The 60,155-nt window shown below is 39.9% G+C and overlaps 1 protein-coding gene across 1 annotated transcript; it reads left to right on the forward strand.

The window, feature by feature from the left end:
- The first annotated feature begins 7,673 nt into the window (after positions 1-7,673).
- Positions 7,674-58,477, forward strand: LOC129729954 (myogenic-determination protein). Its single transcript, XM_055688885.1, has 5 exons — positions 7,674-8,394; positions 16,315-16,437; positions 16,500-16,583; positions 56,867-56,945; positions 57,713-58,477. Exons 1-5 carry the CDS (start codon positions 7,933-7,935, stop codon positions 57,997-57,999), a joined length of 1,035 nt encoding a protein of 344 aa, XP_055544860.1. The 5' UTR covers positions 7,674-7,932; the 3' UTR covers positions 58,000-58,477.
- Positions 58,478-60,155: the final 1,678 nt, after the last annotated feature.

Consider the following 60,155-nt stretch of genomic DNA (forward strand, 5'->3'; position numbering starts at 1 on the left):
GGTTCATCCGTAGATGGATTCTGATGCGTCAAGCATGTACGAGAGATGCGTGAAAGGTTCTATTTTGCCGCAGTATTTTCTTTAGGAATTTTGTTTTCGAGACATTTCGTTTCTAGGTCACTGTAAACATAAATCGCAATACTTTTGTGGCAGTGAACAGTGACTAGAAACAGTAGTTTTTCGTGAGAGAGGGTTCTGTCCGGCGGCCTCGCTCCGAGCGAGAATAGGAGCATCAACCCGACTCACTGGTTTACGGTTCATGTAGATGAACGATTTTCGTGGATGTTGTCTTCGCTATCGGTTCGCCCTGGTGTAGAAGACAAATCCCAGGTTAATTCAGGCACTTGCTTGAAGATTGTCGACGTCTTCAAGTTGAAGCGGCGGTAATGTAAAGTAGATTGAATGAGGAATGAATGAACGAGATGAATGAATGGGAAAGCAGCGCGGTTCTTCAGTTAGCAAGTTTATCGAATTCATAGATTTCTTTGGGTGGTTCTTTGGTTTATTTTGGTATTAATGATAAGAGAATAGACATTAGGTATTAATAACTATTTTGGGAAAATGAATGTAGATTTGCTGGAGACTGGAGACGTATGTCGATGAGAAGTTTATTTTGGCCTACGAAAATTTGATTGGATTCTGTTGTAACTTTGTCGCAACGCCAATCAAATTTTCGTACTTTTAGTGGGGAATGATGTAACAAGTACACATATGATTTAAATATACAATTTTCACTTCTTATATTACGTCTTTCTTCTATATAAATGTTTATTAATTACTTAGTTTGCTATCGAACATAATTTCCAAAATAAAGTTAGAGTTTAAATTATTATTAATTTTTTTTGCAAAAGATCTTTGACTCAAACACCGCGAGCAATATCACGGTCAAAGTAGTAATTGGCATAAAAACTCAAAGAATGAGATCCCCGGTGCTCGATTTCTCTAATTGCCTTTCTCCACCCATGCCACCGAAGCGACGAGCAGCAGAGGAAAAGGGATCCGCGTGGGCGGATCGGACTAATCGACGACAGGACGCAGCGAGCGGCGATGCCGCCCTCAGAAAACATTCTCAAGTAAACCCCGGGTATTGAGTGAGTAGCTGGTTTTTGATTTATCCATGCGCATGCGATACTAAATGTCTCCATAATTAAACGAGGGTGAGAAGCAAGCGAGTTTGCCCACCGCTTACCCCCTACCCCCAATCGTGGGTGGAATTGAAACCGCACGGGGCACGTGATAAGAGCTAGCTAGAATGATATAGAGGAAAGGGAATAGAGAAATAGTTATGTGCTAGAAGACAAGATGGAATAAATGTTACATCATGGTTTGAAAAGCAAATAGAATTATAGTTATCATTTAGCGAAATTAAGATGTTTTGATGCGCTTTATCACAGTTCTCGGTTAGGTTTTTCATGCTGTTCGGTTCGTTTACTTTCTTATTCTTTCATGAATTTACTGGAGAGGCTGACTCCGATATCAGCCAAGGCAACTCCCAATTCGCTGATAGGCAGTCGAGTGGGAAGTTGAGGCTTTGCCAGGGATGAGAAAACCCCCTTGTGTAGTATCGGTGAGATTTAAAATCGTGTGTTAGGACGCCGAAGTCGTCGCGTCAGTCAGGTTTTCCGACGCAGGTGTATGCGGAGTACAGCGAGAGTTTTGAGTCTGCCAACTTGCTTCCCCTCCCTAGGATAGGGATAAAAAAAGGAACCTTCTCCCAAAGGTCTCAGGTCGGGCAATTGTTAATCGTGGTGGGTGGTCTCTCGCATGAGAGTGGCGCTTAAGCCACCCACTTAGCACCGGGGTGCATGCAGGCGGACCAGTTGCATACGTTTGACTTGTTCGAAGTCAGTTTTATGGTATTCCGGTACATCCTCGTACTCGCAGTCGCTAGGGTACGAACTATGGAGAAAAGAGATGGTCGGGTTTGATGTTTTTCAAACCCGTACCCGACCCGAACCCGAATTTTTTCTTTCGGTCGAAACCCGAGCCCGACCCGAACCCGAAATTTTTTTTCGTTGAAACCCGAACCCGAAAATTTTATTTCTTTGAAACCCGAACCCGACCCGAACCCGAAAATGTGAAACCCGAGCCTGACCCGAACCCGAGATTTCATAGATTTTATAGTCGGGTTTCGGGTTTTCATACCCAAACCCGACCTGAACCCGACATTTTCAAACCCGAACCCGACCCGAACCCGAAAATATTTTTTTCACAAAACCCGAACCCGACCCGTACCCGACACTTCCAGAAATTTTCAAACCCGAACTCGACCCGAACCCGTCGGGTACGGGTCGGGCTCGGGTTTCGGGTTTGAAAACCCGAAACCCGACCATCTCTAATGGAGAACACAGGTTGAACGGGAGTAGTTCTTCCTTCTTATTCGCTGTGCTTGCAGAGGTATGGCAAACTGTAGCACATACTTTGCACGAACAAGACACCCTAATAGCGAAGCCAGGTTTCAGATCGACTATGTTCTGGTTGACGGTCCGAGGCCCAAACGATGAGTCGTCGTTTCGATCACCATATCGTGGTAAAAACTATTCGCATCGAGTCGAGTACTTCGTGGAAGATATGGTTGGACATCCAGAGGTTGTCAGCTGACGCAGTTGATGCAGTCGGAAAGTTGATGAGCGGATGGGTAAACCGATTGGAGACTTGATTGAACATTGAAGCCACATCCGCGATACGGTCAGCAATGCGCGAGGAGTGTTGAACACGACCGTAGGGACTACACGCAATTTGGAGTGTGACGGACAAGAAAAGCTGAGTCCGTACTCGCACCATGTTGGCAGCAAATTGTGTGACACACCAGATGAGCAAGAGTTATTGACAGGTTAGAGCGGCCGAAAAGAGACTTCATCAAACCAAGAAATAAGAGCACTACGAACGATCTCTGAGCTGAGGTGTTGTTGAAAGGCGAAAAGGATAGAGTCAACGACAGCAACAGGAGAGAATTAAAGGAGGATGGACAAGCTGTGTACTCGCCAAGCTTGGGCGAAGTTAGCTATTAAAGAGCAAAAAAACCCCAAAAAGCAGTTGGAAAGGAAGGCCTCCTAGCCTAACTTTTTAAGGCCGGCATGAGCAGCTGTGGAGTGCAATCCATCGGCTCATCTTCGAAGTTTGGGCCGAAAACAAACTACCAGCGGACTGGTTGGACCGAAGCATTTGCCCAGTTTATAAAACGACCGATTGCAGTGACATAACACTTCTTAATGCTGCTTAACCGCATCATGTTTCATAGACTGGGGATTTACCTACTGAAGCGGTTCTTAACCTTTTTTGGTCTGCGTAACCCTTGGTGATATTTTCCAAACCAATTTTAACCCCCGGCTTGGTTTGTTTTCGCAGTGTGGAAGAGAGTAGTGATAGATCATTCTGTGGTAGCCTAATTCAGGTTGCAACTTGAACTATCGTTTGTTTGATTGAAAAACGCGTATCCCCTAGAGGCTTACGCGTACCCCGGGTTGAGAAACGCTGACCTACTGGATGGCAAATTTATATTATCCAAGTGGGTATTTTTATGGAAAAAAAATTAAATAAAAAAAAACATTCAACTAAATTTACTGAAAACAATATACTACAAAGTAAAACTAGTTAGAAACCCAGAATGGGCTGCGTCACATTGACGCGATGCGTAAAAATATTATAAAACTTTGAAATCGATTTTCTCTTTTGCCTGATTTGTGGGACAAATATGCGTAGAACGGTAGAATGAAACACACTGGAGTTTACAGTTTTTCAACGCAAAATACCTAACGTAGTATAATTGGAATATGATCTTTATGAATTTGTGTCACGTTGGTTTACGAATCTTCAATATTTTTTCCAGAAATCGCCAAAGCACATTTAACCAAAACAGAGGAAAATCATAAAACAAAAAATATGAAATTTAACAAAATCCACACAACATATATTATGTCAAAGTTTTGGTTGAATACAATTACAGTAGCAATGAAAGTTCGGAACTTTTCGAATTTCGTTCAGAAGTAGGGCTCAAAAATTTCGTTTCCTCGAGAAAAATCTTCGACGAAAAAATGCACCGGTAGTTAAAGCTCATCAAATTCAAAGAATTCCTTCATCTCAATTGTCTTGGAAATGCATGAAACGTCGAGATCTGGTGCTATTTAATTTTTTAATAGCGAAGCCAGGTTTCAGATCGACTATGTTCTGGTTGATGGTCCGAGGCCCAAACGATGAGTCGTCGTTTCGATCACCATATCGTGGTAAAAACTATTCGCATCGAGTCGAGTACTTCGTGGAAGATATGGTTGGACATCCAGAGGTTGTCAGCTGACGCAGTTGATGCAGTCGGAAAGTTGATGAGCGGATGGGTAAACCGATTGGAGACTTGATTGAACATTGAAGCCACATCCGCGATACGGTCAGCAATGCGCGAGGAGTGTTGAACACGACCGTAGGGACTACACGCAATTTGGAGTGTGACGGACAAGAAAAGCTGAGTCCGTACTCGCACCATGTTGGCAGCAAATTGTGTGACACACCAGATGAGCAAGAGTTATTGACAGGTTAGAGCGGCCGAAAAGAGACTTCATCAAACCAAGAAATAAGAGCACTACGAACGATCTCTGAGCTGAGGTGTTGTTGAAAGGCGAAAAGGATAGAGTCAACGACAGCAACAGGAGAGAATTAAAGGAGGATGGACAAGCTGTGTACTCGCCAAGCTTGGGCGAAGTTAGCTATTAAAGAGCAAAAAAACCCCAAAAAGCAGTTGGAAAGGAAGGCCTCCTAGCCTAACTTTTTAAGGCCGGCATGAGCAGCTGTGGAGTGCAATCCATCGGCTCATCTTCGAAGTTTGGGCCGAAAACAAACTACCAGCGGACTGGTTGGACCGAAGCATTTGCCCAGTTTATAAAACGACCGATTGCAGTGACATAACACTTCTTAATGCTGCTTAACCGCATCATGTTTCATAGACTGGGGATTTACCTACTGAAGCGGTTCTTAACCTTTTTTGGTCTGCGTAACCCTTGGTGATATTTTCCAAACCAATTTTAACCCCCGGCTTGGTTTGTTTTCGCAGTGTGGAAGAGAGTAGTGATAGATCATTCTGTGGTAGCCTAATTCAGGTTGCAACTTGAACTATCGTTTGTTTGATTGAAAAACGCGTATCCCCTAGAGGCTTACGCGTACCCCGGGTTGAGAAACGCTGACCTACTGGATGGCAAATTTATATTATCCAAGTGGGTATTTTTATGGAAAAAAAATTAAATAAAAAAAAACATTCAACTAAATTTACTGAAAACAATATACTACAAAGTAAAACTAGTTAGAAACCCAGAATGGGCTGCGTCACATTGACGCGATGCGTAAAAATATTATAAAACTTTGAAATCGATTTTCTCTTTTGCCTGATTTGTGGGACAAATATGCGTAGAACGGTAGAATGAAACACACTGGAGTTTACAGTTTTTCAACGCAAAATACCTAACGTAGTATAATTGGAATATGATCTTTATGAATTTGTGTCACGTTGGTTTACGAATCTTCAATATTTTTTCCAGAAATCGCCAAAGCACATTTAACCAAAACAGAGGAAAATCATAAAACAAAAAATATGAAATTTAACAAAATCCACACAACATATATTATGTCAAAGTTTTGGTTGAATACAATTACAGTAGCAATGAAAGTTCGGAACTTTTCGAATTTCGTTCAGAAGTAGGGCTCAAAAATTTCGTTTCCTCGAGAAAAATCTTCGACGAAAAAATGCACCGGTAGTTAAAGCTCATCAAATTCAAAGAATTCCTTCATCTCAATTGTCTTGGAAATGCATGAAACGTCGAGATCTGGTGCTATTTAATTTTTTTTTAAATCGACTTTATGGGATTTAGGAATTTTCGAGTTGAGACCAATGGAACGTATGGAAATGATTTGGCCTCCGAATTTCGTTTAGAAGTACTAGTTCCATACTCTTGAAAGTTGCATCAAAAAAATTTCAACGACAATTTCAGGTTTTATTTAGCTAATCGAGTTACACGTTTCTATCCTTAAATTCACCGCGATTCCTCGTGCCTCGTACTTTTTAAGGTGAAACGGGACGTGGTCGCGATCAACTCGAATTTTGCAATCTAATTTTTCTTGATTTATGAAGACTACGTACATGAAACTTTGATCAATTGTTTTCACAACTGTTGCATGCCTGAAGTAGCAATTTGAGTGCTGTTTATTTAGTGGAAGCCGAATTTTTTACGATCAAAATACAGAAGTAAAAAGAACTCTAACCTCAAAATTGTATAGGAAAAGGCCACAATCCCGTTTCACCTTAAATGGATGCTGCACTGCTCAAGCAGGTATGAAGTATGTCGTGTCAATTTATTGATAGGAAATACCATTCTCACGGATGTGAACCACTGAATTTGCAACAGAACAACGGAACTATTAACCAAACCATATTTAAAAACACGATCATAACCTTCTCTCGCCAAAATTTCTACCAAAGACAAAACAATTCTCAGTTTACTTGTGGGCGCATGGAAAATGTAAACAACGGTAACTTCACCCAGGTCGTTTGATTACTCACATTCACTTTACTGAAGACATCATGGCTGACGCAACAGTGAATCATCATTTCAACATGCTCGTGCATTGGAGTTCATTCGATAATGCGAACGCGACAACTGACAACAACGCGGATATATCGTTAAGAATTTTGTGAGAGTGAGGAAGAGAGAATGAACGCCAACTGACAGCATCTTTCGGTTTATCGAGGTGCGTTTTGCCACATGAAAATGGCGCGCTTTTAGGAGAAAAACTAAGTAAGCACGTGTGCAGGCCGGAATCAATCATTCGTTGGCATGATTTTTTATACTTCGGATGATCGAGACCTGTGGATTTTCTATACCTATTTAAAGCATTGTGGTTTGACATTAGGATAGCATAAAATATAAAATTCTCAGAAGAAAAAAAATCCGTTCTGAGGAAAATTTTATATTTGCAATGCTGGTTTGTCGAGCCATCGTGTGTTCGTTAAGAACCGAAGCTATAGTAATTTCAAGTGCACACTGCAACTTAAAGAAGTTTTTGGTGTGGAAAAACTTGAATCTTGACAATTTCGAGCTTGTTTTTCTAATCGCATTTTACGGAAAAAAAAACAGACTAATGCTTATCATGTGAAGAAAGGAACTCTAGACAGCATCAAGGCAATTGATTGATGTTTGAAGGAACCTACATTCTGAAAGTAACTCACACAGACCATTTTAAGTTACCACTTGAAGCATTTTATACACGCCATCATTTAGTAAAAAGTTTTAATCCCGCTTTCTTACAACGAAACAATAACCTACAAATTTCTCAAATTATCTTCAGATCATAGAGATCATATTACCTAAAAACTGTCAATTAGTTGATAACCTTACTGTGTAAGTTTCCCGTAGCTTGAACGATGCGAGGAAAACAGTAACATTTTCACGAAAGCTTGGCGTCTTTCGCCTGCAGTTATACTGCCGCATTGTTCATCGTTAGATTCAAACTAAATTTTCCGGCGCAGCTAATCCTCTAACTGCGCAGGACAACAAAAAAGGGGAGGACAACCTATTGGTTCCGCCCACCACAGTTGAAGTCAGTCCTAAGCCCAAGTATATCAGCATGCCGCAACGAATGAGAAAAACGGCGAAGAGCGATGTTAACTCACAAGGAAAGGAAGAAACAGCGAATTTGTCACACTCGAAACCAGTGTCACAACATCTGGTCGATCACGCACCCACGATCATCTTTGCGTGCTGTTGCTGTTGTTGGTGATGGTACTGCTGCTACTGTCTAGAATTTGGACAGCAAATGAGGATCGTTTTTCTTGGTGACAACATATGTGACAAACAGAGTCGAGAATCCGTCGCGAACTAGACAGTCTGCTCGCGGATTTCGTCGTCGATGGTGAACTGGATCGCGTGTGCGTTGCCGAACGGTGTCTAAACCATGACCAAGTTCAACAAAAATCTCTGTCGGAAGTCGGTACCAATGGGGGTAACGAGTTTTCGCTATCAAGAATTAAAACAAGGATATGAAAGCGAACATCGGAGTGATAGTAAAACGAGGATTGGAATGTTAGGGCGTGTGAATTTTGGGGCAATGAATCGGCCGCCAAACGTTAGTGAAAGTGATTTTTTGTGCAGTTCCGGCCAGAGTGAATTGACGGCCGAGCAGAAGTTGAAGTTGAACATTCAACAACTGCAGATCCGACAGAAACAATTGCAGCTGAACGAGTACGACGATAACAGTGAAAGTTCCGAGGAGCACGTGCTGGCACCATCTTCCGGTTGCATGGCCAGTCCTAACCGGCCCTGCCTAACGTGGGCCTGTAAGGCGTGCAAGAAGAAAACCGTAACCGTGGACAGGCGGAAAGCTGCGACCTTGCGCGAACGGAGACGTTTGAGAAAGGTTGGTGTTAGCGGGAGCCGGCAAAGACGGCTGACAATTAAAATTAAATTTTCGACAGAGCTGATATAGATGCACTTCAGTTATAATAAAACATGAAAATATTTCAAAAATTTGTCATTAAGAGGTCAGCTGTTATGACTGTCTTTCAAGTGCAACGTTTTTCCGCATCTGGATGTTTAGGAATGTTTAGGCCCGTATTTGGAATTTTGTTTGATACAGCAAGATACCATATACGAACAATTTTCCTAAATACGATAGTAATGTTTTCCTACTACAAATCGTACAGTATGTCGATGTCAATGTATTGTTTCTAAACGAAATTCAGGTTGTATTATTATGGTATTTCCGTCTTTGGATGGTATTTGTAAGAGTTGGTAAATGAATAATATTCGTTTTTTAGTAGCACAATGTAAATTTATAAGTTTCTATTATTATTTTACACTATTCTAAGCTTTGAATAAAAAAGTTTCACTTTGAATTAACAAAAGTTTTAGTGAATTTTTGTTATTGTCTTGATGAATTTTTATAACTTTCTCTCGTTAACATGCTGAAGTTTGGTTCGAATTTTCTGCTAACTCCAATTTTTATCATTCATTTACTTTTTTCTATGCACCTACTGTTGATAACGGGGTTTACTCTTTAAATATCATTTCAAGCCTTGTTTTATTTACAGTTTTCTAATATCCATTTCAATTCGTGATCGCTGCTTAAATTTTGCATTTAATATAAAAGTGCACATTTTTTATTTAATTTGATATAACTTTGTAAAGAAAAGTCCTGGAGATATATGACCTTTGGCAAAAATGTGTGTTTTATGTGCCCCAACAATTCCTCCGAACAATACTTTCGTGTAAAATGCAACTAACAAAAGTTAAGTACAAAAAACTAACTTTTAAGTAAGGTCCATGAAATATACTTTATAACTTTGTACCGAAAGAAGATAGGATTTTCATTTGTTCAACGAAGTTTCATATTTTTGAATCTTCTACAACTTTGCTGAACAATTTATTCTTCTATCTCTTAACACAAAAAAGTTAATTTTGTTTTATTTTTAGTATAGTAAACTTTTCATACTTTTTGACAATTTGCGATTATGCGGGTCATTCATACAAATAATTGTTCCGAAGACACTTTTAAGCTAGGATGAAGGTAAAAGACGCTATGGAAATAAGTTCCACTTTTTGCCTTATTGGACCACTGTGCAATGCTTTTAGAATGCATATAGCGAAAATATCTATATTGCGTTGTATTTGGCCATTTCAATTTTCCAGAAACCGAAAGCCATCTTGAATTTCAAATAGTGGCCTTTTGTGTGGATTTCCGGCCTTTGGGCGATCAAGAATCCTCATATTGGACCATTTTTGGTTGTTTTTCAGAATTTCTTGGATTTTGAAATGGCATCTGGGAAATATTCCCAATAGGTGGTATTTAGTTTTTCTACAGTCGAATACCCCCCATAAACAACGGTGTCAATATCAATAATACCTTGTTCAGACTATGCCGGATATGACCTGATATCGCCAGATGATATCGGATATCAACTCGAGTGTTTACACTACAGTGAGCTGATATGATTTGACATTTGCTTTGATAATTGAAAAGAGAAGAAAACAAAAACAGGTCAAAGCTAAAACAAGTCAACAAGAGCAATGGGATTAGGATAGAGATGTCAGCTAGTTGGCTCGCACCAACGCGAACTCTCATATGCAATTGTCAAGATGTGCGGGATGAAAATAGCAAAAATATTTCCTTCCTTTTTTCTCGCATGCAACGCGAATTGCGAAATTTGCAGGGTTGCGTCAAATGTCTGTTGGCCGTGTTGCCAACTGCTGGAAATGCGGTTATTATTGGTTTTGATAACCGCGATAGCATGTAGCCGAGGTGATATCCGTTGACAGCTCGATTGTATGGGATATCAAGTAATATGGATGGTGATATGGCCTCGATAGCACGAATCGCCTGATATCAGGTGATATGTGGTGTAGTGTAAGCGGGGTATAAGATATCTGCGTAATGAAATATAACCTTTTTCTATGGAATGTTTGCGCTGTTGGTTGCCACAAACGAAAGGTATAGAGAATATCCGTTTGTAATGTTTATATTTTTTGAGAATTAAACTTTAAGTGCTAATCTACTTGAAAAAATAATGCATTTCGAGTGAGAAAAGGCAGATCACAGCACTAGGTGGTTTATTTCGTATTTTTGATTTGTTATAAAAGCTGCTAACTATTATGTTTTATTTCAGTTGGATTTTTGGATCCATTGGAAAATAATATTGATTTGAGTATTGCTTAGGCTTTCGGATAACAGCAGGTTTTCTACAACAGTGTTATGCGAAACCTGTCGAAGTAGAGCGATAATCAACATTTTTCTTTTACTAGCAAACTTTTTTTTTACACTAATCAATTCGTATTTTTTCTCTCACTGATTGTTTTTTTTTCTTTCACCAACACATTTTGTATGAGTCTAAATACGTTTGCGTGAATACATGCAGATGCGTATATAAAAAAATTTATTTGTATATGTGCATGCTTGTATTCACTAATCAATTAGGAAACAAAAGTACCGTAAAACGGGATGAACAGAAACAGTCTCCATTATATCTTGCAATGTACAAAAAAAAATGTAATGTCTAGAACGAATATAGAAGCTTTGAAACATGGGTCTGACCTTCCTATTACCATTTCAATAAATAAATAATTCACTCTTTCATTGAAAGAAATGTTGCATGTTTCTATTCACCCCGCAATGGGGTGAATAGAAACACTCATCAGTCGACTGCGTTTTTCTTGTTCTGATGAAATATTCGCATTTTATTTTGGAGAAAAAGAATTATTGCATCAACTTCATTGTTATGGAATGCAAAAAAACGTTAAAAAGTATTTAAATAGCGGAAATGTAGAACTAGAATCTTGGTCCGCTTCATTTCGGTTGCTGATGTCGTTGTCAATTCATGTCAAGCATCACGCAGCAAATAAACCAGACTTTCGTCAAGTTTTAGGCTAATAGCTTGGTTATCTGCTGGATTGGGTTCTGATGGTAGACAAAGAAGTTGATTCCATATTTCGCGGTCGCTTGGCGAAGAGGCAGTTATTTCTACGTAACATTCTTGTAGCTTGCATCAGGCAGAGCGGATCCAGTTTTTTATACGATTTCGAACCTTTTGGTTCGTAAGTCCTGACCAACATGGATTGAGAATGTACAAAACAAGCTCCAGGCATCCTTTTACATGAAAAATATGATTGCATTTCTCAAAAATATTTTTTCGAGTAAAAATATTCGCTATGGCGTTGTTTCTATTCGCCCCGTAAATTGACAAACCAGGATTTTCCCGTGAAATATAAGTAAGGGAACATCCATAAATGACGTAGCTTTTTTTTAGGTTTTTTTGACCCCCTCCTCCCCCATCGTAGCATTTCGTCACAAAGTCAGGACCCCCCTCTAGATAATTACGTGGCTTTATAACAACACGCCCCCCCCCCACCCACATGATATTTTTTTTGCAAATTTTATTATCCAAAACATTTCTTGAGTCATGAATGAACAAGAAAAGACAAGGAAGTAATATAAATGACCCTAAACAGACAAAACAGTGATAAAAAAGAACTAGAAAAAATCTAAATTTTTTCTCAGTTTCATCACAGACAGACGTCCAAGCAAGAACAAAATTGATCGAAAATTCTGTGTAAATTTTCAAAGAGAATTGCGTTATAAATCACTTGTATACTAGTGCTGCCTGGTGACCTTAGCGCTACAATACATTTTTTTTTCGCTGGTGTATGAGCCTGGCGCCACTGGTAGCGCTATCTGGTTACGGATTGCTACTTTTAAAATCTTTACACAAGTTTGGAACTCAGCTTGGACGTCTGTCTGCGGTTTCATGTTTGCTACGTAGCTTGGCTCCCCCTCGCCACATTTCGTCACGAAACTGCAAACCCCTCCCTCCCCCCTCAAATGCTACGCCATTTATGAATGTTCCCTAACAGGTTGATAAATGCCTTACGGCAATCCTCAAATTCACTGTAAAAACTTGAAATGCTTTACTACCTACCCAGTCCAGCACGAGAACAAGCTCGGATTGGAACATAATGGCTTCCATAGGCAAAATTTTTTAGCACTCGAAAACGCTCTGAACTTGAGCCTCCATTTTGTAACTTTCTTAGCAAACTGATAGTAGTGCTTCTAACCCATAAACAAGGTTGCATATTCAATCTTAGGGTACTATTTCGCCGCGTGCCGACTACTCGCTCCAAAAGTACAATTTACAAATACGATGTATGACAAACTTGTAGTCCCTAAGTAGTACTACATGTTTGTCGAATATTGTAATGCTCTAGCTCTTATGCGTAAGAGCCCATATTCAGTCAATATTTGCGGTGAATATTATAATATTCACCGCGAATATTGGCTGAACATCCAGCTGAATATAAGCTCTCACACTTTAGGCACAAGAGATAGAGCATTGCTTTCTTCAACAGACTTGTAGCATTACTTTAGGACTGCAAGTCTGTCGCACATCAAGTTTGAAAATTGTACTTGTGGAGCGAGCTATCAGCACGCGGCAAATTGAAGGGAATTGACACCCCGAAACTGAATATGCAATATGGGTTTGGAGGGCTTGTTTACTTTTGAACTACCAGGAAAAATTTTCTTAAATGATTTTTGAGTGTTATCAAAGACTGGTAATAAAGTTTTTCAAGCTCAGAATTACTCAGAATTACTAATTTTATGAATGTTGGTTTACTGAATCTGCTGGTGAAAATAATATTGATTTATGTAATTTTCGCAAGCTTCCAAAATACGGACATCCAAGCATTATTTTATCATTGTTAACAGTATATTACCATATATATACCTAAATTCAACAGAATCATAACAATTTTAACATTTGCATACGCTAGCTAGGGATGGGAAATATCGACTAAAATGGCTATCGATAATTATCGATAAATTCCTTAATACCATCGATAACTATCGATAATTATCGATAGTTTGACAACCAGAACCAGATGAAGAAAAACAACAAAATGTTGCTCCCGTTGTGGACAGGAACAATATTTAAAAGTTTATTCGCACCCATAATTCACACTTAGGCGAAATCTTGTCGTTGTCCGTATAAGGTAGAGTGAGCGGAAATGAGTATCCCTCAATTTTCTAACAATTTCATGTGAAAGCAAACAATCATCGAATTCTCTTTAAACAAAGTCTAGGCCAATATATTTTTTCAGTTCTGGCATCTTTGTGGAGTATAAATGCCAATGCGAGGAAAATATCAATAACTATCGATAACGCGGAAAGCTTAACGATTCTATCGATAGCCGGCAACTATCGATACTATCGATAATTATCGATAGGTTTCCCATCCCTAACGCTAGCGCAGCCTGCTGCTGGCAGTGCTGACAACACCGCACAGTGGGGAATCGCTGGCCATCAGCCAAAAATATTTTTTTTCGTTAGCTATTTCATAATATTTTTCCTTTATTGTTATAGCATTCAAGTGTCTAAATCCAAAATTTGGGCGCAATATCATGAAATCTGAATTTTTTATGACTTGTCAAAGCTTGGCGAACTGACGTTTTTTGTCTTTTTTTTTTGAAAAAAAAGTATATTACTGTGAAACGCTCTGTAGCTTCAATGATAGCTTGGATTTTTTTTTTGACGTCAGAGGAAAAGTTGTTGGAAATATAGTGCAAAACAAACCCTTTTCATTAGATATTGTAAAATTTGGTCATAGTAGGCCTGACACTAGGAAAAATTAAAAAAACGTGATTTTTTGTAGAAAAGTAGCTTAAAAGTTTAGTTGCCGCAGTTTGCCACGGTTGTGACTACATTCAAAATTTAGGTAAAAACGTAAGCTTCAAAATGCATACTGTCCGCTGTAGCGCAAAACTGCGCAAATTGTCACTTTAGTGAAGAAAGCGATAGTAGAATTTTTAATATTTATTTTTGAAGTTGAAATTTCATCCAGGATTAATTTTAATCATAACCATGATACCCCATTAATGAAAATTTATGATATCGTACTCAATCCGTAAGGATAAAATATAAATTTGGGCAAAAATCACAAAATTTATCAATGAAAAGTTATAAAATAAGTGTTAAACAAGAAAACAGTAAACAAATCTTTATGAAATTTTAATTATGTCAAACTTTATCACTTTCTGCAAATTTAAAACAATATTAGAAACATTCAGCCTTTTCAATTTATGATCATGAAATTCGCTAAACTGATTGAAGAGTTAAATACTAGCAGCGAATTCATACCATCAAACTCCGGCTAATAATAGCCCGTTTGAAAATTGCTTTTGCTTCGCACTCGTTTGCATACAAAAGTAAAGCCCACATTTTGCTTTACGAGAAAAAACAAAGAACAGTCGTCGCCCTCCGCATCTTTCATTTAGAAAGTTGTGTCATTCCAGTGTCTTGGTTTTCAAATTTATAAATTCGTTGAATTTTATTATGGAGCCTTCAACTTCAGCGGCACCACCTAATTCAATGCCTAATAAGCTGTCAATTCATGGTGTTATACATGTATTTAAATGTCCTCTTCCAACCATAGAAACCGGATTTGGAAGATAACATATGTTTAACATATGTATAAAATATGTAATGAAACATCGAAAATTACTAGAAGAAATGAAAATTGCAGCGAAAGACATTTTTCCTGCTGATCAGTATAATGAACTTCAAATTTTCTGGAAACAATTCCACACGAGATTTAAGCGATCACAGCGGAAGATGATGATGCTGATGATGATTTTCTCAATTTGTAATTAGTTTGTATTACTTATGTTGTTTCAGTTTATTAAAAAATATATATATATTTAGGCAAAATTTGTTTAGTTCGAGGGGTCGTCTATAAATTACGTATTTGTTTTTTTCAATGGGGAGGACGCCCGGTGGCACTACTTGTTGTCAATTCTATATAGTCATTCTATAAAAAAGGAAAAAAACTGCCAAAAAATATTAAAATTTGGATTTCGTGCTTTATGGACGGCCCCAAATAAAAAATGGATGCCAAATTCGTGTTCAGCGCCCCAAAATTATGCAAATACCAAGTTTTTGTCGGATTTATCGACACTTTTTTTGCTTGGCCAGCCTTTGTATGGAGTCGCCCCACTGTGCACGGGCGCAAAATTTGACACACGCAGTTGACTTGAAACTAGAAAAAAGCAAAAACCGATATTTTGCGAGGCGCTACACTTAGGGGCAAGTTTTAGCCCATTCCGGCCGATTTTTAGCGGAAATTTGTTCCGGCCGCGCTGTTTATTAGTGTAAAGAGAAAAGTATACTTAGTTTGAGTGGTTACACGACTCTAACGTGCCGGTATTTGTGGAATTTGTGGAAAATGTTCTAGTCACTATATCGGTGCGAAAATATAAACAACACCGAGAGATAAACGTTTCACGGTGAAACCTAATGTACGAACTGATTAAATTAGGTGCTCTGATGTTGGTTTAGCAGTTTCACAAATTGAAAAATTGTGCGATAGTTTGCAGGAGGAAGCCATCGGTCCTCCCATGCTTGGATTCCGTCTCGTTTCACGTTAATACAACCCATTAGAATGTCAACAAACTTTACTGAGTGATATTTCCAACAACGCATTCCGCCTTTCGATCCTTTTTGCGATCAATAAGATTATTCAGATCGTAAAGTGAATGCCACAGAGCTCGTGTTTTCTATCGACTATTTTACGAAACTATCGTTTGACGTGGACATATGACTCATTGATTTGGGTCCCTGCAATTGTAAAATTTCAATATGCAGGAACCATTTGTTACATGAAAACCAAAATCTCTTCAGTTGTCGTATTTCAATACTTCAAATACTAATGTTTCAAAAAGCACAAAATAAAGTAGACCGCAATGTTTCTCTTACTGTGAAAAACGTAACTTATATTTGATTTATCTCTTCCGGCAGGTCAATGAGGCATTCGAAGTCCTGAAGCGACGAACCAGTACGAATCCAAACCAGCGGTTACCGAAGGTGGAAATCCTTCGGAACGCCATTGAGTATATCGATAGCTTGCAAGCATTACTGGAGGTTGGTAGTTCATTTTTCTGCATCCCAAATTCCTTAAATATTGGCTCTGTTCTTCCCACCAGGAAGCACCACCGATTCGGCAGAGTCCGGATATACTCACCGACAGCAGTTCAATGTCTAGCTTTTCCACACCACAAGACTACATGGTAAGTGGGAAAAAAGTAATTGTTGAGCTCCGCTCTCCCTATGATAGCCACTACATACGAGCACACATTAGCGCCAATTAGCATCGGTCGTTTCGGGTAATACCATCGCATTTACGGTACGCATATCAGTTCACACCTTCTTACTCACCCAGATCTAATAGGCCATGTTGCGTTGTCATGAAATATCAACACCCGGCGCGATCGTGCCTTGTTTTGTCATTTTATGGTGGGTGAGAGCGGCTGTGGCGCCAGATGATTCCGAGCGATCTCGACTTCTGAAATATCGTCGTTTAATTATTTGTTGATAAACATATGGAAACTGCTGAATGGGTGGGATTTTTCGCAGATTGCTGAAAGAAGCATGGGGTGGCCTGGTTTGTAGTTTAGTTCCGTGCTCATGACATTCACCAAATGTCAGCAAGCGCTGCCCATGAACAGGACATAGGTTCTAATATCAATCATCGCCTGCTGGTGTGTAAACAAACTGAGTGTAGGAACTCATTTCGGCAGATATCCGTTTCCTCCATCATTTGCTTTATTTTGGATTGCATGGATTTGCACGAGGCAATTCGCCCAAGATTAATGGTGTTGACGAATGGACCGCTCCAAGCGATCATTAATCGTTTGCAGATGATGACAAAATGTTCGCGGGCGTGCTTGTGATGTGAGTTTCGGTAAACAGATAGATTAGAAATTCATACCAATATTTTCGACCCAAACATTCGAATTCCGTTCCAGTTCGACGCATCTTCCGTCCCGGTTTCGCTTGGATCGAATGTAGCGATAAGATTAATGGATTCCTTTTTTTACTTTGCCGCACTAATCCGGGGATGTGGTCCAACATTACAAGGGAAAATCTCAATTAGTGCGAGCGAACGTCCGCTGGCAGGCAGGTTTGATGTCGTTGCTATGACACCCACTGCTGTAGTTCGCGACACCGTCACCATGTGGCAGCATGTGAAGAATTTGAAAACATAATGAGTTTACAAGTGCAGTGATCTTGTCATGACCACCACTTATAGAAACGTTTTTTGCGATTATATGCTTTTCACAGTTTTCCAAAATCTTTCGCATTAGATCACAAGGTGGGCCGAGGGGCTGAGTGGGGTTTGTTAAAAATCTCTTACCATTTATTTTACCGCTAGTCAAAATATGTCATGCTGTCATTCCGGCTTTGCTAACAGGGAGGTGTACGTAGGATAAATGTCAGCATTAGTCTATGTTCGAAAAAGGGAATGCAGAAGCGGTTGGAGAGGGTTCGAAGCGGTCGACGCTGCTACAATTGGATACTTGACAATATTATTATGCGTCCGTGCGTTGTTTGGGTGCCCCTACATGAGTGACTTGGACAACATGATCTATACACACGGTGTGGATGCAGTAGGATGGCAACGACGGAAGACGTCCAACAAGCATTTCACGAAATGGAATTGAGAAATTAGATTCGGTTCGAGTTCAATGACGCTGTTAACCTGGATGATGGAGGCATTTTGTTTGGGATAGTGCTACAACGATGGCAGCTCCGAGTGGTACGCTGGCTTCATATGTTGATGAAATATTTGCGTGCCGGGGAAAAGTAGACTAAGCCAGTGATTTTTATATCGAGCTTAAGAGCAAGGTTAAATGACATTGCTAAAGACATGGTGAAATGATATGTCAAAAGATTTTTTCGTACGGAGGAATCCGCAGAATCTACGGAATTACACGAAATAGTTCTGGCATTTCTGACAATCAGTCATAATAAAAAAAAGTTCCAGAGACTAATCTTGTTTATAAACAACTAATGCATAAAAGTCGTTGCATCTAATAATACATCATTCCGATGCATTTAAGTTATAAATATGGCAATGCTACATACCTTGCTAACAATACTCATTGATTTTAGAAGCAATCCACAACTTAAAACACACGAACTTACGATTTTCATCTGCCTAATTAGTAGGAAAATTGGGAGCAAGACCGACACCCTAAGCATTTTTGCTAATATAAAGATGGAGCTTAAACAATGAACGACTACAACTACCAAAAAAGGTTCTACAATTCTACATAGTTCATAATCAATATCTGTAAAATATTGGATTTCTTAACAATTGCACTATGTTTTACGATTGTAGAATCGAAAGACCAAGCATGGGGGTGGGGGGTTAACAAAATGACCACGTGGTCTTTTTTTCTTACTTATAATTTATTGTTGCCACCAAGTCAATATCGAAATTCTACGAGTTTGTCCACATATTGACATCTTCTTACCCATCTTTAATAAAAACAGATCTTAAATCGGACAAAAACTGAGCTCAAAGAAGTAGAATCACCGTCTACGAAACCGGTTTTGGCATGGTTTTAAAATATTTCACAAAGCAAAATAATATCGAGTATGTCTGAGCATTAATAGTAATGCGCTAATATCTAAAAGTCTCAAGGCGTCAATGAATCAATTTGATGGTCTGAAGTGGAAGGTTTTAGTAATAATTCTCTTTCCATTGCCATTGCCTTTCTACTCAACTTTTCGGCAAAAATTGATGTCTCCGCCTCGTCAACAGTCCACCATCTCGAACCGTGTAGTACTGATCACCCGGAAGCGTTTTGTAGTCAAACTAGACACAGGTTTCATCGTTCTTTATTGCACACACCGATTTTCCACGAAGCAGTTGATCATAAAACTTTCGCGCTCTTGGTTTGACGGATGCGGCTTGGTTTTGACTCCGTTTTGGCTTTTTCTGTTTCTTATACGTCTTGGGACTCAATTTTACCGTGACACGATAGACTCTACTGAGAAGTGACCCTACTCTTTTGGCCTCATTCCAAACTGAGGCACGCTTCTTGCAGGCGTAAGCACTAGAGCGTCCTACCCGGGACGTCCCGGGATGGATTTCCCGGGAAATTTCAATTTCCCGGAATTCCCGAATCCCGGGAAATAGTTATTCAAATCCCGGGAAGTATTTTTCTTTTTCAATAAAAAATATTGGAAAATCGATTTAAAATTACAGACTCTGTACACTTTTGTGCAATGGTGAATGGAATTGTATAGCCATGTGTTCATGAATGACTTTTATTCCCCTCTAATATATTTTGATTCGTGTAAGAAATGCGATTTGCACATTAGTTGACATTTAACGCACATTTATTTCATCATCATGCGACGATTCGAAAAATACCATTCTTCCAACACACAAAGACTAGGTTGGAGACAGTAGAATATGAAAGAACTTTTACAAGTGATCGTGGTTTATAGGAAATGCGATTGAGGAAAGGAATATTCCATACCAACGCACACTCATTATCCATCAATTCATCATCACGCCACGACGCAAGGAGTAGAAGAAATGCTTGCGCCAATGTAAAGAAACCATTGTTTTACACACAAAGACTAGATTGGGCAAAGTAGAATATGAAAGGATTTGCACAAGTGATCGTAGTTCATAAGAAATGCGATTGAGAAAAGCTATATAAATACTACACTAACGCACTCTATTCATTCATCATTACATCCTCGCGCAAAGACGCAAGAAGTAGGCGAATTCCTTGCACAATTAAAAGATCGCCATTGTAACACCACGTGAGGACGAGACTGGAGAAAATAGGATCAGCGCGTTATTAGTTTGTCACCGCCGTAAACAACAAGTCGTGAAAAATCGTATGGAAAAAGGTTTGTCTGTCATACAGCAGCAGTTTCGAATCTATTATTACAGTTAACTATTCATTATTGCAGAAATGGCAGGAGTCTGGCAATATTTCAAGAAGCTGCCCGGCGATAACGAAGCACAATGCTTGAAATGTCCGCAGCAACTCTCGTGCAAGGGTTCATCTACCAGTGGCCTTTTACGACACTTGCAGAACAAACACAAAATCACCGTAAAACGACCATCCCCTGAAGAAGCGGAAACTACAAACCCAAATCCTCGTAAAGTGTCGAAGCTAAGCAGTCCTCCTGCAGGATCTTCGTTGATGCAGTTTGTGAAACGACAATCTTTGGGAGAAATAGTGGCGCGGCTTGCTGCAGCCGACGGAATTTCCATCCATGCAATCACGAACAGTGACTTTATTCGACAATCCATAACCGCCCGCGGCATGCAACTGCCGAAGTCGAAATCGACGGTCATGAAGCTTATTCATGATTTTTACGACAAGGCGAAAAGTCTCACCACCGAAGAAATTAAAAAGCGACAAATAACGGGTGAATGTATGAGCCTTACTTTGGATGAGTGGACCAGTTGCAATAACAAACGGTACATTAACATCAATGTTTATTGTTTCGATGGATCCATGTACAACCTAGGACTTGCTCGAATCAGAGGGCTCCTTCCGGCTGGAAAAGTTCATGATTGTGTAAGCACTGTTACCTCAAGCTTTGGCTTACCAGGAAAGAGCATTGTTGCTGCCACCACCGACGGAGCTTCTGTAATGATTAAGTTTGGAAAAGAGTCAGCATTTATTCATCAACAATGTTACAACCATGCACTACATTTAGCAGTGACAGATGTTCTTCGCAAAGACAACTCTGCGGCAATCGATTCCGATGATGATTCTTACGAAGAGGGTGATGATGAAGAAAAATTCGAGGAAGAACCTGACATGCCTTCGGGTAAAGTTATGATTCAATTCATTTTTGTAATCTGATTAAGAATTTTTTTTCTCAGTGCTCTACCGCACACGTTTCGCAGATACCCTTAAGAATGTTCTAAAAATTGTCAGAATTTTTCGAAAATCGCCGGTGAAGAACTCAATCTTTCAAAACCATATCGTTACAGCTCATCTAAAACCCCTGGAATTGCTAATTGTTGTTACCACTCGATGAAACAGTACGGAAAGGATGCTCGAACGGTTTCCTCGTGTCTACAAGTGTATTGAAACAAAGCTAATAGAGCTTAAGCAAAATAACCCACTATCTGACGATGATGTGCATAACCTGCAGTCACTTTTTGATGCATTGCAACCGGTAAGATTGGTATCCGAAGCGATCGGTAGGCGAGATGCAACACTACTGACTGCTGAAGCCAGTTTGAATTTCCTGCTTTCGAAACTAAAAGAACAAAATAATGTTATCTCGAACGAGTTGTATGATGCTGTATTTGAGACGATCTTGTCGCGTCGAAGCAGAGTTGGTATCGTTGATGAAATTTTTACATAACAAGAATTTGACGTCCAGCGAATTGCCAACCTGCTCCAAGGCGCAGGTAATGAAATATTTGAAGGAAGCTGATTGGATTCTTCAGATGGTTTTAGTTGAAGGTGAGGAGAGTTCCTGTTCGAAAAATGCAACAAAACAGAAGGATAAACTTACTCTCCAGGAAGAGCTTGATATAGCCATCAAGAAACAGTCAGACTCAAGACTCAGAACCTGATAACACCTCAATTGATACAGTGAACCGCGCAAAAATTCTTCATAAGGAAGTTATGCTCTATGAACTAACGGGTCAGTTGACTAACAGTCTTAAAAAATTGTTGCAGAACCTAATGTCTATAAAACCAAGCTCCACTGATAGTGAGCGGATTTTCTCTGATTCAGCTAACTTCTGCAGCAAGAAACGCTCATCTCTAACCGAAGAAAGCCTAAATGTTCTTATGTTTTTGAAATCCTATTTTAAGAAAATTACCAGACAAAATAATGAACTTTAATAAATTTTTCGAAAAATGATCATCTTTTTATATTGTTTTAGGAATTCCATTCCTTTTCTCATTTTATGTGACAAAAATAAACTCCAAATTAAATAAATCGCAGTTATTTTACGTTTCTTTCGAAATTTTTTATAAATCCCGGGATTTCGGGATTTCCCGGGAAATCATATTTATATTTCCCGAATCCTGGGAAGCTAAAAACAGTCGGGAAATGGACGCTCTAGTAAGCACGCAATACTTTCCGATCCAGGGTTCCGTCTGCCTGGTTTCCGCCCAGATTTCAGCTTTTCCTAAAAGCTGCAATCTTTACCATACCTCCAAAGCGCGGTTCGAACCGCTTTAATGCTTACACTTTCCATTTTCGCGAAACGTCAGGGATAGTACACAATTTGTGCAGAATCATTTTACGTTTTTCCCGGAGAAATGCTTCGCATCGTCACGAAAGTGATGAAAAGCGGCGCTCTTAAAATACAGTATTCTAAGTTGAACTGTAAACAATAACACACAGTAGAGATCAGCAGTCTAAACGTCAAACGGACTGAGTCCGGGGATGTCTAAAACGTGCCTACACATAAGGGGCCATCCACATACCACGTGAACAGATTTTTTACGAGTGGTCCAACACCCATTTGGGTTGTTTTTCAAAACCTGGAAGTCACTATCTTGGGTTTCAAAATGTCGTCTGGACATTACTCTGACCTTACTCTGATTCCGAAAATAACCATATTAAGAAAAAGCATTTTTGGCTTTGTGGAAGCCCAAAGTTACCTGCCTAAATTTTAAAATGACGTCTGTAGTCAATTTCTGGACTTTGGGAATTACCCTGATTCTGGAAATATCCATATTTGGTGATATTTAGTTGTATAATGGTGAATTCCAGGAACCGGAGGCCATCATATTGAACTTCAAAATGGCGTCCGGAGCAGTGATGTCACATTTTCATCTGTACTGAGAGCTGCAAATCTTTTTCATCTGTACTATTTCCAACAAAAATCTGTACCATTTGAACATAGTTAGGTATTTATTTTGTAAATCTTTAAAAAAAACAATTTCAAGGACGTTTGTTCACTATTTTAAGGAAACTATGATTGCATTGACTCTGTTAGTATTGGTTCTGAACTACTAGCTCGCTCAATACAACTTTTGGATATTAAGTTTGCGTTTATTCTATCGTTGCCGAGTGTGTTACATAGTTATGTCTAATCTTTTCTAGCCATTTAAAAAATCTGTATTTATCTGTACTTTTTCACAAAAATCTGTAATCTGTACATTATACGATTATATCACTCCCCGATTTTAACACCTTTTACACCCGACTTTATCATCATATAACATTTCATTGAAAAAATGTCAGGATGAACTGATTTTCTATTCATATTCGATAATAAAATACTTTTGCATAGCTCTTTGTAGAATAACATCAATCTGAATATAGTTTACATTGCACATCAAAACTAGTTTGGGAGTGTGTTCAATCACTCCAAACACTGGGTTGTAATAATCAAGTAGACTTATACTGTGTTCCTGGTCACTGTGGAAAAGATGGGAACGAAAGAGCCGATGAACTGGCAAGACTTAGATCGTCTCATCAGTTCATAGGACCAGAACCCTTCTGTGGTCTATCCGCTTGTTCCCTTAGAATGGAACTAAAGTATGGGAAACTCTGAAAGTGGAATCCAACTGGACAAACACCTTCATCGGTAGGCAGTCGAAACGTTTCATCACTCCGAACGTTTCTATGACTCGTAAAATACTGGATCTTTCAAAAAAAGATCTAAGCACATATACTGGTTTAATAACAGGGCATTGTCCGAGCCGTTATCATTTGAAGATTATGAAAAAACTTCAAGATGATACATGTCGAGTATGTGGCATGGAAAAAGAAGACTCGGAACATCTGTTATGCCGATGTCCGGCAATTTTTATCAAAAGATATAAGTTCTTCGAGAGAGGTCTTCTGGAACCCTCTGAAATCTGGAGAACAAATCCCAGTACGGTTGTGCGCTTCATACGGAGTATAATACCGGACAGGACTAATGCTATTGGCCAGACTATAACGACCACTTCCAATAGTGATACGTTATCCTGACTAAGCAAAATTAAAAGGAGGAATATGTCACAAAATATCAAAAAAAAATTGGTCGCAGTGACGAAAATACCCAACACGGAAAAAAAAAGTTTACATTGAAAACCCAACACTGTAAAAAATCGTCACGTTACTGCCAAGTGCTAATAGATGTAACATTTCAAATCTACGTGGAATACACTTGCGTTTCAGTTCACAGCATAAAATCAAGTGTCCTACACATAATAATAATGATGATGATAAAACTAAAATAAAAATCTATATATGCTGGTAGCCTCCCCAGCTGGTCTCGAGGTACGATGCTGGCCTAACAAGCCAGTCGTCGTAGGTTCGAGTCTTGACTCGGGAGAGACTGTTAGTGTCAGTAGGATCGTAGCGCTAGCCCCGCAATTGTCCTGTACACTTAACAGTTGGCTGCGAAGTCTGTGTATAGTAAACAGAAGGTCAAGTTCCGAATCGGAATGTAGCACCAAGGCTTTGCTTTGCTATATGCTATGTAGTAAGATCTTACTAGGGGGGAGTGGGTATCAAAAAATCTTACGATGTCTTACAAGGGAGGGAGGGGGGTTCGAAAAAGTAGAAAAAATATGCTTACGTAATTATTGAACGGCCCCTTAGGTTCGTTTTTTGACATTCATATGTAAAGAGCATTAGGGATTAGCGTGCGATTATTTTCAGTGAATCATTGCAGTGTTTTATTGTGGCGTTTTCATTCGATTAATTAAATAATGTTTCAAATATTAATTATAGGGGAAGGAGTGATAAAATGGACACCCTGAGCCATTTTCAAATTTCCTCCACAGTTTAACACTACAACTATGAGTCGATAGCGAACATTCACTGAGCCACTAATGGTTGATACAAAAATTAAGAAGAGTACTCAAATATAGTATATTTCGTAGTTTTCATGAGCATTTTCGACAGCAGTTTTTTGGGGGTGGTAGGGAGGTGGTAATATGAACACCTTGGCCGTGAACATTAATTATACCTTTACAGATAGTAAAATGTTCCATAGCACGTGACACACTTATGCATTCACCAACAGTTCAATTTTCACCGTTTGTCGTAGAAGAAATAAAAATATATGACCTTATCCGCAAGAAACTGAAAAATGGCGGAAGCTTTTTTTACGGACCTTCCGCATTCAACGGTTCGTTTAGCCGCGGTCATCTGTTCATCGTCCGAGGTTACCTTTACGGTTTTCTGATATAAACACGAAGCATCTAGATTTTTCGATAGAAATTAACACATTTTTTCCCTGTCCATTTTACTCGCAAAAATGTTGAAAATACCTAAATATATCAAGAAAATCATCTGAACATTTACTTACCTTTGATGATTTCTGTTGGTTAGTAGTCTGAGTACAGATATTTGCAGAAAAATTGTCAAAACATACTGTTTTACACTAGAATTAATTTTTGTAGGCCAAAAATAACATCACCGCCACGATTGTACACGTGTTTTTTGTTTTTGTTTATTATTTTGATTGTTTGACTGTTTCATGTCGCATACGTTGTCTCAAAAAGCTTCTAGTGCATCTAAGATAAGGTGCCAAAGAAGTTTGTACTATTTTTCAACGTAATAGTCGAGATTTAAACGGGTGTCCATTTTACCACCCCTGTTCATTTTACCCACGATTCCCCTAGCTATAACCTATATTCATAGAATTTTTAAGCTATTAAACAACGCATCTTTTAAAAATTTGGAAAAATGGGTGATCAATCCACCTGAAAGTTAGATAGGAAATTTACTTTTTCATTAGATTGAGATAGACGCATAGTATGTTCAGCGAAGTTTCATGTGATCTCAAAACAAGAAACTTTGCCGAAGGATTCATGTTTCTATCTCTAATATATTACGAGCTACATGAATTTTATTAAAAGGCTTTTAAAATCCCGATTTTCGTTTTTTCCGATTTTTTAAAGCTTCTGCAAAGTTATCAGCCTTCCAAAAATGCATGTTTTTGCAAAAAAATATTATGTTTTATTTATTAAAATAAACAACAAATAGAGGCGAACCAGCCAAAAGGCCTCTCTAATAAAGAAAAAAAAACAAGCTATTTGACATATTTTAATATTTACAGTGGTAATTGCACGTCAACCATCTCTAAATCTCGCAATTCTTCACAAGTGGCAGTTCCACTGTCAGTTCAGATGAAAACTTTCGTCTTTTAAAGTCTGTAAACAGCATCCTCGTTTAACTTTTAGTAGTACCGTTAGCTTGTATTCTTTTTAAACAAGTACTGGATGCACTAGAATGCATCTACGATAGCTAAATTCGTCAGTGTTGTTTCAACCTACGTCAACGATTTTTTTTCGTCTGTTTTCCGCTCGCGGGTAATTTTGATAATGCTAGAATAATAAAGAAAAATGTGAAAAAGTCTTAATTTTCATGTATTTTGAAATGTATTGAAGAGATATTATGGGAAAGGGATATCCGTAAACCAAGTATACACAGTTAGGGTCATTTCTGGTCCCATTTCCGTTGCACTAGAAAATAGCTGAACATCACAAGAAATTATTTTTTTAAGTTGCTTGAGAAATATATGACACTAACAGCACAACTTCATAGTTTTATGCAAACACTAGTACCTACCTAACCCACGAGCTAGTAGTGAAATTTGTGTTTCATTTCAATGAGACCCCTCCTTTTTCAGAGAGGGGCGGGGTGCAATGTTACCATTGACATATTTCTTGCTCCCAAAAACCTCACCATGTCAAATTTGGTTCCATTCGCTTGACTAGTTTTCAGGTTACACAGAAGTTTGTGTTATATTTGTATGGGAGCCCTCCCTTTAAGAAGAAGGAGGGGTCTCGAACTATTCTAATCACCTTTTCCGGCCCCAAAAACTTCTTCATACATATTTCACGCCGATTGGTACAGAAGTATCCACGTCTATAAGGATCAGAGAGACAGACAGACAGATAGAACTGTTTTTTTTTTTATGTGATTAGATTGCTTGTACTGCCGTGCATAGCATGTCAGTCACACCTGCATTTTCAGCAAGCCGAGAAAAACGCGTTGTTATATGATTTAATGACATTGCTTCTTACGAGATGGGACAATATGTTTGGATGTTTTCCAGCAATTTTTCAGAACAAAGTTGTTGAGCTCATCCATTGTTACGAAACTATGCATTGTTAGCTACCATTTACGCGTAATAACTCAATTTTACTAAAAATGTAAATGGGACTGACTTGCGCGGCAGTGTAGTGATTAAAATCGCTGATTTTATGTATTAAATTATTAGTTTACAATTTTCCATAACAAAAAAAAAAAAAAATTCCCGTTTTAAACCCCTTCCCTATTTTATCACCCCAAAAATCATCAAGGGGGTGATAAAATCGGGTGATCACTGTATTACCGAATCTTGTGCCTTTGAATATTCGAAGTGGTGGCTCGAAGTCAGCCATTTGTGGCTTCAAGACAGTTTCATCTTGTGGTGAAACTGGATAGTAGCTTTTACCGATGCAATTTTCAGGTTTACTCTACAATTTCGAGCGTAAAAATTTCAGCTTCCACTAAACAAACAGTACTGAAATTACTATTCTAGGTATATGTTAAAGGTGCTTTATGCATCAAATGGATTAGGTTTGATTGATATGAAATACAATTTTCATTATGCTGAAGATCCCAAACTATTTTATTATGTATAACTTCTATGGGAATACATAAAAACAGCAATTGTTTTGAGATTTTCATAACACTTCGAAGCAGGTTTGGTTGGCGTTTATTGTGTACGCATATCAACAAACACCGCGAATTTTGCGATCTTCCCATACCCATATATTTGTCCACTTTAATAAAATGAACTAAATAGAGTTGAATCACATTGAATTAGACAGAGTGATTTGATAACCTAAAAGCACCCAATTACTTTCAAATCTTTAGTCGCAGACATCTATATCAAATCTGACATACCAACGGTTTTTTTTTTCGCAGTTTGGACAAGTAAAATCATCACTGCGATTAGTCACATTCCTCGGATCGCTACGATCGGGCAAAAACCGAAACGGTGATGATGGCTGAGGAACAGAAGAAAATATGAGCCTTCCTCGTGACAAGCTTGAACGCAAAAATGGTGGCGGGGCGCTACATTAGAGATGTAGGCATATAATTCATTCCGAAATGTTTTCATTTTTTGTCTCAACACACTGCCAAGATGTGAACGAAAAATGCGATGCTAATGGGTTGCGATGGAAAATGTCCCGGTGGTTCTCTTTGTGTGATCTTTGCCGGATGAAATGAAGACGTCGCAACATAGTGCATGTTGGGAGTTCGAACGATTATAAATAATCTTAACTTTTCAGTACAAGATCGAGCAAGCGAAAATTTTCGAATTAAACGCACATTTACCATATTTATCCGCCAGCCGAGAAAATCCAATCACAAAGTCGATATTTTGATAACTTTGACCAATTTCACGTACATAATCAGTCGTTTGAAAAGGCACGACAATTTGATCTTTTACTGGTTCGCATAAAAGAACATGTAATCCACAAGCGTTTTTAGAACCTGGCTAAAATCGAACCGAACGCTACAAGACGGTCGTGAATGTTGTACCTGTCAAAATTTGCGCCAGGAACCGTACTGTTCAACAGTTTTACGATCCGTGTCCATTCCAACCATGTATTCCGAATCATTGTGTTTAATGCAAACGCGGGAAATACTGATCTGGCATGTTGCGAATCGTTAGGAAAAAGTCGTTTGGCTTTTAATCCAGGAAAGAAGCAGCTGCGTTGCTATATGTCGGCTTGACAGTATTTTACGATTGCTGCACGAACGATTCACGAGGGCTTCAAATACAATAAATTAATTTTCACGCCGTAAAATAGCATAATCGTGCCACTTTCGACGAGTGCCAGAGCAGTAGCGGGGATAAGGTTTCTAAAACAAACCAAACGGTTTAGCTGTCACGATTTTGTTGTTGTTCGTGTTGTGTGTCCAAAGGCTACCCTGCTAACCGTCTTTGCCGAAGGGTCTGACAGATTTAGGGGGTTGTTTATTTTTATAACGGCAAAAAAGCAAATGATGACATCTCACCGTAATAACCGTTAGTTTTCCCGATAAATTATTGTCCTAATATAGCGGGCGGATTATTTTTCTCTGCTCCATCAGCGCTCGGTGAAAGTTTATGAATTCCGGAGACATTTTTTCTTAGCTTCACTCTCGAGTACCATCATAACAAGAAACAATCAGTTTTCGACGGGTAGCTGTCAAAGAGCTGTATTTTTTTTTCTCTCTGAATTTTCCCCTTTGCTTGTCGCATGAATCGGCATCAGTGGCACTGGATGTCACATCCAATTTCAAGTAGCTCAAGTACCAAAACGTTCGGCAGTACACAGTGAAGTAGCAGAAATCAGGGAGAAAAAAAAGTTTCTGAAGATACAAATAGCTGCCTGTCTAACGGATACATGATTTTGTAATATGCGATCTTGAATGCCATCTTAAATCTTATGTTAACTGGCCCGTATTATGGTCGACACTCCTGCTGGTTTAGTGTGTTTCGGGTTTTCTCGTTTTCCTTTCTGTCACTTTTATATTTTCCAAATTTTACGAGTAGCGTCCCTCCGGTGCTATCATGCTTCCTGCCATATACGATCCCGTGGTATCGCCTATTGCGCTTGATTGCAGTCCAAAGGAAACGAGGTGTAGACAAATATTTTGTTATGCACTCAAGTGGTATCTTGCTCTTGCATGGCAGAGCTGTTAGGAGTTGTTGCTGTTTCCTCCTATGGAGGGTTGCACCTCAAGAGTGGCGATTGTAGTGACTGACACTCATACGTGGTGTAACTTAATGCCGCTATTAGAGCTAAGTGATTCTTAATAGCTGACGGCAGATCGCGCATAGGGAAACGCTCTTACGATAAGGACATTTTGGATGCATTGAATCACGGTTTCTCTATCGTCCCAATATGTTTAGCAATAAATTTTACGACAGTCTCCGGTGTGTAAAACTGTGGATCTTTCGAAAATACGGGAGGAACGAGACTATCCACTTTTGAATTTGAACAACCGATGTGTTCGCGTCGAATGAATTTATTATTCTATGCTACTTCTCAAATCGTTTAGAAATATTATTTCCAATTTAGCCGTAATTTTGTGGTTTTGATTGAAATGTCATTGCACGTCACAGGGCAAAAAACCAGTTTTAAACAGCTTTTAAACTTTATGTGCATTGAGACGAAATATTCGAAATGTGTAAAATAAGAACGTTCAGTTGACTCCTTAAAATATATTTATGATGTTTGAGAAATTTTCCTTGGAAAAAACTCCTCTTAAAAAGTAGTTATTTACTCCAACTGATTGAATATTTGACGAACGGATCAACATTAATACTTTTGGCAAAGTTGCTGCAGCACGCATATTTCTTTTCTCGACATTTAAATTGTTGATATTAAACAAAAGTCTGGAGTTTGAGGCCCGTTTACTTCCACCCTATGAAAAACTAGCTATTATTTTAATAGCAACCATTTGTCGACCTGAAACTTTGCACAGATGGTCCTGTGGGTAAGGGATGTCATATTGTGCTATTAGATTTTTTTATTTTCAGCTAACTTTTGAGAAGGTGTGTGTGTAAAAATGATATTCATGATTACAAAAAAAGTTAAAAATAAATTATGCGTCTAACAAAGTTCATATTCCAAAATTATCTACTAAAAAACTACTAAAGATTAGCTAAAAATTGTTTGAAATATATTGAATCAAAACTAGGCACTTAGTGAAGTAAATTTTGTTTTATATGGAAGCACAAAGTTCTTATTTCCTGCGCCTAATGCCTAATAAATATAGATAAAAATATTTTTTGCTTGGTTTACAGTTGGGCAGAGTGTATTAGTAGTAAAATCCGTAGGGGTTCCTGGGGTAAAACGCACCAGTTAACGGAAGCAGAGAATATTCTTGTCAAAGCTGAGAGATAAATCCAATGCTATATACTGATCAAATCATGACAACCCCTATTTATTCGTTCAAACTCGCATCAGATGCTAAAACATTACAGAAATTGCATAACACACATTTTTTTAGGTGAGTGTAAAAATCTATAAAAGTCACCAATCGAGGAAAAATGCACCTTCGCTGGGGTAAAATGCACCGCAACGAAGGGGCAAGAAGCACCATGCAAATGAGGTAAAATGCACCCCATCAACGGGGCAATACGGCTCAGTTTGTCATCTAGTAAATAATGGCAAAATAGTTTTCTTCGGAATTCCATACGCCCGAGCGGCATGGTTTTTGGAAACACCGTTTTTGATTGCCTCTAGCATCATTTGTAGCTGTTCGACGGTCCAGGACCGCCGATTGGACTTCCGGACATTTCTGGAAACGAGATGAAATGTAAGCAAAAAAATTGTTTACAAATAGTCCTTTTGCCCCGAGCAACGGGAAGCGTTATGCCCCAAACGTAACAACAGAACGTTTCTGGTTGCATAACGATAAGAAGAGGCGGATTGCGGTGGCGAATAGGGCTAATTACGGATCGCGTAGCCAGCGTAGGTCCCGTAGCCTACAGATCCGTACGAAATTTGCGCACTATAGTGCTCTGATCCTCCCGGTGGCGCTCTACGGACATGAATCGTGGACGCGCTTGGAATCCTCGAGCGTAGAATCCTGCGATCAATACTCGGAGGCAAACTAGAGAACGAGGTGTGGCGCAGGCGCATGAATCACGAGCTGTACGAAGTATACAAACACGCTGATATTGTCAAGCTGATGAAACACGGCAGGTTACAGTGGGCTGGCCATGTAGCACGGATGGCGGATGAGCGACCGGCAAAGATAATATTTAGCAGAGAACCGGATAGAGGCCGACGACTGCGAGGCAGACCGCGCATGCGCTGGATGTGTGCTGTTGTCAAGAATGCCAGAGCGCAGCGGGTGTAAGGGGAGACTGGCGAGTAGCAGCCCAAGACCGAGTTTTGTGGAGACGAATTCTGGATTCGGCATAGGATCTTAACGATCTGTCGCCATAGAAGTAAAGTAAAGTAAGTAACGGTAAGGTTTATTGAAACTTACAGATATTTCATCGGAAATATGTTGCTCGACATATATTCGATACAATAACATATTTTGCTAGTGAAAAACAACAATGAAGGGGTAAAAACACTTAATTCAGCTGGGCATAAAATTATACCGTTTGCTACGAAAACAGTTTTTTGTATATCTTTACATTTTCTGACATTGTAGTGCTGCCAAATTAACAGGGTGACTATAGAAAACAGAAATTTAAATAATAAAATTATTATTTTGTTATTAGAACGCTTCTCCATTGTAAATCAGAGGGGGTGCATCTTGCCTCAACGGTGCTCATTACCCCAGGTACTAGTTGGTATAAAATGCCTAGCAACACCTATTCCTACCTCCACGTGGTACCGACTGGGATATGAGCAACCATAGGAAGATCCTGTACCGGCGGGAACTTGGTTGTATGCTGACAGAGAAGAGGGAGCAGCTTGTCCCCATGTCCTCAAATAGTGACTGATCCGAGACTAGGCTGCCCTAGTAAGACAGCATGCAAAAACAAAAAAATACACTATGCGCTAACAAACGATAAAACCGATGACATATAGGAGAAGGCTACGAACTTTTTGAAAAAAACATATGGAAAGTGCTCACAACACGACATAAAGATCGTCGTCGGGGATATGAACGCTCCCAGATTAGCCACTTTTCAGACGATCGATGTGCGGTCGCTTCGGGGGCCAAACGTTGATTCAGATCACTATCTCGTGGCAGGCTCGGCTATCCAACGTATTAAAATCGAAATCTAAGAGGAGGATACGTCTGAACATTCAGAGGCTTTCGACGGAAGGAGTTGCTGCAGAGTTCACTCGAAAAGTAGATGGACGTAACGATGAACCAGTTGAAGTGAAACGAGAAGTCGAAGCACATCCACGATGCGGTCAGTGAAACAGCGCGAGAGTTAACAGGCATGGCAGTGAGAACCACGCGTAGTGGGTAGAAGTGTCTAGAAGTGCCGGAATAAAACAACTGGGAAGAATACTACGCATCAAATAAGGGGAAAAACCAGGAAGCTAGAGCTGCCGAAAAGTGGCTTAGCCGCGGCAAGAAACGTTAACAATACGATCTCGTTCTCGCGGAGTTGGAGAACTGCTTCACTAGGCTCGACACCAGGAGCTTCTATAGAGCGATTGACGGAATCAAGAACCGGATCGTGCCAGTTCCTACCATGTAGTACGCAGGCGCAGGGGGCCAGGGATTGAAAACAACACTTCGAAGTCGAGGGAATAAAAGAGAAATTGGAGACGATGGACAAACTGTGGATCCGCCAACCTTGGACGTGGTAAAAGAAGCATACAGAGAACTAAAGAAAATACTCTTCAAAATCGGGAGCGGCTGTGCAATTAACCAGATTATATTGAGGGTGTGCTCTGAGGATAAACTACCTACGAACTGGTTGGTAGGACTTATTAGCCCTTTCTTTTAAGGAGACTCGACTGTAGCAACTATCTAGGTATGACCTGTTTCATAGACTGAGGCCGTTACAGGAAGCCTTTGTTGGTAAACACCAGTGCGGTTTTTTCGACGGACCAAATGTACGCTTTGAGACAGATCCCCCAGTTTCGAGAATACAACTTGCAGACGCATCATCTGTTAAAATTTCAAGGCGGCGATGACTCAGTGAAACGCAACGAGTTGTGGGAACTATGCTAACTATGAGTCGTGGGTCCTTGACGTTTTTACATCGTCAACATCAACGGGTGAAGTTTCGGATGCTGTTCAGCATAGCCTTGGAAGGTGCTGCACGAAGGGCAGGTGTGCAAGAAAGCGGCACCAGCATCACGAAGTCTCACAGCTGGCACAATAGAACTTACCATAAACACTGCCAAAACGAAGTATACGGGGGCTGGCAGAGCGCGTGAATGTTCTACGAACTACCTGAGATTGTCAAGCTAATAAAACAAGACAGGTCATCACTGCGACCAGAGCTCAAATCTATTGTGACATTTCCCAGGTGTTTTCTGTACTCCGCACTTCATATTATTGGCAGTATCACTATTGAAGTAAGTGATACGCTTATCTTCCATATCCGTGCTTGTGTGTAAATTTTACCTTTCCGTTTCAAGCTTAATGCTCTATTATATCGAGCCTCTGTCCATCCTAACAATATTGCCTAACTACAATTCCCCGTAGAGAACTTTCATACGTTACTTGTACCAGTTTTATTATAATAGGGACTTATTTTTGTTAGAAGGAGAGTAACAGGGGTACTGTAGAATTCAGATTGAAGGAAGGGTACGTGGTGGGGAGCCTAAGAATAAACCCATGCTAAAGCCCTTCGACAACAAAATTGCCTGATTATACTAAGACTCGAACACATGACAATTGTCTCTACTTTGCCGAAGAGGTCACACGATCAAACAAACCGTTCTGGCTCTGAAAATAACTGTAATCATCAATACTCTATTTCACATAGGCCCTTCTCAAAATTGAGTCTAGCAACATCTCTAGTCCATAGGAATATTTGAGAAAAATTTCGGCCAGGTCAAAAATGGTCGATTAAATGGTTCATGAAATTGGACATGCAATATTTATTTTTCATTTCCGTTATAGTTAGTATAGACGAATGAGCTGTTTTTTTGGTTTCCGTATGTATATTTTCTTTTTTATTGAGCCCTCTTCTAAGCCAAACTTAACTTACCAGGATTGGTAAAAAATGAATATCTTGAAACATTGATAAACTAGGTGAAATAAAAGTTAAAAACTCAGTGAAAAAGCTTAAAGCTATGTTCATTTAAAATCCGGAATAATCAAATTATCTGTATCTCGGTAACGGATTGACATACGAATAAGCTTAATACATCAAAACAAAGGTAATCCACTGTAAGAAAGAAAATGTTAATACCGTGCCGTCGTCATATAGAATTTTTGGCCAGAAAGCTGTCCGTCGATGAGCAGGCATTCTTGATACTTCCTCAAAACCTGCTGGTACTATTTCCGAGCTCGAGTTTTTGTGACGAAACTTTTCTTCAACGTTCTGTTTGGAAGCTTGCTGGCTCGATAAGAACGATATCCTGCTCGCAAACGAATTCTTTGAACGGTACCGCGAGCCAAGCAGTAGCGTATTTTTGTCCAATTCATTATCTGATAGTCCGGGGTTTGCTCTGACGGTTCTCAACACCTTCTGGTTCAGCTTGCGGTCATATGTTCCACTACGACACTTGCTTTAAGGCACTCGATCCACGCTCTTTCGCTCCCTAAAACGTTTGAGCACATCACACAAAGTTGGTTAGGCGATTTTCAACGTTTTTGCGATTTTTAGTACGGACCACGTTGGATTATCAATGTGAATGTGCAGAATTTTTTCCCTCCTCTCGGCTTCCATCTGGAATAACTTTTGACCCACTGCACAAAACACCGTGACATTTCTACCACAGAAAGTGGGCACCTAGGCTAACAAACCGCTGTGAAAGAAATCTTGCAGCAGTTACTTTCCGTGCCGCTACAACACAGAAATTGTTATGGCATTGCACAAATTAATACTTTTGATCTACTAAAGCAACTGTACGCTAACTGGGCGACGAGTACTTCCCAGTTATTGAAATCAGCTCGCTAACTGGGATATCATCTCAACGCCGAGGGGGAGTTCGATGGATAACGCTGCTTCGCGTCAACTTCATAAAAGGCTTTCGTTCTCAAGTTGATCACCAAATAGAGAAGCCACAACTACAAACTTATCTCTCAAATAAAGCTTGTTCGGAACAAGAAACCAGCCGTGAATCCACTTTTAGTTCTAAGTAGATCAAAGCTACAATTTTATTAAAAATTTTAGTAACCTAACCAAAAAAATATTTTACAAACTCACATTTAGTTTCTTCCTTCCTCCTGCGAATTTCTTCGCCTTATTTTTCCCTAGCCGACTCTCTTTCTCAAATCGACTCCAGATTTTCTATATTTTAAATTTTAAGATTTCAGTGTTTCATTTTACTTTAGGTTAACGTTTTAGCTATTGACTTACTTTTACTCGTCAATCCTACAAATTCTCCCCCGCAAAGTTTTTAACTCGGTTTGTCCTGTCGTGCTGTTTTATGTAACGTTATTTCAGTATTATATTTTAATTTGTTTTAATTTTAATACCTGATTAAGTCCCACTTAATTATCGCAACTACCACCGATCCGAAATCCAAGAACTTGTAGAAAAACTTTTTTAAACTTTATTTGACTTTCACCTTTTAACCTCTAACTATTACCTTCCTTCGTGATTAAGCAATTTTATCTAATTGACGTTTTTGATTGCCATCTCACTTGCTATCTGTCTGATTCCGTGACGCTTCGCTACCAACCCGTGACGCTATCATCCCTGTGGTAAACCCTACAGGTGGTCCAACGGTGTTGTCCCGAACATCCCCCGGCCCGTAACTCTGGTCCGGTTTATATCCGGCCCAGTGTTGCTGTCACTAATTTCCAACACCGCCAATGTTGTGGTTCCTCTTTTTATCAATCCCGTCTTGGTGCGAACCCACGCTTGTCGAATCCTTCCATCACTCGAGACAATTGGCTCCTCTACAATCCCCCTAACCCATGATTTCCTTGCGTTGCCGTCGGTAACATATACCAAATCTCCTGTCTTGAGAGGTCGGGATTCTTCGAACCATTTCGTTCTCTGATTTACTGATGGGATATATTCTTTTATCCAACGTGCCCACATTTCGTCCGCTATTTGTTGCGTTCGTTTATATGAGTCGCGCAGAGCTTCTGCTGGACGCGGGGAAGGGGGAACGCTACATGGTTCGTTGGGTGAAACCCCTCGCAAAAAATGATTCGGTGTCAACGCATACGTTTCTCCAGATTGTTGAGACACATACGTGAGCGGGCGGGAGTTTATTATATCCTCTGCCTCAACGATACTGGTCTGCAAAATTTCGTCCGTGAGCCGCTTTCCTTCGTTGAGCACCGTCAACACCTCCTTGACCGAACGCACCAGCCGCTCCCAAACACCATCCATATGTGGGGTCGCGGGTGGGTTGAACGACCATCTGGTTTGTGTGTTCGTTAGCTCCTCCGCGCATTTGTCCCGTTGTCCGAAAAGAACTCGGTTGGTGGACCTCGTCTACCCATAAACCGCCTAATCGCCATCAAGTAAGACTGGGTCGTCAGCCCATACGTGACTTCCACGTGTACAGCCCGCATCACTAGACAAGTGAACAACGCGATCCATCTGTTTTTCCACATGGCGCTTCACTGTCACCTCGAATGGACCCAGATAGTCGACGCCGACGTGGCTAAACGGCCGAAGACACGGCGCAAGTCTCTGCACCTGTAGCGGTGCCATTCTGGAACATTGTGGTTTGTTTCGCTGAACTTTACACCACATGCATAACGAAGACACTCTTCGGACCAATGCATCAACCTTCGGTATTAAATATTTTTGCTACAACTCATTTTTACCGTTTCGCGGTATCCATGGCCAAATTTTGAGTGATAATGATGGGCCAGCAATTTCATTACTGCATTTTCAGCCGGCAAAATGATTGGGAACCGCAAATCAAATGGTAGATATTCCGCTCGTTCTATTCGTCCCTCCACTCGGACCACATTGGTTTCATCCAAAAACGGCGATAAATTTCGAGAATCGTAAAGGATCTATAATCTGGCCTGGCAAACATATGTCATGTAACAAAAGATGAACGCGTAGTTCCTCCGTGGTATTCGCTGGTGGCATGCATTTTCGTGGCCACTTTTCTTCCGATTGATTCAGAAATGCGGGCCCTCGAACCCACGAGCTGTTTGAGCTTAAATCCAACTCCTTTTCCCACTTTGTCAATTGATCCACTATATTAAGCTTTGTCGGTACCCAATACCAATCGGTCAGCTTGGTTAAGCTGAGAATTTCTCCAATCCGAAATCCGACATATTGCTTATAGTTCCGCTGATCGGATCGAATCCAGGACAATACTGTTTGCGCATCTGTCCAAATACATTGCTTGCCGATTGTGAGACTGTGATTTTCGCGTACTGTGCGTGTTAAACGTGCTCCCAGAACTGCTGCCTGGAGTTCCAATCGAGGAATAACTACCAGCTTCAAAGGTGCAACTTTAGCTCTACTCATTATTTGTGCGCTCATAATTTCGCCTCAAACTACCGCACGTAAAAACGCCACGCATCCATAAGCCGTTTCGCTAGCATCCGTGAACACGTGGAGCTGGATATCATGTACCTCATCAGACCGCGCGTTTCCAAAGTAACTCCGGGAGATACGGAACGTCTCAATTTCTGGCAGCAGCTTTGTCCATTTTATCCATTTTCTGAAAGATTTCCTATCTATCTTCTCATCCCAATCACAGCCCATCCGCCATATATCTTGGAGAAACATCCGCCCAAGAACTGTAAACGGTGACAAGAGACCCAGTGGATCAAACAACGACATGACAAAGCTAAGAACCATTCTTTTTGTTGGGCATAATTCATCTTGAAGAATCTTGCGAAACTCTGCTCTCGACGAGGTGGAAAGTGAAAATTGATCCCGAAGAGGTTCCCAAACTATTCCCAAAACACGCTCAAACTCTGTGTTTTTATTTTTGTTGAAATGCACTGCTGCATTCTCACTTCGCTCTCCCATTTCCTCCAAAACGGTGTCAGAATTCGACACCCAGTTTCTAATGTTGAATCCTCCGTTAGAATGAATAAATTTCACCGCCTTAGCCCGATCGATCGCTTCAGCTACGGTGTCCGCACTATCATAATAGTCATCAACATAATGTCGATCGACAATAGCTGCTGCTGCTTCCGGAAATTGTTCTGCGAACCGCCCTGCGTTCAAATTTTTGACGTATTGCGCTGAGCTCGGAGAGCACGTTGCGCCGAACGTGAGTACGTCCATCACGTACACTTGCAGCTCGTCATCGCTTGTCGAACGAAAAAGAAAACGTTGTGCAGATTTATCTTCATTTCTAACGCGAACCTGGTGATACATCTCCTCGATGTCTCCTCCGAACGCAACTGGCTTCTCTCTAAAGCGGCAAATTACTTTCGGGAGGGATACAAGCATGTCTGGCCCTTTAGGTAGCTGTGTATTCAATGACACTCCCCGTACGCACGCTGCAGCATCCCAAACTAGGCGTACCTTTCCCGGTTTTCGCGGATTAACTACCACATTTAGTGGCAAATACCAAACTGCTGACGATGGCGTTCCGGACAGTTCTTTCTTTGTGGCTTTGTGGGCATACCCCTTCGCCTGATAATCGTCTATCTGCTTACATACGATGTTTTTCAGCACCTCATCTCGCTCCAACCTTTTTTCAAGAGCCTTTGCCCTTCGCACAGCCATTGGATAGCTGTCTGGAAACCGTCGTTCGTCCTTTCGCCAAAGTAACCCCGTTACGAAACGATCTCCCACTTGTTTTGTAGTTTGTAGTTGTACCGCTTTTGCTCTTTGGTCTTCCAGTGATTCTGGAACAGCGAAGGTTGCAACTCCCGCCTGATCAAGGACATATTGCGCTCGCATCATATCGTGCAGTTCCTGATTGCTAACCGATTCTGTGACATGTAAATTGAGGAGAGTGGCCGCATTTTCCCTGTGCCTTTTTTCTGGTCCGTAGACCGTCCATCCCAGTCTGGACCGCACTGCGATTGGTTCACCAGGTTGACCAATCCTTGACTCCTGCGGTACGAACAAAGGCAGATTATCCAGACCTATTAAGATGGCTGGTTCTTCTCCTACGTGGTCGGCTACTGGCAAACCTGCTAAATGCGGAAATCGTGTCGCTATTTCAGCAAACTGGAGACTCTGTTTCGGCAAAACCAGCTTGGATACTGTGCGGACATTTTCTAAAGCAAACTTATCGCTCGATCCCTGTGCAGAGAGCATTAAAGTAATTCTTCGCGAATCGTTCTCATACCGCTTAATGTCTCCCGTCCAGGTGACGATCAATGGTTCTGGTGCACCTCTTACCTTCAACTAATTGGCTACTGATTGTTCTATCAGCGTACTAGAGGATCCTTCATCCAAGAAAGCCAATGTTTTGACAACTATATTTCCTGCGTAGAGGGTCACAGGAACCATCCGAAAAATCACTGATCGACGAAAATTTTCGTGTGCGTTACAGTTGACTTCCATTAGTCGAACCGATTCTTCCCTTCGATGCAGCAGCGTGTGATGATTACCGTTGCACCCACCGACTGTACAGCGTAGCTTAAAATTGCATCGACTGGTTCCATGATTATTTAAACAGAGAACGCAGAGCTTCAGCCTTTCTACAGCCCTCATCCGGTCTGTCAGGTTCATTCGTTTGAATTCATCACAAAACCTGAGTTTATGGTCGGTTCGTTTGCAAATCCAACAAGGCTTGCCACCACCATCCGTTTGTGGTTGAGCCAGTGCCTTCTGCGCCGCCCCATGCATATGCACGAATTCTTTTCTCTTTGCACCCGCGCTCCCGCTGAGTTTAACTGGTTGAGCTTGTGGTAAATCCATGCAGTCGGAAACCTCTGATACATCCGATACCACCTCAGTCATAAAGTCGGTGAACAACCTTAACGGAGTACCGTATCGTCCCCGCTTATACCGGACCCAATCCAGTTTGTAGTTAGTCGGTAGTTTTTCTACCAATTCCTGCACTAACATGGGGTTGTTTAAATGATCCGTTAATTGAGCAGCTTCTAAATGATCGCAAAGTTGCTTAACATTGATTCCAAAATGGATAAATGTTTTCAAATTGTCCGAGTCAGGGGCTTGCGCTTCCCGTACTTTCAATAACAATGCCCTCAGCAACTTTTTCGGCCTTCCGAAAAGTTTACGAAGGTCTTCTACGACATCTGGGACCGAGTCCGGGAGCACTAATCTACTTCTAACCGCTTCTAACGCATCCCCTTGCAGGCTGCCCTTCAACCTTTTAAGGTTATCTAAATTTGTAAACCCGCACGCTCTTGTTGTATGTTCAAAACTACTAATGAACAAGGGCCAAACTTCAGGCTCACCCCTAAATGTTGGCAAATGTTTCGACACCACCTGCCGTGCCGCTAACTGATCTTTCGTTACTCTCGACTGCCCCGGCCCGTCTTGCCTTCTGCTCTGGGATCTCGGATCACTCAGCTCAGAACCGCTCTCAAGTGAATCATGTTCTAATTTATCATCTGGCCTATCCTTGTAACTCACCGTCGATCGCCTTTCTTCATCTTGGCGAATCGAATTTAAATCTTCATATTTATTCATTTCTTGTCTATCTACCCAACTTCTTATTCTATCTCTTTTAGCTTTATCGGATCCCGCTTTCGATCCACCAGCTGCGCCTTCATTCATCAGCTCTTGTAGATGTGCAGCGCTTGCATTCATACGCTCCCGTAATAGATCCCTCTTTCTCAGAAACTCTTCTTCGGGTGCTAGCTGGCGGTCCATTAATTCCCGCTCCTGCATCAGCTGAAGATCTTGCAACTCTCTTTCACGCTGTAGTTCCTGCTCACGCATTTCTCTTTCGCGTTGTATCTGTTTTCTCTTCCAGGCTCTCTCTAACTCCAATCGTTTCGCCCGAAGTATCATCTCTTTCTCCCATGCTCGCTTTTTATCTCTCTGCTCTTCTTCGAGTTGCAACAGTTCAGTGTCTAGAATAGAACTGGCACTGCGAGCAGATTCCGCATCGCTACGAGCACAACCAGTCTTCTTACCGGGTTTCTTATTTCCTTTCGGAACCTTCAGCTGGCTGTCGGACTTTTTACACTTGGGGCAGAACCAATCTACATCACGTATATCTTCACCGACACCAGCGCAGGAAAAATGCGCCCATAAGTTGCAATGATTACAGCTTACCATATGGTAGTCGTCCTCTTCCGGACCGTTGTACATCAAACAATAGGCAGGAGCCTCATCCATACCTTTTAGAGAACCGGTTGCCATCCTTTGAGGTTGTTCCTGATAAATCTTTGATTTTGTTCGGAACAAGAAACCAGCCGTGAATCCACTTTTAGTTCTAAGTAGATCAAAGCTACAATTTTATTAAAAATTTTAGTAACCTAACCAAAAAAATATTTTACAAACTCACATTTAGTTTCTTCCTTCCTCCTGCGGATTTCTTCGCCTTATTTTTCCCTAGCCGACTCTCTTTCTCAAATCGACTCCAGATTTTCTATATTTTAAATTTTAAGATTTCAATGTTTTATTTTACTTTAGGTTAACGTTTTAGCTATCGACTTACTTTTACTCGTCAATCCTACAAATTCTCCCCCGCAAAGTTTTTAACTCGGTTAGTCCTGTCGTGCTGTTTTATGTAACGTTATTTCAGTATTATATTTTAATTTGTTTTAATTTTAATACCTGATTAAGTCCCACTTAATTTTCGCAACTACCACCGATCCGAAAGCCAAGAACTTGTAGAAAAACTTTTTGTGTAACTTTATTCGACTTTCACCTTTTAACCTCTAACTATTACCTTCCTTCGTGATTAAGCAATTTTATCTAATTGACGTTTTTGATTGCCATCTCACTTGCTATCTGTCTGATCCCGTGACGCTTTGCTACCGTTTCCCTGATCCCGTGACGCTTCGCTACCAACCCGTGACGCTATCATCCCTGTGGTAAACCCTACGGGTGGTCCAACGGCGTTGTCCCGAACAAAGCTTTTAAACTTTAAATTTATATAGCGAGTACATTTATTAGCTATATTATTATTTTTGTATTTTAGATATGCTCGATTAGCAAAAACTAAAACTTTGTATTTAAAATGCTCGATTAGAAAAACTTAGAACTCGACAATCATAGAATCAAACATAACAACAGAAGCAGATTTTTATGAGAAATTTTTAAGATGTTTTTGAATTTTCACTCCGAGAAAAGTGTTAACTTATGTGTGTTCCCGTGTAAAAACACTCGTCGAACTAACTTTGAAACTCTATAATATAATTGGGAAACAATCGTGATCTTAAGATCGGCTAGATATTGTAGTCATCTCAAATTTCGGCTAAGATTCTTGTAGTTGTAGCGCTTTATAAGTTTCTGTTTGAGTCTGCCGATTTCAGCGAAATTTTGATAGTAATTTTACGAGTACGCTCTGTGAAAAAATGAATAAAAGTGCTACATTTTGATTCAGAATTTGATCTCCTATTCATTCGACACCAACAATCTTTGACTCTTAGCCGGAATTCTAACCAGTTATACCAGCACCGTTACCTCCAGACATAAGAAAGGCATGTGAGCGGCGAGAAATAATCTAATCATCACAAAAATCACAGGTCCTGTGTCACAATATTTTTAATTTTAGCATAATTCGGTTTATTTTTTCGTTTTCACTTGAACATTTCTGGCTGCACAAATGGAGAGCGCATCCACCGCACACGACGGCGTTTGTAATCGTACACCGGTTTTCGCCTCGATGCACTTCCTTTGAGATTCCCGATGCCATCTGGCTGGATCACTGGTAGTGTGGTTGTCACTGCCGTCGCGACGTCTGGCTCATGACATTGCAAAAGGTATAAAAGTTAAATTTTAACGCTGTTTCCTTGCCCTTTTCGCATCAGTTTCGTTTAGCTAAGTTCAATGATCGCATGTTGCTACCGGAAAAGGCCTTCCAAGAAATTATCGAAAGTCCCAAAATCCGAGAAACGATATCCCTGTGGAATAGTTTTCTTCCTGTTCCAGTCGGGCCCCTGCCGACGCAAATCACTTGCGGGGGTAGGCCAAAAATTGACTGCGGTCCAAAAAATGTCAAAATGTGCTCAAATCTACAACAAAATTTAACGCGCCCCGATTACACGTTCAGCTGGCGAGCGGAAAAGATCTGCTGCAGCAGATCAGTCCGAACGATGAAGGTTTAATTTTGGAATCAAGGCGCGGAAACTGCAGGTTGCACGAAAGCATACAGACGAGAATGCGCTCGAGAGTCGTACAGCATTTGCAAGTACATGCTCTTTAATGAATTTTAATTGCATGTCTCAATAAATTTTTACAACTTCTATATTACCATTTTGTGCACAACGCCGCGTGTTTATTCGAGTCAAACTAAAATTGCAAATAATGTAAAGTCCAATGTTATGTGATTTGCCAAATCTTTTAATCCTTTTTGTAAAATGTCTCTCATTCGGCTACCAGCGTTCAACCGCAAGGGCTGGAGATAATTGCACACATGTTTTACATATGGTACGCACGGGTATTGGAAATTTGACACTCAAAAAGTATATCGCTTCCACAGCGAGGTAATATTTCAATAAGAACCAAACCCTATTTGTATTGACTCTCCCAAGGGATCCATCAATTTCGGAACTCAAAATTTGAGCTGTAACCCATAGCGACACGGTTCGGCATAATACATAACTGTCACAATGTTTACAACCATTCATAACTCGCAGTAGGCTATAACAGTCTACAGAATGCTTCCTCATTGCAAGCTGAGCGATTTAATTAAAAAGCGATTAAGTGGAATGTTTCTCCTACGCCAATGGAAATCTTGCCTAATTAAGACGGCGCATTCGCTGTAGGATGGCGACACTTTTTTGGACAGGCAACCCAGCATGTAGTGACGCCCATTTTGACACTGGAAGTGACAGACCACGCGGTTCACGGTGGTGCGCTAGTTCAAAGACGCCAACCGCCATCGCTTTGGTCTGCGTACATACACAGAAGGCCTAAAAACTTTCTTCTAATTAATTGCATTCAGTGTAGTTCTAATTTCCTAATTAATCAAATTCAGTGTACCGCACGGAGCTGCGGGTGCACTCGTTTGGACCTTCATTCACAGAGATGTTTGCTTTGAACTTCCACGCGCGTACAGTCTACTAGCCTCGACGAACGGTGATTTCCTCCACTGGCGAGCTCCCTTCGTCGTTCGAAGCCATGTCGGAACGTGTTGAAAGGATCATAAAACCTACGAAGAAATTGTGCAATAAGTACTTTCTGGCCCAACCCCCACTTTCGTTACTCGTCACTACCACACACAACCTGACGAAGTTTGACGCAATTAGCACTTACTTATTAGTTCTGCGGTCTGAATCCGCCGAGCACAGCCAACAACACACGGACTTGTAGTTATAATAGGATGGCACAGTACAAATTGCGTGCTCTTTGAACTTAGGTACCTACTTGAATAAATTTCTTTTTTGATGGACGAGGAAGCACGAAAATACATATTGTACATAGGTAACTTTTTCTTGTAACTGATACTAAATGACTGTGTCTTATACAGGAAAAAACATTTTTTTGGATAGGTATGTGTCATTTTCTCAGCTTTTGACGTTATCGTTTCGATGTTATTAATCTCGGTTATTTTCAACAGAATTCCACCAGAGAATCTAATGTGCAACAACTAAAATTAAAATTACGTTAACAAGAAATTAGAAATAGAAATAGAATATAAACATTGATTTCTATAAAGGTGAGATAGCCTCAACTATAAAAATTTAATTCATCATAGTTGCTCGAATTTAGTTTAATAACAAAATTTTTGTGCGATTTATTCTCGAAGAACTGGCTATATTATCTTGAGGAGTACTGCCTTCATTTTGATCAGTGTATTCCATAAGGCTATCATATGGGTTCGATATGCTTATTTCGTGACGAAGAGTTTTCAGTACTAGCTGAAATGCGAGCTCGTTTTTCTGTTTTGCCTTATAGACAGTGCATCGTTCAATAGCGTGTGATTCTTTCACTGTATGTCCGAATTGTTTGCAACGATTGCAATGCTTCGGTTTGGGAGTAAATTGTCTCACAGGAACTAACACACTTTCTATGCAAACATAATGGGGAAGCACTGTACCAGCAATGGCACTCTTATTGCTGACGAACCGATAAATTGTTCGTCGCCATCTTGGCTTGTAGAGCGCTCAACCAAGCGTTGAAAATCCAGGATCAAAACAGCGTTTATTCGAGGATCTTCTAATTTTACCGATCCCAAAAACATCACGGTGTCACACTTGAGTTCACGATCATAGATTACAGCTTATACTTCTGCCTAAGTGGTAGGTACTAAACTTTACTAAGCGTAATACGAATTTTGTCTTGGTGTGTTTGTTCGATCTGTGTGACAGAACTTTACGTTGTCAAACATTCTGCAATTTTCAATAGACTGAGAGGCATCAGTTTTGGCCTAATAAAACAGTAAAAGGTCCAGGATTAAGACACTGATAATTTCTGATCGTACGCGTTTAACGTGAAACGGGACGGAATCCAAGTATGGGAGGACCGATGGTCTCCTCCTGCATACTACCGCATTTCGGGAATGCCTCATAGAATATCATTAATGTTTCAACAAATCTGCAATTATTTATTGTGACACTGCTAAATCAATATCAGAGCACCAAATTTAATCAGTTTGCACATTTGGTTTCACCGTGAAACTAAAACCTTTAAAACGTTTTAATCTTGCTATTTTTCACATTACTATTTTTTCTTTCTCGGTGTTGTTTATATTTTCGCGTCGGTAGCAACTAGAACATTTTCCACAAGTACCAGCACGTAAGAGTCGCGTAACCACTCAAACTAAGTCTACTTTTCTCTTTACACTAATAAACAGCGCGATCGTGATTATTTTCCGCGTGAAACCGGCCGAAAAGGGCTAAAACTTGCTTCTGCGCCCGTGTTGTCAGCACTGTCAGCAGCAGGCGGTACTAGCATGCAGAAAAATTCAAATTGATTCTGTTGAATTTTTATGGCTTCAGAAATATTAAAAATTAGGTAACCATTCCACCATCAAATTAGGTAACCACCATCGGCTATTTAAACTCATTTTAATAGTAACACAATAAAAGCGGTCAAGAGCTTGCCCGAAAAAAATAACATCAAAAAACCTTAAAAGTTGCTGTAATTGTACATAGCTATACCATAATTTAACTACGTTTTTCATTGTAAATACATCAATTTTACATTGAATATCATTGTCCAGAACGATAAAAAGCATTGTTTTTGTCATTTTTACAATGAAAAAGGGGAGTTGTTATGTATCTTAACAGCATTTTTTCAGGCATTTTTCCCATACATTTAGAAGTCACTGACAATGTTTTTCATGGTAAAAATATTGTCGGTGGTAGATGCAACAACAGAAAACGTTGTTAAAACATGGTAATGACAAAAATCGTTTGCAAGCTTACAGTAAAAATAAAGGGTATTTTTTTAAGAATTTGGTTTTTCTTAAAAAAAACATAAAAATTACAAAACTGTATGAAATCTTTATTTGAGCCGATGAATTGGTTTATGCCATTTACTTTTTAAAGATAATTTTATTCAAATGATGGCCACGGCTACGTTTCAAATGGTCCATACGAAAAGTCCAATTTTGGGTCACTTTTTCGAGCATTTCGGCTGGTATCTCGCGAATAACGCGTGTAATGTAGTCTTACAAGGCTGGAATTGTTGTTGGCTTATCCGCATAGACGAGAAACTTAACGTAGCCCCACAAAAAATAATCTAGCGGTGTTAAATCGCATGATCTAGGCGACCAATTCACCGGTCCATTTCGTGAGATGAATTGCTCACCGAACTCATTCCGCAATATCTCCATTGATTCGCGCGATGTGTGGCACGTTGCTCCGTCTAGCTGAAACCACATGTCAACAGGACCCAGCTCTTCAATTTCCGGCAAAAAAAAATCAGAAATCATCGCGCGATAGCGAGCGCCATTGACCGTAACGTTGCGATTTTGATCATCTTTGAAGAAGTACGGACCAAAGATGCCTCCAGCGTGTAAACCGCACCGAACCGTGCATTTATTTGGGTGCATTGGCGATTCTTGTATTGCCTCTGGTTGCTCTTCGATCCAAATGCGGCAATTTTGCTAATTAACATACCCATTTAACCAGACAATTTACAATTTTTCGGTAAAAAAGTGGATTTTCGACAAGTTGTTCTAAGGCCCAAAAATTCGATTATTTGTACGTGTTGTTCAGGTGTAGGTCTGTTCATGGTGAAATGGCAAACCAAACTGAGTACATTAGACTGTGACAGCTGTCAGAATTCCCGCGTGAACTGTCAAATCTGAATACACGAAAAATCAAATAGCAAAAAAAATCACCCTTTACCATGTTTTTAATGGTTACTATAAAAAACATTGTCCGTTTACTGTTCTCACCGCAGAATACATCGTAAATTTTTTTTCGGTTGACCTTGAACTGATATTCTTTGTCTTGATGAAACAGCAGTCAGTGCAATGAAAAGACACAACTGCTTAGATCGAGAGCGAGCAACGAACTGATACATGAGACTTGCAATTGATGCATATCAAAACATGTAGTCGGGTAATTTTTAACAATTTTTTCAACTCTTCATGCAATAATTTCAATTTCAAGTTTCCTGCCTTGTACTTAAATCTGAATCTTATTCAATAATTAAGAAGTCACAATGTAAACTCACTGGATACGACAGCAATTTTGAAACAATTCCACAAAAAATACTAGATGCACCTAAACCTTGACATTAAAACACACATCACATCATCAATGACAGATGCTACAGCTTGTTATTAGGCTGCAGGTTTTTAATGTTCAACATATACTCCCATACAATATTATATTTTCACATCTCTGCTTGTAATTCTACTTAGGATCACGGTGTGTGATTCCTTATATCACGATTTGCTCAAGAAGTAAACGCGCGGAAGAGAAATATGTTTTTACTTTTGATAGAGTGAAACGAAGTGTCACTTATGTCGCCAATTATAGATGACAGTTCTAAAAGGTATGCAATTCACGTCGATGCATTAGTATTAGTGAGCGTTATGAACTTTTTCCAATTTTGTATGAAATTCAAAATGATTATGCATTTTAAACTAAACTTATAAAGCATACTTTCCTGAAAAGTTACATAAATGATGTTGAAACATGTTTTATTTGTGAGAAATACATAAACATGCTGGGATTTAGGTAAAATATGCTGTTTTTCATCATTTTGCCGGTAACCTTTTTGCACTTTTCGTTTTTTTCTTGTACTCTAATAGTGCTTCTAAATAGAGTCGCCTATGTTTCATACAGTAACAAAAGTCATGAGCTATGACAATGACTAAGATTATGCTCCAACTATTAGAAATATAGCATTTTTGTGCTATATTTCTAATAGTTGTGTGCGTGGATTAGGGTGGTTTACCGGTAAAAAAAACCGGTAAAACCGATATTTTTTTCAATACCGAAATACCGGTATTTGAGAGACGAAAAAACCGGTATTTTTGGTATTTTTCTTAAAATGGAAAAAAAAACTTCCCACAATATTCATAAATCTTTGTTAGGCTAATGAATGCTTCTCACTTAGGTAGTCGTTACGAGTCACATGACGATGTATACAGGGTGTAAGGTAGCTCACTTTTAATCAAACCCTTTAAGGGATAGAGGACCCTATTTGATGAAAAAAATTCTGCGCATATGGTCAAAATTTAACTACTGCAGAGTTATTCTCTTCTTCTAGTTTCGGTTATGTTTACCTTTAACGAGGTCTATCACAAGAAGTATGATAGCTAGCTCAATTCTGTTGGTTTTCTTGAAAAGCTGAGAAAATTTCGTTATCAGTGATGTCTCAAAAATGTCGAATTAGGAAGAACAAGAAGCCATTAAAAAGGAACAAATATGAAATCAAATGTTTTTGAGAACTTAACAGCAATTTTCTCTCTGAAATGTGGAATAAACATGGAGTATGTTGTTAACCAAATTAAACATTGGAGTCTACTCTACTAGTTGTTCTCTGACACCAAGCACCTAATTCTTTTAGTTTAGATACTATTTCACTTTAAAAGCAATCAGCCGCGCCTTCGTTTAGTGTGGTAGAATTCACAATTTTCTGCTCGTTTAAGGCAAACATAACCAAAAACTGAAATTAGTGAATAACTCTGCAGTAGTTGACTTTTGACCATATGTGTAGAAGGATTTTTTTCATCAAACATGGTCCTCTATCGCCCCTTGAAGGATTTTAAGTGAGCTCCCTAACACCCTGTATAATAGATACATTTAGACAGAAGCAACATAATATATATTAATTTTCCCTCACCTATTTACCAATTTTTGTTATCTTTTTGTTTGTTCTGCTCGGATTCAGACAATGTGTTTGTGTGTATCGATAATATGTCAAAAAACTTCATATCAATAAAGCACTTATTTTTTAAGTAGAACAGCTAATCTCTTCACACACTCATACTCACAGAGGCAACGCGTGGGTAGGTTCAAAACCTACCAGTTTAACTACAAACTATGAGGTAGTAATTACAATTATGTCAGCGAAAAAACGCAAGACATAATTCATTTTGTGCTATTTAAAAGTAAAACTAAAAAAATTATAAATAAATATAAATTTGGATTGGGAATTTATTTTTTGTTGAGACAAAGTGTTTACAGGATGAAATAATCAACCAATAAAGATTTTATCCTTAAAAATTACTGCTCCTTGAAAAAGTGAAATTTAAATAGCTGTAGCATGGTCAAAGCTTCGTCGCCCGTACCGCAGCGGGCTTTTATTAGCAACTAGCTGAATGTACCCGGCCTCACTCGTGTACAAGTTTCTGCTTTTTCTATAATTTTCTATATTTGTATATATTTTTTATCAACCTCTCATTTCAAATATCTATTTCTATTTCAGTTACAAACTTGTCCATATGCCACATTTTTCGTTTCTCCATTAGAAGCTGAAGTTATTAAAATAATAATAATAATAATAAATAATTTGGACGAATTGCTTAAAAAGCATCGAACAGAATAAAGAAGTATTTACCTTCGATTCATTCGGATTCGTAAAAAGTAAATTCTGGTCTGATCGTGATTTCTTTTTTTTTATTTCATTCATATACTCTTCTCAACAGTTTCAAATATTGTTTTTCTACGAAATTTAATGTTGTTCACTAATTTGAAACTAAGTTTTGCGATGTGAAAGAAAATTTAAATAAAAATCTGCATGTTTTTTCGTTATTACATTAGTTTCGAAATTATGTTCTTCGTAATCATATCACTAGATTCATTCATTGGAGTTTTTCAAACACTGTTATCCAGTGTTGTATCTGGATCGTATACCACAAGAGATCGAAATAATGGTCGCAGAGGTCCTAATCTTAGAAAAAATCTGGATCGTAATGAAGCAGAGGTACTCATAAATGCAAAAACATAATCATGCAGCGACACGTCCATACATAGATGCAACCTGAGACGCTAAGCAAAAAATAAATTTCAAATCCAAATTTATGTAGGTAACGTTTTCGGCAGTGGCTTACTTCGGCAGGTTTTTGCATAAGACTGCGGCAGAAAACCACTACCGAAGACGTTCGACACCCCATATCTTTAATTATTTTTCAGTTTTATTTTTAAATAGTACAGGGAAAATGACTTGCGTTTTTTTTTTCGGGGACAATCATCATTACTTCCCCGAACTATGATTTTAAGAACTTTGTAGTTGAAAAAGTAGACCATGAGTCACCCCTTGTTTTTTACCGGTTTTATCGGTTTTTATTTTTATGAATACCGAAATACCGGTTTTTCGAAAAGTCGGTAATACCGACCACCCTAGCGTGGATAGATAAAAATGTAGCATTGTCATCTATACTTGGACTTATGTCGATTGTTCTGTAGCTCAGGGATGCGGTATTTGAAGACATATCTTCATTTGGAATTGAAAACGACAAACAAATGTCGTGTTTTCTCATCCTCATTCTGTTGTCTTTGAGTCTCCTCATTCTCTGAGTTTTCTCCAAACCCTGGTATAAAAGGCAGGAAACAGAAATTATGAAGAAGCAAAGAAGAGCAAAAAGCAAAAACCGGTTCATCTCGGGTCGGGCTCCAAAATCCAGTAAGCCGAATTCATCGCCTACAGTGCGAAGAAAATCTATCTGCTAGCTGTTTTGTAAAACTTTGTAGCTGATAAAGTTCTGGAAATGATAGCAAATGCTGTCATATGAAAATGACAATCTGTAATTGAGTAGAATAACCGGGGGTCACCATTACAACACACCAATAGCGCTTTTTAGCGCCCCAGAATCATTCGATTGTGAAGTAGTCAAAAATTTCCTGTCACTCGCGCGTAATGTTAGAATATTGTCTATCTGCTAGCTGTTATGAACAACTTATCATTGTTTATTCGGCATTCCGTCATGATGGCATGGCCTAATTCACAAAGTTTCTCCAATTCACTCGGTTATTAGCTGCCGTTCTCCAATCCCTGGGAAACCGTGTACTCTCCGCCAGATCTAGCTCCACTTGGTCTACCTATCTTGCCCACTGCGCCCCTGGTCGTCTTCTTCCTACCGGATTTGAGGCAAAGACCATCTTCGCAGGGTAGTTGTCCGGCATTTTTGCAACATGCCCTGCCCAGCGTATCCATCCAGCTTTAGCCACCTTCTGAATACTGAGTTCACCGTAGAGTTGCGCGAGCTCATGGTTCATTCTTCGCCTCCACATTCCGTTCTCCTGCACGCCGCCAAAGATCGTCCTTAGTACCCGTCGTTCGAAAACTCCGAGCACTCGCAGGTCCTCCTCGAGCATTGTCCAGAGTTGTGTACAGTGCTTAAGCTTAATTGCAGCGCAAAATTGTAGGATTTCTAATTTGTGTGATCCACGTTGACATTGATATTACTCGAAAACTCCTATAGCAGTTGTAAGAGGAATGCCTAATGAATTTTATACAATTTACTTCTTCGTGACAGTTAAAATCGTCTAATATGAAACATGAAATCGTTGAGTAGATTGATGCCATTTTTATGTCGAATTTAATCCAAATTGAATTTTTTTTCAGCAACTCTGGATTTTAAAATCTAGTTTCTGAAAGATTTAAAGAATTGAGTATTGAACTTAAACGTAGTTTTGACTAAAAGAAAAATCATAAATGTAGGCACGACTTCCGCTGATAATACGCCTCCGGATCTCTCGGCTGGTATCATTGTCTTCAGTTACCCGTGAGCCAAGATAGACAAACTCATCGACTACATCGAACTGTCGGTCCGCTTCGGTTCCGCCAGCTAGCATATACTTCGTTTTAGTCTGGTTTACTGTACTGCCACCGCCGCAGTTGTTCTGCCGACAATGTCCATGTCATCAGTAGAGCAAACGAATTGACTGGATTTGTTGAAAATCGTACCCCGCGTGTTGATGTCCGCTCGATTCATTACACCCTGTAACTCAATATTAAATAGCAGGCAGGAGAGACCATCACCCTGTCGAAGCTCCCTTTGGGATTCAAATGGACCCGACAATCCACCCGAAATTCGCACACAGCACTGCATCCCATCCACCATAGCCTTTATCAGCCCAATCAGCTTTCCCGAAAAGCCGTTTTCGTCCATGTCCTTCTATAGCTCTTTTCGGTCGATAGTGTCATACGCGGCTTTGAAGTTGATGAATAGGTGGTGCGTGGGGGTTCTATTTTCACGGTATTTCTGGAGGATCTGCCGCATGAAAACATCTCACAAATCTGTTGGCTAGGGGTGAGAGGCGACGGAAAATGATTTGGGAAAGCACTTTGTATGCGGCATTCAGGACGGTGATCGCACGATAGTTCCCCACAGTCCAATTTGTCGCCTTTCTTATAGACAGGGCAGATAACCTTATCCTTCCACTCCTCGAGCTTCTCCGGGCCCATCTTAATAAGCTCCGCTCCGAGGCCATCCTTGCCAGCCGATTTATTGTTTTTCAGCTGCTTGATGGCATCCTTAACTTCGCCTATCGTTGGGGCTGGCACGTTATCTACGTTTGTCACACCGACGTGATCGCTTTCTCCGCCGACATGATCCTCTGCCTGGGCGCCATTCAGGTGTTCGTCGAAGTGCTGCTTCCACCTTTCGGTCACCTCACGATCGTCCGTCAGGATACTACCACCTTTATCCCGGCACATTTCGGCTCGCGGCACAAAGCCTCTGCGGGATGCGTGGAGTTTCTGGTAGGACTTTCTCGTTTCCTGAGAATAGTGCAGCTGTTCCAGCTCTGCAAACTCCTTCTACTCCAAGCGGCGCTTCTTCTCCCGGAAAAGACGATATGCCAGTTTTGTGACTGTTTGTTCGTTGTTCGTTTTGTAAAGTGACTGCGAACCAATCACGGGGGCTGTATTTTCTTGCTATGGATCTAACAGTTCCTAACAGTAAATAGCACTCCGTTTTTTGATAGTAAACTCACGAGTACTGTTCTGCCGCTCATAGCAAGTCCGTCCCATTTGCGTTTTGGTGCTGATGAGAAAACAGCAATTGAAAATCGTAACACTTTTGGTGAAATTTTGCACTCAAATGCTTTTTCAATCAAGACCATCAACAGAATTTAGTACTGCAATGACAATCTAACACTTTTGCATCATAAAATTCACATACACACCGAAATTTGATTAAAATTTGTTGAAAATCATAAGCTGGGACTCACATGCGATTACTTTCAGGGTACGTAGCCAGAATGATAGCAAGTCAGTCCCATAGCCAGCTACGACCAGTGATGAAAAACAAACTACTACAAATCGATGGCGGTGCTAAAGCTTGCGTTTGGAATAAATCTATCGCTGGTCAATTCATAAATGACCTACTCTCGTGCTTCATTAAACAAGTTTTTTGTGAGAAGCATAACACAATGTAGCAACTGCACCACTCAAAATAAAATTAGATTTTGTTTTTACATTTGATACTACTGATAAATTCGAAATCAGTTTGGGTGTAGGAACTTGTTCTTAATTTTCCTGATAGCGGTCACACGTTCGTGACGGCGGACAGGTTCCACGTAGCAGTGGAAGCAAATATGAAAGAACACCTATAGCTTGGGAAAATGTTTGCTGTTAAAGCTAAGTAGCGTACCGAAGTATTTGATATGACTGACAAATTCTTCAAAACGAAATTCACGATAATAATCGAACAATTCTTGCCCACGTCTCTTCATAAAAAACGGAAAAAATACGAAAAGTAGCATTCACTAAGGAATGTTTTAACTAACAATACAGTGACACACCTAAAGCATTCACTGTCAACAAACAACAGCTGAACGAAGCTACTGGTGGAAACTTTGTTATGAAGAAAACATTGTACTAGCTGGAGCCACACGATGTAGAACGCGTAAATTCAATCAAACCTCCTATCGAATATCACTTGGTACATCCAATTCTAAACCTGAAGACCATAAGTTGTGGTGAATACCACATTTTTCATAATTATTATTGGCTGTGAGGTTAAATTGCGAAGATTTTTGCAATGGGACCGACTTGCGATCACTTTTGCTATGGGACAAACCGACTTGCTATTTTTTTCATAGTTTCTCAGAACGAAGTATTCAAAAATATTTGTTTTATCGAAAGTAGATTTAAAAAGGAATTGATTCCATAAATAAACGCAAAATTGACAAAAATGCAATTGGGACGGACTTGCCATGAGCGGCAGTGTTGTACTGATATGTGGAAAACTTATTTCTACTACTTCAATTAAAAATATATGGATTGATTTAATTCTTACGAAGCTGAGGACATGACGGTGGTTCCTCAGAGACGGGAGATACAATATGTTAGTTTAAGATGTTCGTTTAACCCTCTAAAGCCCAGTGCCGCCTTTAGACGGTCTTCAATCAAACCTCTAAAAAGCTTCAATAAGAACTTAAACAATGTTTATAATGCTTCATAATGATTTTTCGAAGCCCGTCTAAAACCTAGTTTGGACACTAGAGGGTTAAGATACTTATCCATTTTAGGATATCTTTAGTATGTTTATATTTATTATTTATTGTGTCACTAACATATTGTGTGTAGCTGAGAGAAACGTGTTTATTTTTACCCTATGTTACTAATAATAAAACGTCTACAACTTTTCAACTCAAATCTTAGTCCATAAATAATCATAAAGTTGGTATTTAATTCACTTCTAATTCCTTTTCATCGAAACAAATGACAAGCATCAATCATCATACGTCGAACCATTAGCATTTAAATCAGATACGTCTATTAAAGCGATTAATGTAGTAAAACTACCGGTACACCGTTTTCTGCAGCTGTGAAAACTTATATTGATCAACATGTGATAAACATCATTTTTGGAATCTCGTACCCAACAATGTAAGAGTAAAGAGCGAGGTAACTCATCTAGTATAAATAACTTATTGTTGTTTGACGTTATCAATGTTTCATTCTTCATCGAAAAGAGTATTGTAATTTAAAAAAAAGAGAAATTTCAGATCTAGAAACCATCTTGAACATGGTAACAAATCACTTTAAGAATTGATCCGCCAGCCTCTTCAAAGTACGGCAGGTTTTCCCAGACCCTACATATACGAGTAAATTCCTAAAAATAGCGCTCCTTCTTCTGATGTTGACACTTTACAACACCTCTTTCCACTTCCTAAAATTTACTGATTTCTTCCGTCGAAAGTATAAAACGAAGGTGTGGACAAATCTCAAGGGAGTTACGGCTTCATCTTGTTTTATTGCCGAATGTCATCTTTTATATTGACGATAGGCATCGTAAAAGTGGCAGCTTGGTTCTGCTGTACGCCGAACGGACGAGACTCATATTCGCTTCGTGTTCATGCCTCCTTTCATTCGACGAAGAGTGTTTACGTAGATCGATCGAGGCCCCACGTGAATGTGACATGCTTTAAATCGGGCGTAGTAACGAAGCTTAATGATGTAGTTGGGTTATATTTGGATGCCGTTTTTAATACTTTGTATAACAGGAAGGGGTGACGATTTAACAAAATACCATCATTAATTCATTTTTCCTACTTTTATTTTCCACAGAACTGCTGCTCCAACAGTTACCTGCGCGAACGTTTGCATCAGCTAAGCAAAGATAGCGATCGCTATTCTCCGATCACAGGTATGTGGACCAAAGCGTATGTAAAATTTAGCATGAAGGGAAAATCCGCTGCTTGATGCGCATTCAGCAAAGTCATTACCATTAGCATCACGAAAACACTAACATCGCAAGCCACGCGCACCATGAGCTGACATTTTGCATCATTTGACAGCCTGCCTGGTGAGTGACTGCAGATCGCTTATAAATTGTGAGAATCGACCATTTCCTGATCCTATCGCTTTGGACCGTCAGTTAATGATGTGCCAACAGACTTGCACTCATCCTGTCATCTTTTTTGGCTAATATTTTTTTGTTCGGTGCTCTCGTAGCACAGGCGCATAGGTGAGATCGCGCACGAATGATGCGTTCTAAGCATCATGGGTGGTGATCTGGCTCGGAGGATAGGGTATGCCTCGGTACAAGAGTCCATACGTATTCGAAGTAGACCGTTAGACGAGTTGATTTTGTTACAAATTAGAAAATTATTAATTCATCCGTGACTTAATTTATGTGCCAGTGGTTGCCATTACTAGCGTAGGGCCTCAGTTGTATAAGCTCTGGGTGAAATGCTGAATGATCTCAAATTTCTGCTTCACTCGGTGATAATTACCTTTTTCCACAAATAAACAGAATAATTTTCGGAATTGCAGTTTCAAGGAAAAAAAATCTAAGTTAATCATTTTATGAAAACGTACGCAGTAATAACTAAATATTTGTCGAGAAGAGAGATATAAAACAAATGCAAACAATTACAATAATTCCAATTCTTTTTCGCCCTCGAATTGCAGGCCACACACCGGCAAGCGCGGCAGCAAATGGTTCAAGCTTAGATTGCCTAAACCTGATCGTCCAAAGTATTACCAACGTGTCTACGATGGCTGGATCGGCGTCTTCAGCACCAGCATCAAGTGGCCACGGCAACGCTACGTTGCACCAAATCTCCTTTTCGTCCCCACCGCCATCGTCGTCAGTGTCTTCGGCGTCCTCCTCACCAACGTCGTCAACAGGAATGGCAATAAATCCGACGATGACGATGACGACTATGACGGCACATTCGCTGCCGCGAGGGAACTAAAAAGTAAACTACAAAACTAATAGTAAATCTTACTAAGAAATGCCACAGTTCAAAGATACCAGTGCCTCAGGTTAATTTACACCGACGATAGGACCGACGCGGGCAGTCGTCAGGATAGACAAACATAAGGGGGTTCCCTTAATTAATTGTGAATATTCGCTAGGCTGAGAATAAACAATGCTTTTCGTTAAAGCCGCTCCGTCTGTTTTGCGTAGGTAATTGCAGTGGGATGCAAAAGGGCAGGAGTTTTGGCAGAGATGCTGTAGGACAACGGCCAGGGACACGCCGGGAATTTAGTGTAACAACACAAGGAGAACAGTATCGCTTTTCATGTCATTAAGATGCCGAAAAGTGCATGTTGCGTACTTGAGCAAGGAATATATAAGCGGCAGAAGTGTATTATAGAGCTATACAGTAAATCAATCGACTAGAATAGGAATGTGATTATATGTATCATTTTGTAAATATAGTAAAGAATGTGCTAATATTAGAAATAAATTATTTCAATATAAACGGTGTTCGGATTATCTATTTAAAAATTACGACCATTGAGTCGCACCGAAGCACAGTGGCGACTCTCCGAGCTGCGAATAAAAGGTACACTAAAGCCGCTTTTTACGCGGGAGATACATGCCGCGTAAAAAAACCGCGTAAATCCCGGAATCCGCGTAAAAAACCCGCGTAAACTCCGGAATTCGCGTAAAAAAACCGCGTAAATTCCGGAATCCGCGTAAAAAACCGCGTAAATTCCGGAATCCGCGTAAAAAGAAACCCGCGTAAAAAGCGACCTAAGTGTATTGGAATTAACTTACTAAGAAAAGTTGCAGCCAAAACTTGTGCACGCATGCATGCAAAAACTTTACGATGCATGCGAAAAAAAAACTACGCAATGTGCCAATTAATTGGGACTCTAAGTGTTTTATTTTTTAATATTTATTCAAACAGTTAGGTAGACCTTTATCCCTTTGTGGACAACCACTTATTCTTCCTATTAACCACTCCATAATATTCTCCATATGTATGTCAGCAAATACGTACATATTTCAAATTTGATGCAAAATGGTTCAAAAATTTTGCAGTTTTGGTGGAGCAAATGTATTACATTGTTACTAAGATATTTAAATGTTTGACTAGCTGGCCCGGCAAACTTCGTCCCGCATATTTTCGTGTTTTATTTAATAATTTTAAACATTGCAAATTCATTGATCTCTTGTGATTTGTTTATATCGTTTGAAATAATTGGTTTTATCGGAATGACAACATCCTCGACTTTTGGCTTTTGTACATCATCTCTATTCCGGAAAAACTTACTTACTTACTTACTTAGATGGCCGTGCGTCCTAAGACATGGCCTGCACAACGTGGTTCCGCCAATTCACTCGGTCCATGGCTGCCTGTCTCTAGTTCCGCGGGCACCCGGTACTTTGCAGATCGTGCTCCATCTGGTCCACCCATCTCGCTCGTTGCGCCCCTCGCCTTCTCGTTCCCGCCGGATTTCAAGCGAACACCAATTTTGCAGGGTAGCTATCCGGCATTCTAGCTACATGCCCTGCCCAGCGTATCCTTCCAGCTTTAGCCACTTTCTGAATACTGGGTTCACCGTAGAGGCGCGCAAGCTCGTGGTTCATCCTACGCCTCCACACTCCGTTCTCCTGCACACCGCCAAAGATGGTTCTTAGCACCCGACGTTCAAAAACTCCGAGTGCTCGCAAGTCCTCCTCGAGCATTGTCCACGTCTCATGCCCGTAGAGAACGACCGGTCTTATTAGCGTTTTGTACAGGATACACTTGGTGCGGAGACTCAGATTATGCGACCGTAGTTTTTTATGGAGCCCATAGTAGGCACGACTTCCACTGATAATACGTCTCCTTATCTCCCGGCTGGTATCGTTATTCTCAGTTACCAGAGAGCCGAGGTACACAAACTCATCGACCACCTCGAACTCATCCCCGTCGATTGTTACCGTATTGCCTAGGCGTGCCCTTTCATGCTCGGACCCACCTGCAAGCATATACTTAGTTTTTGACGTATTAATCTTCAGTCCGATCCTATCTGCTTCACGTTTCAGTCGGGTATACTGGTCTGCCACCGTCTCAAATTTTCTGCCGACAATATGCACGTCATCCGCAAAGCAAATAAATTGACCCGATCTGTT

The sequence above is a fragment of the Wyeomyia smithii genome, chromosome 1 (genome assembly GCF_029784165.1).
Source record: "Wyeomyia smithii strain HCP4-BCI-WySm-NY-G18 chromosome 1, ASM2978416v1, whole genome shotgun sequence".
Classification (NCBI taxonomy): Eukaryota; Metazoa; Arthropoda; class Insecta; order Diptera; family Culicidae; genus Wyeomyia; species Wyeomyia smithii.

Coding starts and splice junctions, on each gene's coding strand:
- LOC129729954 (XM_055688885.1), top strand. CDS start 7,933: ATGACCAAGTTCAACAAAAATCTCTGTCGGAAGTCGGTACCAATGGGG. Junction 8,395..16,314: donor AACGGAGACGTTTGAGAAAG/GTTGGTGTTAGC, acceptor CTCTTCCGGCAG/GTCAATGAGGCATTCGAAGT. Junction 16,438..16,499: donor GCTTGCAAGCATTACTGGAG/GTTGGTAGTTCA, acceptor TCTTCCCACCAG/GAAGCACCACCGATTCGGCA.